Source organism: Pristiophorus japonicus, unplaced genomic scaffold (genome assembly GCF_044704955.1).
Source record: "Pristiophorus japonicus isolate sPriJap1 unplaced genomic scaffold, sPriJap1.hap1 HAP1_SCAFFOLD_204, whole genome shotgun sequence".
NCBI classification, from domain to species: domain Eukaryota; kingdom Metazoa; phylum Chordata; class Chondrichthyes; family Pristiophoridae; genus Pristiophorus; species Pristiophorus japonicus.
Window position 1 is genome coordinate 1,222,890 of NW_027251736.1, and position 72,089 is coordinate 1,294,978.

Consider the following 72,089-nt stretch of genomic DNA (forward strand, 5'->3'; position numbering starts at 1 on the left):
TCTCCACTGCCCCTGTGACACTCTCTCTCTCCACCGCCCCTGTTACACTCTCTCTCCACTGTCCCTGTTACACTCTCTCTCTCCACCGCCCCTGTTACACTCTCTCTCCACTGTCCCTGTTACACTCTCTCTCTCCACTGTCCCTGTTACACTCTCTCTCTCCACTGCCCCTGTTACACTCTCTCTCTCCACTGACCCTGTTACACTCTCTCCACTGCTCCTGTTACACTCTCTCCACTGCCCCTATTACACTCTCTCTCTGCACTGCCCCTGTTACACTCTCTCTCCACTGCCCCTGTTACACACTCTCTCTCTCCACTGACCCTGTTACACTCTCTCCACTGCCCCTGTTACACTCTCTCTCTCCACTGCCCCTGTTACACTCTCTCTCCACTGCCCCTGTTACACACTCTATATCCGCTGCCCCTGTTACACTCTCTCTCTCCACTGTCCCTGTTACACTCTCTCTCTCCACCGCCCCTGTTACACTCTCTCTCCACTCTCCCTGTTACACTCTCTCCACTGCCCCTGTTACACTCTCCCTCTTCACTGTCCCTGTTACACCCTCTCTCTCCACTGCCCCTGCTATACTCTCTCTCTGCACTGTCCCTGTTACACTCTCTCTCTTCACTGTCCCTGTTACACTCTCTCTCTCCACAGCCCCTGTTACACTCTCTCTCCACTGTCCCTGTTACACTCTCACTTCACTGCCCATGTTACACTCTCTCTCTCCACTGTCCCTGTTACACTCTCTCTCTCCACTGCCCCTGTTACACTCTCTCTCTCTGCTGTCCCTGTTACACTCTCTCTCTCCATTGTGCCTGTTACACTCTCTCTCTCTCCACTGCCCCTGTTACACTCTCTCTCTCCACCGCCCCTGTTACACTCTCTCTCCACTGTCCCTGTTACACTCTCTCTCTCCACCGCCCCTGTTACACTCTCTCTCCACTGTCCCTGTTACACTCTCTCTCCACTGTCCCTGTTACACTCTCTCTCTCCACTGCCCCTGTTACACACTCTCTCTCCATTGCCCCTGTTACACTCTCTCTCCACTGCCCCTGTTACACTCTCTCTTCACTGCCCCTGTTACACTCTCTCTCTCCACTGTCCCTGTTACACTCTCTCTCTCCACTGCCCCTGTTACACTCTCTCTCTCCACTGTCCCTGTTACACTCTCTCTCTCCACTGCCCCTGTTACACTCTCTCTCTCCACTGACCCTGTTGCACTCTCTCCACTGCCCCTGTTACACTCTCCCTCTTCACTGTCCCTGTTACACCCTCTCTCTCCACTGCCCCTGCTATACTCTCTCTCTGCACTGTCCCTCTTACACTCTCTCTCTTCACTGTCCCTGTTACACTCTCTCTCTGCACTGCCCCTGTTACACTCTCTCTCCACTGTCTCTGTTGCACTCTCTCTCTCCACTGTCCCTGTTACACTCACTCTCTCCACTGCCCCTGTTACACTCTCTCTCTCCACTGTCCCTGTTACACTCTCTCTCTCCATTGTCCCTGTTACACTCTCTCTCTCTCCACTGCCCCTGTTACACTCTCTCTCTCCACCGCCCCTGTTACACTCTCTCTCCACTGTCCCTGTTACACTCTCTCTCTCTCCACTGCCCCTGTTACACTCTCTCTCCACTGTCCCTGTTACACTCTCTCTCCACTGCCCCTGTTACACTCTATCTCCACTGCCCCTGTTACACTTTCTCTCTTCACTGTCCCTGTTACACTCTCTCCACTGTCCCTGTTACACTCTCTCTTTCCACTGCCCCTGTTACACTCTCTCTCCACTGACCCTGTTACACTCTCTCCACTGCCCCTGTTACACTCTCTCTCCACTGCCCCTGTTACACTCTCTCTCTCCACCGCCCCTGTTACACTCTTTCTCCACTGTCCCTGTTACACTCTCTCTCTCCACTGCCCCTGTTACACACTCTCTCTCCATTGCGCCTGTTACACTCTCTCTCCACTGCACCTGTTACACTCTCTCTTCACTGCCCCTGTTACACTCTCTCTCTCCACTGCCCCTGTTACACTCTCTCTCTCCACTGCCCCTGTTACACTCTCTCTCTCCACTGTCCCTGTTACACTCTCTCTCTCCACTGCCCCTGTTACACTCTCTCCCTCCACTGACCCTGTTACACTCTCTCCACTGCCCCTGTTACACTCTCTCCACTGCCCCTATTACACTCTCTCTCTCCACTGCCCCTGTTACACTCTCTCTCCACTGCCCCTGTTACACACTCTCTCTCTCCACTGACCCTGTTACACTCTCTCCACTGCCCCTGTTACACTCTCTCTCTCCACTGCCCCTGTTACACTCTCTCTCCACTGCCCCTGTTACACTCTCTCTCTCCACTGACACTGTTACACTCTCTCCACTGCCCCTGTTACACTCTCTCTCCACTGCCCTTGTTACACTCTCTCTCTCCACTGTCCCTGTTACACTCTCTCTCTCCACTGTCCCTGTTACACTCTCTCTCTCCACTGACCCTGTTACACTCTCTCCACTGCCCCTGTTACACTCTCTCTCCACTGCCCCTGTTACACTCTCTCTCTCCACTGACCCTGTTACACTCTCTCCACTGCCCCTGTTACACTCTCTCTCTCCACAGCCTCTGTTACACACTCTCTCTCCATTGCCCCTGTTACACTCTCTCTCCACTGCCCCTGTTACACTCTCTCTCCACTGTCCCTGTTACACTCTCTCTCCACTGTCCCTGTTACACTCTCTCTCTCCACTGCCCCTGTTACACACTCTCTCTCCATTGCCCCTGTTACACTCTCTCTCCACTGCCCCTGTTACACTCTCTCTTCACTGCCCCTGTTACACTCTCTCTCTCCACTGTCCCTGTTACACTCTCTCTCTCCACTGCCCCTGTTACACTCTCTCTCTCCACTGTCCCTGTTACACTCTCTCTCTCCACTGCCCCTGTTACACTCTCTCTCTCCACTGACCCTGTTGCACTCTCTCCACTGCCCCTGTTACACTCTCCCTCTTCACTGTCCCTGTTACACCCTCTCTCTCCACTGCCCCTGCTATACTCTCTCTCTGCACTGTCCCTGTTACACTCTCTCTCTTCACTGTCCCTGTTACACTCTCTCTCTGCACTGCCCCTGTTACACTCTCTCTCCACTGTCTCTGTTGCACTCTCTCTCTCCACTGTCCCTGTTACACTCACTCTCTCCACTGCCCCTGTTACACTCTCTCTCTCCACTGTCCCTGTTACACTCTCTCTCTCCATTGTCCCTGTTACACTCTCTCTCTCTCCACTGCCCCTGTTACACTCTCTCTCTCCACCGCCCCTGTTACACTCTCTCTCCACTGTCCCTGTTACACTCTCTCTCTCTCCACTGCCCCTGTTACACTCTCTCTCCACTGTCCCTGTTACACTCTCTCTCCACTGCCCCTGTTACACTCTCTCTCCACTGCCCCTGTTACACTTTCTCTCTTCACTGTCCCTGTTACACTCTCTCACTCCACTGTCCCTGTTACACTCTCTCTCCACTGCCCCGTTACACTCTCTCCACTGCCCCTGTTACACTCTCTCTCCACTGCCCCTTTTACACTCTCTCTCTCCACCGCCCCTGTTACACTCTCTCTCCACTGTCCCTGTTACACTCTCTCTCCACTGCCCCTGTTACACTCTCTCTCCACTGCCCTTGTTACACTCTCTCTCTCCACTGTCCCTGTTACACTCTCTCTCTCCACTGCCCCTGTTACACTCTCTCTCTCCACTGACCCTGTTACACTCTCTCCACTGCCCCTGTTACACTCTCTCTCTCCACTGCCCCTGTTACACTCTCTCTCCACTGCCCCTGTTACACACTCTCTCTCCACTGTCCCTGTTACACTCTCTCTCTCTCCACTGCCCGTGTTACACTCTCTCTCTCCACCGCCCCTGTTACACTCTCTCTCCACTGTCCCTGTTACACTCTCTCTCTCCACTGTCCCTGTTACACTCTCTCTCCACTGTCCCTGTTACACTCTCTCTCTCCACTGCCCCTGTTACACACTCTCTCTCCATTGCCCCTGTTACACTCTCTCTCCACTGCCCCTGTTACACTCTCTCTTCAATGCCCCTGTTACACTCTCTCTCTCCACTGTCCCTGTTACACTCTCTCTCTCCACTGTCCCTGTTACACTCTCTCTCCACTGTCCCTGTTACACTCTCTCTCTCCACTGCCCCTGTTACACTCTCTCTCCACTGCCCCTGTTACACACTCTCTCTCCACTGTCCCTGTTACACTCTCTCTCTCCACCGCCCCTGTTACACTCTCCCTCCACTCTCCCTGTTACACTCTCTCCACTGCCCCTGTTACACTCTCCCTCTTCACTGTCCCTGTTACACCCTCTCTCTCCACTGCCCCTGCTATACTCTCTCTCTGCACTGTCCCTGTTACACTCTCTCTCTTCACTGTCCCTGTTACACTCTCTCTCTCCACTGCCCCTGTTACACTCTCTCTCCACTGTCCCTGTTACACTCTCACTTCACTGCCCCTGTTACACTCTCTCTCTCCACTGTCCCTGTTACACTCTCTCTCTCCACTGCCCCTGTTACACTCTCTCTCTCCACTGTCCCTGTTACACTCTCTCTCTCCATTGTCCCTGTTACACTCTCTCTCTCCACTGCCCCTGTTACACTCTCTCTCTCCACCGCCCCTGTTACACTCTCTCTCCACTGTCCCTGTTACACTCTCTCTCTCCACCGCCCCTGTTACACTCTCTCTCCACTGTCCCTGTTACACTCTCTCTCCACTGTCCCTGTTACACTCTCTCTCTCCACTGCCCCTGTTAAACACTCTCTCTCCATTGCCCCTGTTACACTCTCTCTCCACTGCCACTGTTACACTCTCTCTTCACTGCCCCTGTTACACACTCTCTCTCCACTGTCCCTGTTACACTCTCTCTCTCCACTGCCCCTGTTACACTCTCTCTCTCCACTGTCCCTGTTACACTCTCTCTCTCCACTGCCCCTGTTACACTCTCTCTCTCCACTGACCCTGTTACACTCTCTCCACTGCCCCTGTTACACTCTCCCTCTTCACTGTCCCTGTTACACCCTCTCTCTCCACTGCCCCTGCTATACTCTCTCTCTGCACTGTCCCTGTTACACTCTCTCTCTTCACTGCCCCTGTTACACTCTCTTTCCACTGTCTCTGTTGCACTCTCTCTCTCCACTGTCCCTGTTACACTCTCTCTCTCCACTGCCCCTGTTACACTCTCTCTCTCCACTGTCCATGTTACACTCTCTCTCTCCATTGTCCCTGTTACACTCTCTCTCACTCCACTGCCCCTGTTACACTCTCTCTCTCCACCGCCCCTGTTACACTCTCTCTCCACTGCCCCTGTTACTCTCTCTCTCTCCACTGCCCCTGTTACACTCTCTCTCCACTGCCCCTGTTACACACTCTATCTCTGCTGCCCCTGTTACACTCTCTCTCTCCACTGTCCCTGTTACACTCTCTCTCTCCACTGCCCCTGTTACACTCTCTCTCCACTCTCCCTGTTACACTCTCTCCACTGCCCCTGTTACACTCTCCCTCTTCACTGTCCCTGTTACACCCTCTCTCTCTCTGCACTGTCCCTGTTACACTCTCTCTCTTCACTGTCCCTGTTACACTCTCTCTCTCCACAGCCCCTGTTACACTCTCTCTCCACTGTCCCTGTTACACTCTCTCTCCACTGCCCCTGTTACACTCTATCTCCACTGCCCCTGTTACACTTTCTCTCTTCACTGTCCCTGTTACACTCTCTCCACTGTCCCTGTTACACTCTCTCTTTCCACTGCCCCTGTTACACTCTCTCTCCACTGACCCTGTTACACTCTCTCCACTGCCCCTGTTACACTCTCTCTCCACTGCCCCTGTTACACTCTCTCTCTCCACCGCCCCTGTTACACTCTTTCTCCACTGTCCCTGTTACACTCTCTCTCTCCACTGCCCCTGTTACACACTCTCTCTCCATTGCGCCTGTTACACTCTCTCTCCACTGCACCTGTTACACTCTCTCTTCACTGCCCCTGTTACACTCTCTCTCTCCACTGCCCCTGTTACACTCTCTCTCTCCACTGCCCCTGTTACACTCTCTCTCTCCACTGTCCCTGTTACACTCTCTCTCTCCACTGCCCCTGTTACACTCTCTCCCTCCACTGACCCTGTTACACTCTCTCCACTGCCCCTGTTACACTCTCTCCACTGCCCCTATTACACTCTCTCTCTCCACTGCCCCTGTTACACTCTCTCTCCACTGCCCCTGTTACACACTCTCTCTCTCCACTGACCCTGTTACACTCTCTCCACTGCCCCTGTTACACTCTCTCTCTCCACTGCCCCTGTTACACTCTCTCTCCACTGCCCCTGTTACACTCTCTCTCTCCACTGACACTGTTACACTCTCTCCACTGCCCCTGTTACACTCTCTCTCCACTGCCCTTGTTACACTCTCTCTCTCCACTGTCCCTGTTACACTCTCTCTCTCCACTGTCCCTGTTACACTCTCTCTCTCCACTGACCCTGTTACACTCTCTCCACTGCCCCTGTTACACTCTCTCTCCACTGCCCCTGTTACACTCTCTCTCTCCACTGACCCTGTTACACTCTCTCCACTGCCCCTGTTACACTCTCTCTCTCCACAGCCTCTGTTACACACTCTCTCTCCATTGCCCCTGTTACACTCTCTCTCCACTGCCCCTGTTACACTCTCTCTCCACTGTCCCTGTTACACTCTCTCTCCACTGTCCCTGTTACACTCTCTCTCTCCACTGCCCCTGTTACACACTCTCTCTCCATTGCCCCTGTTACACTCTCTCTCCACTGCCCCTGTTACACTCTCTCTTCACTGCCCCTGTTACACTCTCTCTCTCCACTGTCCCTGTTACACTCTCTCTCTCCACTGCCCCTGTTACACTCTCTCTCTCCACTGTCCCTGTTACACTCTCTCTCTCCACTGCCCCTGTTACACTCTCTCTCTCCACTGACCCTGTTGCACTCTCTCCACTGCCCCTGTTACACTCTCCCTCTTCACTGTCCCTGTTACACCCTCTCTCTCCACTGCCCCTGCTATACTCTCTCTCTGCACTGTCCCTGTTACACTCTCTCTCTTCACTGTCCCTGTTACACTCTCTCTCTGCACTGCCCCTGTTACACTCTCTCTCCACTGTCTCTGTTGCACTCTCTCTCTCCACTGTCCCTGTTACACTCACTCTCTCCACTGCCCCTGTTACACTCTCTCTCTCCACTGTCCCTGTTACACTCTCTCTCTCCATTGTCCCTGTTACACTCTCTCTCTCTCCACTGCCCCTGTTACACTCTCTCTCTCCACCGCCCCTGTTACACTCTCTCTCCACTGTCCCTGTTACACTCTCTCTCTCTCCACTGCCCCTGTTACACTCTCTCTCCACTGTCCCTGTTACACTCTCTCTCCACTGCCCCTGTTACACTCTCTCTCCACTGCCCCTGTTACACTTTCTCTCTTCACTGTCCCTGTTACACTCTCTCACTCCACTGTCCCTGTTACACTCTCTCTCCACTGCCCCGTTACACTCTCTCCACTGCCCCTGTTACACTCTCTCTCCACTGCCCCTTTTACACTCTCTCTCTCCACCGCCCCTGTTACACTCTCTCTCCACTGTCCCTGTTACACTCTCTCTCCACTGCCCCTGTTACACTCTCTCTCCACTGCCCTTGTTACACTCTCTCTCTCCACTGTCCCTGTTACACTCTCTCTCTCCACTGCCCCTGTTACACTCTCTCTCTCCACTGACCCTGTTACACTCTCTCCACTGCCCCTGTTACACTCTCTCTCTCCACTGCCCCTGTTACACTCTCTCTCCACTGCCCCTGTTACACACTCTCTCTCCACTGTCCCTGTTACACTCTCTCTCTCTCCACTGCCCGTGTTACACTCTCTCTCTCCACCGCCCCTGTTACACTCTCTCTCCACTGTCCCTGTTACACTCTCTCTCTCCACTGTCCCTGTTACACTCTCTCTCCACTGTCCCTGTTACACTCTCTCTCTCCACTGCCCCTGTTACACACTCTCTCTCCATTGCCCCTGTTACACTCTCTCTCCACTGCCCCTGTTACACTCTCTCTTCAATGCCCCTGTTACACTCTCTCTCTCCACTGTCCCTGTTACACTCTCTCTCTCCACTGTCCCTGTTACACTCTCTCTCCACTGTCCCTGTTACACTCTCTCTCTCCACTGCCCCTGTTACACTCTCTCTCCACTGCCCCTGTTACACACTCTCTCTCCACTGTCCCTGTTACACTCTCTCTCTCCACCGCCCCTGTTACACTCTCCCTCCACTCTCCCTGTTACACTCTCTCCACTGCCCCTGTTACACTCTCCCTCTTCACTGTCCCTGTTACACCCTCTCTCTCCACTGCCCCTGCTATACTCTCTCTCTGCACTGTCCCTGTTACACTCTCTCTCTTCACTGTCCCTGTTACACTCTCTCTCTCCACTGCCCCTGTTACACTCTCTCTCCACTGTCCCTGTTACACTCTCACTTCACTGCCCCTGTTACACTCTCTCTCTCCACTGTCCCTGTTACACTCTCTCTCTCCACTGCCCCTGTTACACTCTCTCTCTCCACTGTCCCTGTTACACTCTCTCTCTCCATTGTCCCTGTTACACTCTCTCTCTCCACTGCCCCTGTTACACTCTCTCTCTCCACCGCCCCTGTTACACTCTCTCTCCACTGTCCCTGTTACACTCTCTCTCTCCACCGCCCCTGTTACACTCTCTCTCCACTGTCCCTGTTACACTCTCTCTCCACTGTCCCTGTTACACTCTCTCTCTCCACTGCCCCTGTTAAACACTCTCTCTCCATTGCCCCTGTTACACTCTCTCTCCACTGCCACTGTTACACTCTCTCTTCACTGCCCCTGTTACACACTCTCTCTCCACTGTCCCTGTTACACTCTCTCTCTCCACTGCCCCTGTTACACTCTCTCTCTCCACTGTCCCTGTTACACTCTCTCTCTCCACTGCCCCTGTTACACTCTCTCTCTCCACTGACCCTGTTACACTCTCTCCACTGCCCCTGTTACACTCTCCCTCTTCACTGTCCCTGTTACACCCTCTCTCTCCACTGCCCCTGCTATACTCTCTCTCTGCACTGTCCCTGTTACACTCTCTCTCTTCACTGCCCCTGTTACACTCTCTTTCCACTGTCTCTGTTGCACTCTCTCTCTCCACTGTCCCTGTTACACTCTCTCTCTCCACTGCCCCTGTTACACTCTCTCTCTCCACTGTCCATGTTACACTCTCTCTCTCCATTGTCCCTGTTACACTCTCTCTCACTCCACTGCCCCTGTTACACTCTCTCTCTCCACCGCCCCTGTTACACTCTCTCTCCACTGCCCCTGTTACTCTCTCTCTCTCCACTGCCCCTGTTACACTCTCTCTCCACTGCCCCTGTTACACACTCTATCTCTGCTGCCCCTGTTACACTCTCTCTCTCCACTGTCCCTGTTACACTCTCTCTCTCCACTGCCCCTGTTACACTCTCTCTCCACTCTCCCTGTTACACTCTCTCCACTGCCCCTGTTACACTCTCCCTCTTCACTGTCCCTGTTACACCCTCTCTCTCTCTGCACTGTCCCTGTTACACTCTCTCTCTTCACTGTCCCTGTTACACTCTCTCTCTCCACAGCCCCTGTTACACTCTCTCTCCACTGTCCCTGTTACACTCTCACTTCACTGCCCCTGTTACACTCTCTCTCTCCACTGTCCCTGTTACACTCTCTCTCTCCACTGCCCCTGTTACACTCTCTCTCTCCACTGTCCCTGTTTCACTCTCTCTCTCCATTGTCCCTGTTACACTCTCTCTCTCTCCACTGCCCCTGTTACACTCTCTCTCTCCACCGCCCCTGTTACACTCTCTCTCCACTGTCCCTGTTACACTCTCTCTCTCCACCGCCCCTGTTACACTCTCTCTCCACTGTCCCTGTTACACTCTCTCTCCACTGTCCCTGTTACACTCTCTCTCTCCACTGCCCCTGTTACACACTCTCTCTCCATTGCCACTGTTACACTCTCTCTCCACTGCCCCTGTTACACTCTCTCTTCACTGTCCCTGTTACACACTCTCTCTCCACTGTCCCTGTTACACTCTCTCTCTCCACTGCCCCTGTTACACTCTCTCTCTCCACTGTCCCTGTTACACTCTCTCTCTCCACTGCCCCTGTTACACTCTCTCTCTCCACTGACCCTGTTACACTCTCTCCACTGCCCCTGTTACACTCTCCCTCTTCACTGTCCCTGTTACACCCTCTCTCTCCACTGCCCCTGCTATACTCTCTCTCTGCACTGTCCCTGTTACACTCTCTCTCTTCACTTTCCCTGTTACACTCTCTCTCTCCACTGCCCCTGTTACACTCTCTCTCCACTGTCTCTGTTGCACTCTCTCTCTCCACTGTCCCTGTTACACTCTCTCTCTCCACTGCCCCTGTTACACTCTCTCTCTCCACTGTCCCTGTTACACTCTCTCTCTCCATTGTCCCTGTTACACTCTCTCTCTCTCCACTGCCCCTGTTACACTCTCTCTCTCCACCGCCCCTGTTACACTCTCTCTCCACTGTCCCTGTTACACTCTCTCTCTCTCCACTGCCCCTGTTACACTCTCTCTCCACTGTCCCTGTTACAGTCTCTCTCCACTGCCCCTTTTACACTCTCTCTCCACTGCCCCTGTTACACTTTCTCTCTTCACTGTCCCTGTTACACTCTCTCACTCCACTGTCCCTGTTACACTCTCTCTCCACTGCCCCGTTACACTCTCTCCACTGCCCCTGTTACACTCTCTCTCCACTGCCCCTGTTGCACTCTCTCTCTCCACCGCCCCTGTTACACTCTCTCTCCACTGTCCCTGTTACACTCTCTCTCTCTCCACTGCCACTGTTACACTCTCTCTCCACTGTCCCTGTTACACTCTCTCTCCACTGCCCCTGTTACACTCTCTTTCCACTGCCCTTGTTACACTCTCTCTCTCCACTGTCCCTGTTACACTCTCTCTCTCCATTGCCCCTGTTACACTCTCTCTCTCCACTGACCCTGTTACACTCTCTCCACTGCCCCTGTTACACTCTCTCTCTCCACTGCCCCTGTTACACTCTCTCTCCACTGCCCCTGTTACACACTCTCTCTCCACTGCCCCTGTTACACTCTCTCTCTCCACTGTCCCTGTTACACTCTCTCTCTCTCCACTGCCCCTGTTACACTCTCTCTCTCCACCGCCCCTGTTACACTCTCTCTCCACTGTCCCTGTTACACTCTCTCTCTCCACTGTCCCTGTTACACTCTCTCTCCACTGTCCCTGTTACACTCTCTCTCTCCACTGCCCCTGTTACACACTCTCTCTCCATTGCCCCTGTTACACTCTCTCTCCACTGCCCCTGTTACACTCTCTCTTCAATGCCCCTGTTACACTCTCTCTCTCTCCACTGTCCCTGTTACACTCTCTCTCTCCACTGCCCCTGTTACACTCTCTCTCTCCACTGTCCCTGTTACACTCTCTCTCTCCACTGCCCCTGTTACACTCTCTCTCTCCACTGACCCTGTTACACTCTCTCCACTGCCCCTGTTACACTCTCTCTCTTCACTGTCCCTGTTACACCCTCTCTCTCCACTGCCCCTGTTATACTCTCTCTCTGCACTGTCCCTGTTACACTCTCTCTCTTCACTGTCCCTGTTACAATCTCTCTCTCCACTGCCCCTGTTACACACTCTCTCTCCATTGCCCCTGTTACACTCTCTCTCCACTGCCCCTGTTACACTCTCTCTTCACTGCCCCTGTTACACTCTCTCTCTCCACTGTCCCTGTTACACTCTCTCTCTCTCCACTGCCCCTGTTACACTCTCTCTCTCCACTGTCCCTGTTACACTCTCTCTCTCCACTGCCCCTGTTACACTCTCTCCACTGCCCCTGTTACACTCTCCCTCTTCACTGTCCCTGTTACACCCTCTCTCTCCACTGCCCCTGCTATACTCTCTCTCTGCACTGTCCCTGTTACACCCTCTCTCTCCACTGCCCCTGCTATACTCTCTCTCTGCACTGTCCCTGTTACACTCTCTCTCTTCACTGTCCCTGTTACACTCTCTCTCTCCACTGCCCCTGTTACACTCTCTCTCCACTGTCTCTGTTGCACTCTCTCTCTCCACTGTCCCTGTTACACTCTCTCTCTTCACTGTCCCTGTTACACCCTCTCTCTCCACTGCCCCTGTTACACTCTCCCTCTTCACTGTCCCTGTTACACCCTCTCTCTCCACTGCCCCTGTTACACTCTCCCTCTTCACTGTCCCTGTTACACCCTCTCTCTCCACTGACCCTGTTACACTCTCTCTCTCTCCACTGCCCCTGTTACACCCTCTCTCTCCACTGACCCTGTTACACTCTCTCTCTCTCCACTGCCCCTGTTACACTCTCTCTATCCACCGCCCCTGTTACACTCTCTCCACTGTCCCTGTTACACTCTCTCCACTGCCCCTGTTACACTCTCTCTCTCTCCACTGCCCCTGTTACACTCTCTCCACTGTCCCTTTTACACTCTCTCTGCAGTGCCCCTGTTACACTCTCTCCACTGTCCCTGTTACACTCTCTCTCTCCACTGCCCCTGTTACACTCTCTCTCCACTGTCCCTGTTACACTCTCTCCACTGTCCCTGTTACACTCTCTCTTCACTGCCCCTGTTACACTTTCTCTCCAGTGTCCCTGTTGCACTCTCTCCACTGCCCCTGTTACACTCTCTCTCTCCACTGTCCGTTACACTCTCTCTCTCCACTGCCCCTGTTACACTCTCTCTCTCCACTGCCCCTGTTACACTCTCTCTCCACTGTCCCTGTTACACTCTCTCCACTGTCCCTGTTACACTCTCTTCACTGCCCCTGTTACACTCTCTCTCCACTGTCCCTGTTACACTCTCTCTCTCCACTGCCCCTGTTACACTCTCTCTCTCCACTGCCCCTTTTACACACTCTCTCTCCACTGCCCCTGTTACACTCTCTCTCTCCACTGCCCCTGTTACACTCTCTCTCTCCACTGCCCCTTTTACACACTCTCTCTCCACTGCCCCTGTTACACTCTCTCTCTCTCCACTGTCCCTGTTACACTCTCTCTCTCTCACCAATGCCCCTGTTATACTCTCTCTCTCCACCGCCCCTGTTACACTCTCTCTCCACTGTCCCTGTTACACACTCACTCTCTCCACTGCCCCTGTTACACTCTCTCTCTTCACTGTCCCTGTTACACTCTCTCTCTCCACTGTCCCTGTTACACTCTCTCTCCACTGCCCCTGTTACATTCTCTCTCCACTGTCCCTGTTACACTCTCTCTCTCCACTGCCCCTGTTACACACTTTCTCTCCACTGCCCCTGTTACACTCTCTCTCCACTGTCCCTGTTACACTCTCTCTCTCCACTGCCCCTGTTACACTCTCTCTCTCCACTGACCCTGTTACACTCTCTCCACTGCCCCTGTTACACTCTCTCTCTTCACTGTCCCTGTTACACTCTCTCTCTCCACTGCCCCTATTATACTCTCTCTCTGCACTGTCCTTGTTCCACTCTCTCTCTTCACTGTCCCTGTTACACTCTCTCTCTCCACTGTCCCTGTTACACTCTCTCTCCACTGCCCCTGTTACACTCTCTCTCCACTGACCCTGTTACACTCTCTCTCACCACTGTCTCTGTTGCACTCTCTCTCTCCACTGACCCTGTTACACTCTCTCTCTCCACTGCCCCTGTTACACTCTCTCTCTCCACTGCCCCTTTTACACACTCTCTCTCCACTGCCCCTGTTACACTCTCTCTCTCTCCACTGTCCCTGTTACACTCTCTCTCTCTCACCAATGCCCCTGTTATACTCTCTCTCTCCACCGCCCCTGTTACACTCTCTCTCCACTGTCCCTTTTACACACTCACTCTCTCCACTGCCCCTGTTACACTCTCTCGCTTCACTGTCCCTGTTACACTCTCTCTCTCCACTGCCCCTGTTACATTCTCTCTCCACTGTCCCTGTTACACTCTCTCTCTCCACTGCCCCTGTTACACACTTTCTCTCCACTGCCCCTGTTACACTCTCTCTCCACTGTCCCTGTTACACTCTCTCTCTCCACTGACCCTGTTACACTCTCTCCACTGCCCCTGTTACACTCTCTCTCTTCACTGTTCCTGTTACACTCTCTCTCTCCACTGCCCCTATTATACTCTCTCTCTGCACTGTCCTTGTTCCACTCTCTCTCTTCACTGTCCCTGTTACACTCTCTCTCTCCACTGTCCCTGTTACACTCTCTCTCCACTGCCCCTGTTACACTCTCTCTCCACTGACCCTGTTACACTCTCTCTCCACTGTCCCTGTTACACTCTCTCTCTCCACTGCCCCTGTTACACACTCTCTCTCCATTGCCCCTGTTACACTCTCTCTCCACTGCCCCTGTTACACTCTCTCTTCAATGCCCCTGTTACACTCTCTCTCTCTCCACTGTCCCTGTTACACTCTCTCTCTCCACTGCCCCTGTTACACTCTCTCTCTCCACTGTCCCTGTTACACTCTCTCTCTCCACTGCCCCTGTTACACTCTCTCTCTCCACTGACCCTGTTACACTCTCTCCACTGCCCCTGTTACACTCTCTCTCTTCACTGTCCCTGTTACACCCTCTCTCTCCACTGCCCCTGTTATACTCTCTCTCTGCACTGTCCCTGTTACACTCTCTCTCTTCACTGTCCCTGTTACAATCTCTCTCTCCACTGCCCCTGTTACACACTCTCTCTCCATTGCCCCTGTTACACTCTCTCTCCACTGCCCCTGTTACACTCTCTCTTCACTGCCCCTGTTACACTCTCTCTCTCCACTGTCCCTGTTACACTCTCTCTCTCTCCACTGCCCCTGTTACACTCTCTCTCTCCACTGTCCCTGTTACACTCTCTCTCTCCACTGCCCCTGTTACACTCTCTCCACTGCCCCTGTTACACTCTCCCTCTTCACTGTCCCTGTTACACCCTCTCTCTCCACTGCCCCTGCTATACTCTCTCTCTGCACTGTCCCTGTTACACCCTCTCTCTCCACTGCCCCTGCTATACTCTCTCTCTGCACTGTCCCTGTTACACTCTCTCTCTTCACTGTCCCTGTTACACTCTCTCTCTCCACTGCCCCTGTTACACTCTCTCTCCACTGTCTCTGTTGCACTCTCTCTCTCCACTGTCCCTGTTACACTCTCTCTCTTCACTGTCCCTGTTACACCCTCTCTCTCCACTGCCCCTGTTACACTCTCCCTCTTCACTGTCCCTGTTACACCCTCTCTCTCCACTGCCCCTGTTACACTCTCCCTCTTCACTGTCCCTGTTACACCCTCTCTCTCCACTGACCCTGTTACACTCTCTCTCTCTCCACTGCCCCTGTTACACCCTCTCTCTCCACTGACCCTGTTACACTCTCTCTCTCTCCACTGCCCCTGTTACACTCTCTCTATCCACCGCCCCTGTTACACTCTCTCCACTGTCCCTGTTACACTCTCTCCACTGCCCCTGTTACACTCTCTCTCTCTCCACTGCCCCTGTTACACTCTCTCCACTGTCCCTTTTACACTCTCTCTGCAGTGCCCCTGTTACACTCTCTCCACTGTCCCTGTTACACTCTCTCTCTCCACTGCCCCTGTTACACTCTCTCTCCACTGTCCCTGTTACACTCTCTCCACTGTCCCTGTTACACTCTCTCTTCACTGCCCCTGTTACACTTTCTCTCCAGTGTCCCTGTTGCACTCTCTCCACTGCCCCTGTTACACTCTCTCTCTCCACTGTCCGTTACACTCTCTCTCTCCACTGCCCCTGTTACACTCTCTCTCTCCACTGCCCCTGTTACACTCTCTCTCCACTGTCCCTGTTACACTCTCTCCACTGTCCCTGTTACACTCTCTTCACTGCCCCTGTTACACTCTCTCTCCACTGTCCCTGTTACACTCTCTCTCTCCACTGCCCCTGTTACACTCTCTCTCTCCACTGCCCCTTTTACACACTCTCTCTCCACTGCCCCTGTTACACTCTCTCTCTCCACTGCCCCTGTTACACTCTCTCTCTCCACTGCCCCTTTTACACACTCTCTCTCCACTGCCCCTGTTACACTCTCTCTCTCTCCACTGTCCCTGTTACACTCTCTCTCTCTCACCAATGCCCCTGTTATACTCTCTCTCTCCACCGCCCCTGTTACACTCTCTCTCCACTGTCCCTGTTACACACTCACTCTCTCCACTGCCCCTGTTACACTCTCTCTCTTCACTGTCCCTGTTACACTCTCTCTCTCCACTGTCCCTGTTACACTCTCTCTCCACTGCCCCTGTTACATTCTCTCTCCACTGTCCCTGTTACACTCTCTCTCTCCACTGCCCCTGTTACACACTTTCTCTCCACTGCCCCTGTTACACTCTCTCTCCACTGTCCCTGTTACACTCTCTCTCTCCACTGCCCCTGTTACACTCTCTCTCTCCACTGACCCTGTTACACTCTCTCCACTGCCCCTGTTACACTCTCTCTCTTCACTGTCCCTGTTACACTCTCTCTCTCCACTGCCCCTATTATACTCTCTCTCTGCACTGTCCTTGTTCCACTCTCTCTCTTCACTGTCCCTGTTACACTCTCTCTCTCCACTGTCCCTGTTACACTCTCTCTCCACTGCCCCTGTTACACTCTCTCTCCACTGACCCTGTTACACTCTCTCTCACCACTGTCTCTGTTGCACTCTCTCTCTCCACTGACCCTGTTACACTCTCTCTCTCCACTGCCCCTGTTACACTCTCTCTCTCCACTGCCCCTTTTACACACTCTCTCTCCACTGCCCCTGTTACACTCTCTCTCTCTCCACTGTCCCTGTTACACTCTCTCTCTCTCACCAATGCCCCTGTTATACTCTCTCTCTCCACCGCCCCTGTTACACTCTCTCTCCACTGTCCCTTTTACACACTCACTCTCTCCACTGCCCCTGTTACACTCTCTCGCTTCACTGTCCCTGTTACACTCTCTCTCTCCACTGCCCCTGTTACATTCTCTCTCCACTGTCCCTGTTACACTCTCTCTCTCCACTGCCCCTGTTACACACTTTCTCTCCACTGCCCCTGTTACACTCTCTCTCCACTGTCCCTGTTACACTCTCTCTCTCCACTGACCCTGTTACACTCTCTCCACTGCCCCTGTTACACTCTCTCTCTTCACTGTTCCTGTTACACTCTCTCTCTCCACTGCCCCTATTATACTCTCTCTCTGCACTGTCCTTGTTCCACTCTCTCTCTTCACTGTCCCTGTTACACTCTCTCTCTCCACTGTCCCTGTTACACTCTCTCTCCACTGCCCCTGTTACACTCTCTCTCCACTGACCCTGTTACACTCTCTCTCACCACTGTCTCTGTTGCACTCTCTCTCTCCACTGACCCTGCTACACTCTCTCTCTCCACTGTCCCTGTTACACTCTCTCTCCACTGACCCTGTTACACTCTCTCTCTCTCTCCACTGCCCCTTTTACACTCTCTCCACTGTCCCTTTTACACTCTCTCTGCAGTGCCCCTGTTACACTCTCTCCACTGTCCCTGTTACACTCTCTCTCTCCACTGCCCCTGTTACACTCTCTCTCTTCACTGTCCCTGTTACACTCTCTCTCTCCACTTGCCCTGTTACACTCTCTTCCCACTGTCTCTGTTACACTCTCTCTGTCCACTGCCCCTGTTACACTCTCTCTCCACTGTCCCTGTTACACTCTCTCCACTGTCCCTGTTACACTTTCTCCACTGTCCCTGTTACACTCTCTTCACTGCACCTGTTACACTCTCTCTCACCACCGCCCCTGTTACACTCTCTCTCCACTGTCCCTGTTACACTATCTCTCTCTCCACTGCCCCTGTTACACTCTCTCTCCACTGTCCCTGTTACACTCTCTCTCCACTGCCCCTGTTACACTCTCTCTCCACTGCCCTTGTTACACTCTCTCTCTCCACTGTCCCTGTTACACTCTCTCCACTGCCCCTGTTACACTCTCTCTCTCTCCACTGCCCCTGTTACACTCTCTCCACTGCCCCTGTTACACTCTCTCTCCACTGACCCTGTTACACTCTCTCCACTGCCCCTGTTACACTCTCTCTCTCTTCACTGCCCCTGTTACACTCTCTCCACTGTTCCTTTTACACTCTCTCTGCAGTGCCCCTGTTACACTCTCTGTCTCCACTGTCCCTGTTACACTCTCTCTCTCCACTGCCCCTGTTACACACTCTCTCTCCACTGCCCCTGTTACACACTATTTCTCCACTGCCCCTGTTTCACTCTCTCTCTCCACTGCTCCTGTTACACTCTCTCTCCACTGTCCCTGTTACACTCTCTCCACTGTCCCTGTTACACTCTCTCTTCACTGCCCCTGTTACACTCTCTCTCCAGTGTCCCTGTTACACTCTCTCCACTGCCCCTGTTACACTCTCTCTCTCCACTCTCCGTTACACTCTCACTCTCCACTGCCCCTGTTACACTCTCTCTCTCCACTGCCCCTGTTACACTCTTTCTCCACTTTCCCTGTTACACTCTCTCCACTGTCCCTGTTACACTCTCTCCACTGCCCCTGTGACACTCTCTGCCTCCACTGTCCCTGTTACACTCTCTCTCTCCACTGCCCCTGTTACACTCTTTCTCTCCACTGCCCCTGTTACACACTCTCTCTCCACTGCCCCTGTTACACTCTCTCTCTCTCCACTGTCCCTGTTACACTCTCTCTCTCACCACTGCCCCTGTTACACTCTCTCTCCACCGCCCCTGTTACACTCTCTCTCCACTGTCCCTGTTACACTCTCACTCTCTCCACTGCCCCTGTTACACTCTCTCTCTTCACTGTCCCTGTTACACTCTCTCTCTCCCTGTTACACTCTCTCTCCACTGCCCCTGTTGCACTCTCTCTCCACTGTCCCTGTTACACTCTCTCTCTCCACTGCTCCTGTTACACACTTTCTCTCCACTGCCCCTGTTCCACTCTCTCTCCACTGTCCCTGTTACACTCTCTCTCTTCACTGTCCCTGTTACACTCTCTCTCTCCACTGCCCCTGTTACACTCTCTCTCTTCACTGTCCCTGTTACACTCTCTCTCTCTCCACTGTCCCTGTTACACTCTCTCTCCACTGTCCCTGTTACACTCTCTCTCTCCACTGCCCCTATTACACACTCTCTCTCCACTGCCCCTATTACACTCTCTCACCACTGCCCTTGTTACATTCGCTCTTCACTGTCCCTGTTACACTCTCTCTCTCCACTGTCCCTGTTACACTCTCTCTCTCCAACGCACCTGTTACACTCTCTCTCCACTGTCCCTGTTACACTCTCTCTCTCCACTGTCCCTGTTACACTCTCTCTCCACTGTCCCTTTTACACTCTCTCTCTCCACTGCCCCTGTGACACACTCTCTCTCCATTGCCCCTGTTACACTCTCTCTCCACTGCCCCTGTTACACTCTCTCTTCACTGCCCCTGTTACACTCTCTCTCTCCACTGTCCCTGTTACACTCTCTCTCTCCACTGCCCCTGTTACACTCTCTCTCTCCACTGTCCCTGTTACACTCTCTCTCTCCACTGCCCCTGTTACACTCTCTCTCTCCACTGACCCTGTTACACTCTCTCCACTGCCCCTGTTACACTCTCTCTCTTCACTGTCCCTGTTACACCCTCTCTCTCCACTGCCCCTATTATACTCTCTCTCTGCACTGTCCTTGTTCCACTCTCTCTCTTCACTGTCCCTGTTACACTCTCTCTCTCCACTGTCCCTGTTACACTCTCTCTCCACTGCCCCTGTTACACTCTCTCTCCACTGACCCTGTTACACTCTCTCTCACCACTGTCTCTGTTGCACTCTCTCTCTCCACTGACCCTGTTACACTCTCTCTCTCCACTGTCCCTGTTACACTCTCTCTCCACTGACCCTGTTACACTCTCTCTCTCTCTCTCCACTGCCCCTTTTACACTCTCTCCACTGTCCCTTTTACACTCTCTCTGCAGTGCCCCTGTTACACTCTCTCCACTGTCCCTGTTACACTCTCTCTCTCCACTGCCCCTGTTACACTCTCTCTCTTCACTGTCCCTGTTACACTCTCTCTCTCCACTTGCCCTGTTACACTCTCTTCCCACTGTCTCTGTTACACTCTCTCTATCCACTGCCCCTGTTACACTCTCTCTCCACTGTCCCTGTTACACTCTCTCCACTGTCCCTGTTACACTTTCTCCACTGTCCCTGTTACACTCTCTTCACTGCACCTGTTACACTCTCTCTCACCACCGCCCCTGTTACACTCTCTCTCCACTGTCCCTGTTACACTATCTCTCTCTCCACTGCCCCTGTTACACTCTCTCTCCACTGTCCCTGTTACACTCTCTCTCCACTGCCCCTGTTACACTCTCTCTCCACTGCCCTTGTTACACTCTCTCTCTCCACTGTCCCTGTTACACTCTCTCCACTGCCCCTGTTACACTCTCTCTCTCTCCACTGCCCCTGTTACACTCTCTCCACTGCCCCTGTTACACTCTCTCTCCACTGACCCTGTTACACTCTCTCCACTGCCCCTGTTACACTCTCTCTCTCTTCACTGCCCCTGTTACACTCTCTCCACTGTTCCTTTTACACTCTCTCTGCAGTGCCCCTGTTACACTCTCTGTCTCCACTGTCCCTGTTACACTCTCTCTCTCCACTGCCCCTGTTACACACTCTCTCTCCACTGCCCCTGTTACACACTATCTCTCCACTGCCCCTGTTTCACTCTCTCTCTCCACTGCTCCTGTTACACTCTCTCTCCACTGTCCCTGTTACACTCTCTCCACTGTCCCTGTTACACTCTCTCTTCACTGCCCCTGTTACACTCTCTCTCCAGTGTCCCTGTTACACTCTCTCCACTGCCCCTGTTACACTCTCTCTCTCCACTCTCCGTTACACTCTCACTCTCCACTGCCCCTGTTACACTCTCTCTCTCCACTGCCCCTGTTACACTCTTTCTCCACTTTTCCTGTTACACTCTCTCCACTGTCCCTGTTACACTCTCTCCACTGCCCCTGTGACACTTTCTGCCTCCACTGTCCCTGTTATACTCTCTCTCTCCACTGCCCCTGTTACACTCTATCTCTCCACTGCCCCTGTTACACACTCTCTCTCCACTGCCCCTGTTACACTCTCTCTCTCTCCACTGTCCCTGTTACATTCTCTCTCTCACCACTGCCCCGTTACACTCTCTCTCCACCGCCCCTGTTACACTCTCTCTCCACTGTCCCTGTTACACTCTCACTCTCTCCACTGCCCCTGTTACACTCTCTCTCTTCACTGTCCCTGTTACACTCTCTCTCTCCCTGTTACACTCTCTCTCCACTGCCCCTGTTACACTCTCTCTCCACTGTCCCTGTTACACTCTCTCTCTCCACTGCCCCTGTTACACACTTTCTCTCCACTGCCCCTGTTCCACTCTCTCTCCACTGTCCCTGTTACACTCTCTCTCTTCACTGTCCCTGTTACACTCTCTCTCTCCACTGCCCCTGTTACACTCTCTCTCTTCACTGTCCCTGTTACACTCTCTCTCTCTCCACTGTCCCTGTTACACTCTCTCTCCACTGTCCCTGTTACACTCTCTCTCTCCACTGCCCCTATTACACACTCTCTCTCCACTGCCCCTATTACACTCTCTCACCACTGCCCTTGTTACATTCGCTCTTCACTGTCCCTGTTACACTCTCTCTCTCCACTGTCCCTGTTACACTCTCTCTCTCCAACGCACCTGTTACACTCTCTCTCCACTGTCCCTGTTACACTCTCTCTCTCCACTGTCCCTGTTACACTCTCTCTCCACTGTCCCTTTTACACTCTCTCTCTCCACTGCCCCTGTGACACACTCTCTCTCCATTGCCCCTGTTACACTCTCTCTCCACTGCCCCTGTTACACTCTCTCTTCACTGCCCCTGTTACACTCTCTCTCTCCACTGTCCCTGTTACACTCTCTCTCTCCACTGCCCCTGTTACACTCTCTCTCTCCACTGTCCCTGTTACACTCTCTCTCTCCACTGCCCCTGTTACACTCTCTCTCTCCACTGACCCTGTTACACTCTCTCCACTGCCCCTGTTACACTCTCTCTCTTCACTGTCCCTCTTACACCCTCTCTCTCCACTGCCCCTTTTATACTCTCTCTCTGCACTGTCCTTGTTCCACTCTCTCTCTTCACTGTCCCTGTTACACTCTCTCTCTCCACTGTCCCTGTTACACTCTCTCTCCACTGCCCCTGTTACACTCTCTCTCCACTGACCCTGTTACACTCTCTCTCACCACTGTCTCTGTTGCACTCTCTCTCTCCACTGACCCTGTTACACTCTCTCTCTCCACTGTCCCTGTTACACTCTCTCTCCACTGACCCTGTTACACTCTCTCTCTCTCTCCACTGCCCCTTTTACACTCTCTCCACTGTCCCTTTTACACTCTCTCTGCAGTGCCCCTGTTACACTCTCTCCACTGTCCCTGTTACACTCTCTCTCTCCACTGCCCCTGTTACACTCTCTCTCCACTGCCCCTGTTACACTCTCTCTCCACTGACCCTGTTACACTCTCTCTCTCTCTCCACTGCCCCTTTTACACTCTCTCCACTGTCCCTTTTATACTCTCTCTCCACTGCCCCTGTTACACTCTCTCTCCACTGTCCCTGTTACACTCTCTCTCTCCACTGCCCCTGTTACACACTTTCTCTCCACTGCCCCTGTTCCACTCTCTCTCCACTGACCCTGTTACACTCTCTCTCACCACTGTCTCTGTTGCACTCTCTCTCTCCACTGACCCTGTTACACTCTCTCTCTCCACTGTTCCTGTTACACTCTCTCTACACTGACCCTGTTACACTCTCTCTCTCTCTCCACTGCCCCTGTTACACGCTCTCCACTGCCCCTGTTACACTCTCTCTCCACTGACCCTGTTACACTCTCTCCACTGCCCCTGTTACACTCTCTCTCTCTTCACTGCCCCTGTTACACTCTCTCCACTGTTCCTTTTACACTCTCTCTGCAGTGCCCCTGTTACACTCTCTCTCTTCACTGTCCCTGTTACACCCTCTCTCTCCACTGCACCTGTTACACTCTCTCTCTCCACTCTCCGTTACACTCTCACTCTCCACTGCCCCTGTTACACTCTCTCTCTCCACTGCCCCTGTTACACTCTTTCTCCACTTTTCCTGTTACACTCTCTCCACTGTCCCTGTTACACTCTCTCCACTGCCCCTGTGACACTCTCTGCCTCCACTGTCCCTGTTATACTCTCTCTCTCCACTGCCCCTGTTACACTCTATCTCTCCACTGCCCCTGTTACACACTCTCTCTCCACTGCCCCTGTTACACTCTCTCTCTCTCCACTGTCCCTGTTACATTCTCTCTCTCACCACTGCCCCGTTACACTCTCTCTCCACCGCCCCTGTTACACTCTCTCTCCACTGTCCCTGTTACACTCTCACTCTCTCCACTGCCCCTGTTACACTCTCTCTCTTCACTGTCCCTGTTACACTCTCTCTCTCCCTGTTACACTCTCTCTCCACTGCCCCTGTTACACTCTCTCTCCACTGTCCCTGTTACACTCTCTCTCTCCACTGCCCCTGTTACACACTTTCTCTCCACTGCCCCTGTTCCACTCTCTCTCCACTGTCCCTGTTACACTCTCTCTCTTCACTGTCCCTGTTACACTCTCTCTCTCCACTGCCCCTGTTACACTCTCTCTCTTCACTGTCCCTGTTACACTCTCTCTCTCTCCACTGTCCCTGTTACACTCTCTCTCCACTGTCCCTGTTACACTCTCTCTCTCCACTGCCCCTATTACACACTCTCTCTCCACTGCCCCTATTACACTCTCTCACCACTGCCCTTGTTACATTCGCTCTTCACTGTCCCTGTTACACTCTCTCTCTCCACTGTCCCTGTTACACTCTCTCTCTCCAACGCACCTGTTACACTCTCTCTCCACTGTCCCTGTTACACTCTCTCTCTCCACTGTCCCTGTTACACTCTCTCTCCACTGTCCCTTTTACACTCTCTCTCTCCACTGCCCCTGTGACACACTCTCTCTCCATTGCCCCTGTTACACTCTCTCTCCACTGTCCCTGTTACACTCTCTCTTCACTGCCCCTGTTACACTCTCTCTCTCCACTGTCCCTGTTACACTCTCTCTCTCCACTGCCCCTGTTACACTCTCTCTCTCCACTGTCCCTGTTACACTCTCTCTCTCCACTGCCCCTGTTACACTCTCTCTCTCCACTGACCCTGTTACACTCTCTCCACTGCCCCTGTTACACTCTCTCTCTTCACTGTCCCTGTTACACCCTCTCTCTCCACTGCCCCTTTTATACTCTCTCTCTGCACTGTCCTTGTTCCACTCTCTCTCTTCACTGTCCCTGTTACACTCTCTCTCTCCACTGTCCCTGTTACACTCTCTCTCCACTGCCCCTGTTACACTCTCTCTCCACTGACCCTGTTACACTCTCTCTCACCACTGTCTCTGTTGCACTCTCTCTCTCCACTGACCCTGTTACACTCTCTCTCTCCACTGTCCCTGTTACACTCTCTCTCCACTGACCCTGTTACACTCTCTCTCTCTCTCCACTGCCCCTTTTACACTCTCTCCACTGTCCCTTTTACACTCTCTCTGCAGTGCCCCTGTTACACTCTCTCCACTGTCCCTGTTACACTCTCTCTCTCCACTGCCCCTGTTACACTCTCTCTCCACTGCCCCTGTTACACTCTCTCTCCACTGACCCTGTTACACTCTCTCTCTCTCTCCACTGCCCCTTTTACACTCTCTCCACTGTCCCTTTTATACTCTCTCTCCACTGCCCCTGTTACACTCTCTCTCCACTGTCCCTGTTACACTCTCTCTCTCCACTGCCCCTGTTACACACTTTCTCTCCACTGCCCCTGTTCCACTCTCTCTCCACTGACCCTGTTACACTCTCTCTCACCACTGTCTCTGTTGCACTCTCTCTCTCCACTGACCCTGTTACACTCTCTCTCTCCACTGTCCCTGTTACACTCTCTCTACACTGACCCTGTTACACTCTCTCTCTCTCTCCACTGCCCCTGTTACACGCTCTCCACTGCCCCTGTTACACTCTCTCTCCACTGACCCTGTTACACTCTCTCCACTGCCCCTGTTACACTCTCTCTCTCTTCACTGCCCCTGTTACACTCTCTCCACTGTTCCTTTTACACTCTCTCTGCAGTGCCCCTGTTACACTCTCTGTCTCCACTGTCCCTGTTACACTCTCTCTCTCCACTGCCCCTGTTACACACTCTCTCTCCACTGTCCCTGTTACACACTATCTCTCCACTGCCCCGGTTTCACTCTCTCTCTCCACTGCTCCTGTTACACTCTCTCTCCACTGTCCCTGTTACACTCTCTCCACTGTCCCTGTTACACTCTCTCTTCACTGCCCCTGTTACACTCTCTCTCCAGTGTCCCTGTTACACTCTCTCCACTGCCCCTGTTACACTCTCTCTCTCCACTCTCCGTTACACTCTCACTCTCCACTGCCCCTGTTACACTCTCTCTCTCCACTGCCCCTGTTACACTCTTTCTCCACTTTCCCTGTTACACTCTCTCCACTGTCCCTGTTACACTCTCTCCACTGCCCCTGTTACACTCTCTGCCTCCACTGTCCCTGTTACACTCTCTCTCTCCACTGCCCCTGTTACACTCTATCTCTCCACTGCCCCTGTTACACACTCTCTCTCCACTGCCCCTGTTACACTCTCTCTCTCTCCACTGTCCCTGTTACACTCTCACTCTCTCCACTGCCCCTGTTACACTCTCTCTCTTCACTGTCCCTGTTACACTCTCTCTCTCCCTGTTACACTCTAACTCCACTGCCCCTGTTACACTCTCTCTCCACTGTCCCTGTTACACTCTCTCTCTCCACTGCCCCTGTTACACACTTTCTCTCCACTGCCCCTGTTCCACTCTCTCTCCACTGTTCCTGTTACACTCTCTCTCTTCACTGTCCCTGTTACACTCTCTCTCTCCACTGCCCCTGTTACACTCTCTCTCTTCACTGTCCCTGTTACACACTCTCTCTCTCCACTGTCCCTGTTATACTCTCTCTCCACTGTCCCTGTTACACTCTCTCTCTCCACTGCCCCTATTAGACACTCTCTCTCCACTGCCCCTATTACACTCTCTCACCACTGCCCCTGTTACATTCGCTCTTCACTGTCCCTGTTACACTCTCTCTCTCCACTGTCCCTGTTACACTCTCTCTCTCCAACGCACCTGTTACACTCTCTCTCCACTGTCCCTGTTACACTCTCTCTCTCCACTGTCCCTGTTACACTCTCTCTCCACTGTCCCTTTTACACTCTCTCTCACCACTGCCCCTGTTACACTCTCTCCACTGCCCCTGTTACACTCTCTCTTCACTGCCCCTGTTACACTCTCTCTCTCCACTGTCCCTGTTACACTCTCTCTCTCCACTGCCCCTGTTACACTCTCTCTCTCCACTGTCCCTGTTACACTCTCTCTCTCCACTGCCGCTGTTACACTCTCTCTCTCCACTGACCCTGTTACACTCTCTCCACTGCCCCTGTTACACTCTCTCTCTTCACTGTCCCTGTTACACCCTCTCTCTCCACTGCCCCTATTATACTCTCGCTCTGCACTGTCCTTGTTCCACTCTCTCTCTTCACTGTCCCTGTTACACTCTCTCTCTCCACTGTCCCTGTTACACTCTCTCTCCACTGCCACTGTTACACTCTCTCTCCACTGACCCTGTTACACTCTCTCTCACCACTGTCTCTGGTGCACTCTCTCTCTCCACTGACCCTGTTACACTCTCTCTCTCCACTGTCCCTGTTACACTCTCTCTCCACTGACCCTGTTACACTCTCTCTCTCTCTCCACTGCCCCTTTTACACTCTCTCCACTGTCCCTTTTACACTCTCTCTGCAGTGCCCCTGTTACACTCTCTCCACTGCCCCTGTTACACTCTCTCTCCACTGTCCCTGTTACACTCTCTCCACTGTCCCTGTTACACTCTCTCTTCACTGCCCCTGTTACACTCTCCCTCCAGTGTCCCTGTTACACTCTCTCCACTGCCCCTGTTACACTCTCGCTCTCCACTGTCCGTTACACTCTCTCTCTCCACTGCCCCTGTTGCACTCTCTCTCCCCACTGCCCCTGTTACAGTCTCTCTCTCCACTGCCCCTGTTACACACTCTCTCTCTACTGCCCCTGTTACACTCTCTCTCTCCACTGTCCCTGTTACACTCTCTCTCTCTCACCAATGCCCCTGTTACACTCTCTCTCTCCACCGCCCCTGTTACACACTCTCTCCACTGTCCCTGTTACACTCTCACTCTCTCCACTGCCCCTGTTACACTCTCTCTCTTCACTGTCCCTGTTACATTCTCTCTCTCCACTGTCCCTGTTACACTCTCTCTCCACTGCCCCTGTTACACTCTCTCTCCACTGTCCCTGTTACACTCTCTCTCTTCACTGTCCCTGTTACACTCTCTCTCCACTTGCCCTGTTACACTCTTTCGCCACTGTCCCTGTTACACTCTCTCTATCCACTGCCCCTGTTACACTCTCTCTCCACTGTCCCTGTTACACTCTCTCCACTGTCCCTGTTACACTCTCTCTCTCCACTGCCCCTGTTACACTCTCTCTCTCCACTGTCCCTGTTACACTCTCTCTCTCCACTGCCCCTGTTACACTCTCTCTCTCCACTGACCCTGTTACACTCTCTCCACTGCCCCTGTTACACGCTCTCTCTTCATTGTCCCTGTTACACTCTCTCTCTCCACTGCCCCTGTTACACTCTCTCTCTCCACTGACCCTGTTACACTCTCTCCACTGCCCCTGTTACACTCTCTCTCTTCACTGTCCCTGTTACACCCTCTCTCTCCACTGCACCTGTTATACTCTCTCTCTGCACTGTCCTTGTTACACTCTCTCTCTTCACTGTCCCTGTTACACTCTCTCTCTCCACTGTCCCTGTTACACTCTCTCTCCACTGCCCCTGTTACACTCTCTCTTCACTGACCGTGTTACACTCTCTCTCCAGTGTCCCTGTTACACTCTCTTCACTGTCCCTGTTACACTCTCTCCACTCTCCCTGTTACACTCTCTTCACTGCCCCTGTTACACTCTCTCTCCACTGTCCCTGTTACACTCTCTCTCTCCACTGCCCCTGTTACACTCTCTCTCTCCACTGCCCCTGTTACACTCTCTCTCTCCACTGCCCCTGTTACACACTCTCTCTCCACTGCCCCTGTTACACTCTCTCTCTCTCCACTGTCCCTGTTACACTCTCTCTCTCACCACTGCCCCTGTTACACTCTCTCTCTCCACCGCCCCTGTTACACTCTCTCTCCACTGTCCCTGTTACACTCTCACTCTCTCCACTGCCCCTGTTACACTCTCTCTCTTCACTGTCCCTGTTACACTCTCTCTCTCCCTGTTACACTCTCTCTCCACTGCCCCTGTTACACTCTCTCTTCACTGTCCCTGTTACACTCTCTCTCTCCACTGCCCCTGTTACACACTTTCTCTCCACTGCCCCTGTTCCACTCTCTCTCCACTGTCCCTGTTACACTCTCTCTCTTCACTGTCCCTGTTACACTCTCTCTCTCCACTGCCCCTGTTACACTCTCTCTCTTCACTGTCCCTGTTACACTCTCTCTCTCTCCACTGTCCCTATTACACTCTCTCTCCACTGTCCCTGTTACACTCTCTCTCTCCACTGCCCCTATTACACACTCTCCCTCCACTGCCCCTATTACACTCTCTCACCACTGCCCCTGTTACATTCGCTCTTCACTGTCCCTGTTACACTCTCTCTCTCCACTGTCCCTGTTACACTCTCTCTCTCCAACGCACCTGTTACACTCTCTCTCCACTGTCCCTGTTGCACTCTCTCTCTCCACTGTCCCTGTTACACTCTCTCTCCACTGTCCCTTTTACACTCTCTCTCTCCACTGCCCCTGTGACACACTCTCTCTCCATTGCCCCTGTTACACTCTCTCTCCACTTTCCCTGTTACACTCTCTCTTCACTGCCCCTGTTACACTCTCTCTCTCCACTGTCCCTGTTACACTCTCTCTCTCCACTGCCCCTGTTACACTCTCTCTCTCCACTGACCCTGTTACACTCTCTCCACTGCCCCTGTTACACTCTCTCTCTTCACTGTCCCTGTTACACGCTCTCTCTCCACTGCCCCTATTATACTCTCTCTCTGCACTGTCCTTGTTCCACTCTCTCTCTTCACTGTCCCTGTTACACTCTCTCTCTCCACTGCCCCTGTTACACTCTCTCTCACCACTGTCTCTGTTGCACTCTCTCTCTCCACTGACCCTGTTACACTCTCTCTCTCCACTGTCCCTGTTACACTCTCTCTCCACTGACCCTGTTACACTCTCTCTCTCTCTCCACTGCCCCTTTTACACTCTCTCCACTGTCCCTTTTACACTCTCTCTGCAGTGCCCCTGTTACACTCTCTCCACTGTCCCTGTTACACTCTCTCTCTCCACTGCCCCTGTTACACTCTCTCTCCACTGTCCCTGTTACACTCTCTCCACTGTCCCTGTTACACTCTCTCTTCACTGCCTCTGTTACACTCTCCCTCCAGTGTCCCTGTTACACTCTCTCCACTGCCCCTGTTACACTCTCGCTCTCCACTGTCCGTTACACTCTCTCTCTCCACTGCCCCTGTTACACTCTCTCTCCCCTGTCCCTGTTACACTCTCTCCACTGTCCCTGTTACACTCTCTCCACTGTCCCTGTTACACTCTCTTCACTGCCCCTGTTACACTCTCTCTCCACTGTCCCTGTTACACTCTCTCTCTCCACTGCCCCTGTTACACTCTCTCTCCCCACTGCCCCTGTTACAGTCTCTCTCTCCACTGCCCCTGTTACACTCTCTCTCCACTGCCCCTGTTACACTCTCTCTCCACTGTCCCTGTTACACTCTCTCTCTCTCACCAATGCCCCTGTTACACTCTCTCTCTCCACCGCCCCTGTTACACTCTCTCTCTTCACTGTCCCTGTTACACTCTCTCTCTCCACTGTCCCTGTTACACTCTCTCTCCACTGCCCCTGTTACACTCTCTCTCCACTGTCCCTGTTACACTCTCTCTCTTCACTGTCCCTGTTACACTCTCTCTCCACTTGCCCTGTTACACTCTTTCGCCACTGTCCCTGTTACACTCTCTCTATCCACTGCCCCTGTTACACTCTCTCTCCACTGTCCCTGTTACACTCTCTCCACTGTCCCTGTTACACTCTCTCTCTCCACTGCCCCTGTTACACTCTCTCTCTCCACTGCCCCTGTTACACTCTCACTCCACTGTCCATGTTACACTCTCACTCTCTCCACTGCCCCTGTTACACTCTCTCTCTTCACTGTCCCTGTTACACTCTCTCTCTCTCCACTGTCCCTGTTACACTCTCTCTCCACTGTCCCTGTTACACTCTCTCTCTCCACTGCCCCTGTTACACACTCTCTCTCCACTGCCCCTATTACACTCTCTCTCCACTGCCCCTGTTACATTCTCTCTTCACTGTCCCTGTTACACTCTCTCTCTCCACTGTCCCTGTTACACTCTCTCTCTCCACTGCCCCTGTTACACTCTCTCTCTCCACTGACCCTGTTACACTCTCTCCACTGCCCCTGTTACACGCTTTCTCTTCATTGTCCCTGTTACACTCTCTCTCTCCACTGCCCCTGTTACACTCTCTCTCTCCACTGACCCTGTTACACTCTCTCCACTGCCCCTGTTACACTCTCTCTCTTCACTGTCCCTGTTACACCCTCTCTCTCCACTGCACCTGTTATACTCTCTCTCTGCACTGTCCTTGTTACACTCTCTCTCTTCACTGTCCCTGTTACACTCTCTCTCTCCACTGTCCCTGTTACACTCTCTCTCCACTGCCCCTGTTACACTCTCTCTTCACTGACCGTGTTACACTCTCTCTCCAGTGTCCCTGTTACACTCTCTCCACTGTCCCTGTTACACTCTCTCCACTGTCCCTGTTACACTCTCTTCACTGCCCGTGTTACACTCTCTCTCCACTGTCCCTGTTACACTCTCTCTCTCCACTGCCCCTGTTACACTCTCTCTCTCCACTGCCCCTGTTACACTCTCTCTCTCCACTGCCCCTGTTACACACTCTCTCTCCACTGCCCCTGTTACACTCTCTCTCTCTCCACTGTCCCTGTTACACTCTCTCTCTCCACTGCCCCTGTTACACTCTCTCTCTCCACTGCCCCTGTTACACTCTCACTCCACTGTCCCTGTTACACTCTCACGCTCTCCACTGCCTCTGTTACACTCTCTCTCTCCACTGTCCCTGTTACACTCTTTCTCTCCACTGCCCCTGTTACACTCTCTCTCTCCACTGCCCCTGTTACACTCTCACTCCACTGTCCCTGTTACCCTCTCACTCTCTCCACTGCCCCTGTTACACTCTCTCTCTTCACTGTCCCTGTTACACTCTCTCTCTCTCCACTGTCCCTGTTACACTCTCTCTCCACTGTCCCTGTTACACTCTCTCTCTCCACTGCCCCTGTTACACACTCTCTCTCCACTGCCCCTGTTACATGCTCTCTCTTCACTGTCCCTGTTACACTCTCTCTCTCCACTGACCCTGTTACACTCTCTCCACTGCCCCTGTTACACTCTCTCTCTTCACTGTCCCTGTTACACCCTCTGTCTCCACTGCCCCTGTTATACTCTCTCTCTCTGCACTGTCCTTGTTACACTCTCTCTCTTCACTGTCCCTGTTACACTCTCTCTCTCCACTGTCCCTGTTACACTCTCTCTCCACTGCCCCTGTTACACTCTCTCTTCACTGACCCTGTTACACTCTCTCTCCAGTGTCCCTGTTACACTCTCTCCACTGCCCCTGTTACACTCTCTCTCTCCACTGTCCGTTACACTCTCTCTCTCCACTGCCCCTGTTACACTCTCTCTCTCCACTGCCCCTGTTACACTCTCTCTCCACTGTCCCTGTTACACTCTCTTCACTGCCCCTGTTACACTCTCTCTCCCCACTGCCCCTGTTACAGTCTCTCTCTCCACTGCCCCTGTTACACATTCTCTCTCCACTGCCCCTGTTACACTCTCTCTCCACTGTCCCTGTTACACTCTCTCTCTCTCACCAATGCCCCTGTTACACTCTCTCTCTCCACCGCCCCTGTTACACTCTCTCTCTTCACTGTCCCTGTTACACTCTCTCTCTCCACTGTCCCTGTTACACTCTCTCTCCACTGCCCCTGTTACACTCTCTCTCCACTGTCCCTGTTACACTCTCTCTCTTCACTGTCCCTGTTACACTCTCTCTCCACTTGCCCTGTTACACTCTTTCGCCACTGTCCCTGTTACACTCTCTCTATCCACTGCCCCTGTTACACTCTCTCTCCACTGTCCCTGTTACACTCTCTCCACTGTCCCTGTTACACTCTCTCTCTCCACTGCCCCTGTTACACTCTCTCTCTCCACTGCCCCTGTTACACTCTCACTCCACTGTCCATGTTACACTCTCACTCTCTCCACTGCCCCTGTTACACTCTCTCTCTTCACTGTCCCTGTTACACTCTCTCTCTCTCCACTGTCCCTGTTACACTCTCTCTCCACTGTCCCTGTTACACTCTCTCTCTCCACTGCCCCTGTTACACACTCTCTCTCCACTGCCCCTATTACACTCTCTCTCCACTGCCCCTGTTACATTCTCTCTTCACTGTCCCTGTTACACTCTCTCTCTCCACTGTCCCTGTTACACTCTCTCTCTCCACTGCCCCTGTTACACTCTCTCTCTCCACTGACCCTGTTACACTCTCTCCACTGCCCCGTTACACGCTCTCTCTTCATTGTCCCTGTTACACTCTCTCTCTCCACTGCCCCTGTAACACTCTCTCTCTCCACTGACCCTGTTACACTCTCTCCACTGCCCCTGTTACACTCTCTCTCTTCACTGTCCCTGTTACACCCTCTCTCTCCACTGCACCTGTTATACTCTCTCTCTGCACTGTCCTTGTTACACTCTCTCTCTTCACTGTCCCTGTTACACTCTCTCTCTCCACTGTCCCTGTTACACTCTCTCTCCACTGCCCCTGTTACACTCTCTCTTCACTGACCGTGTTACACTCTCTCTCCAGTGTCCCTGTTACACTCTCTCCACTGTCCCTGTTACACTCTCTCCACTGTCCCTGTTACACTCTCTTCACTGCCCGTGTTACACTCTCTCTCCACTGTCCCTGTTACACTCTCTCTCTCCACTGCCCCTGTTACACTCTCTCTCTCCACTGCCCCTGTTACACACTCTCTCTCCACTGCCCCTGTTACACTCTCTCTCTCTCCACTGTCCCTGTTACACTCTCTCTCTCCACTGCCCCTGTTACACTCTCTCTCTCCACTGCCCCTGTTACACTCTCACTCCACTGTCCCTGTTACACTCTCACGCTCTCCACTGCCCCTGTTACACTCTCTCTCTCCACTGTCCCTGTTACACTCTTTCTCTCCACTGCCCCTGTTACACTCTCTCTCTCCACTGCCCCTGTTACACTCTCACTCCACTGTCCCTGTTACACTCTCACTCTCTCCACTGCCCCTGTTACACTCTCTCTCTTCACTGTCCCTGTTACACTCTCTCTCTCTCCACTGTCCCTGTTACACTCTCTCTCCACTGTCCCTGTTACACTCTCTCTCTCCACTGCCCCTGTTACACACTCTCTCTCCACTGCCCCTGTTACATTCTCTCTTCACTGTCCCTGTTACACTCTCTCTCTCCACTGCCCCTGTTACACTCTCTCTCTCCACTGACCCTGCTACACTCTCTCCACTGCCCCTGTTACATGCTCTCTCTTCACTGTCCCTGTTACACTCTCTCTCTCCACTGACCCTGTTACACTCTCTCCACTGCCCCTGTTACACTCTCTCTACACTGTCCCTGTTACACTCTCTTCACTGCCCCTGTTACACTCTCTCTCCACTGTCCCTGTTACACTCTCTCTCTCCACTGCCCCTGTTACACTCTCTCTCTCCACTGCCCCTGTTACACTCTCTCTCTCCACTGCCCCTGTTACACACTCTCTCTCCACTGCCCCTGTTACACTCTCTCTCTCTCCACTGTCCCTGTTACACTCTCTCTCTCTCTCACCAATGCCCCTGTTACACTCTCTCTCTCCACCGCCCCTGTTACACTCTCTCTCCACTGTCCCTGTTACACTCTCACTCTTTCCACTGCCCCTGTTACACTCTCTCTCTTCACTGTCCCTGTTACACTCTCCCTCTCCACTGCCCCTGTTACACACTTTCTCTCCACTGCCCCTGTTACACTCTCTCTCCACTGTCACTGTTACACTCTCTCTCTCCACTGCCCCTGTTACACTCTCTCTCTCCACTGACCCTGTTACACTCTCTCCACTGCCCCTGTTACACTCTCTCTCTTCACTGTGCCTGTTACACCCTCTGTCTCCACTGCCCCTGTTATACTCTCTCTCTCTGCACTGTCCTTGTTACACTCTCTCTCTTCACTGTCCCTGTTACACTCTCTCTCTCCACTGTCCCTGTTACACTCTCTCTCCACTGCCCCTGTTACACTCTCTCTTCACTGACCCTGTTACACTCTCTCTCCAGTGTCCCTGTTACACTCTCTCCACTGCCCCTGTTACACTCTCTCTCTCCACTGTCCGTTACACTCTCTCTCTCCACTGCCCCTGTTACACTCTCTCTCTCCACTGCCCCTGTTACACTCTCTCTCCACTGTCCCTGTTACACTCTCTTCACTGCCCCTGTTACACTCTCTCTCCACTGTCCCTGTTACACTCTCTCTCTCCACTGCCCCTGTTACACTCTCTCTCTCCACTGCCCCTGTTACACTCTCTCTCTCCAATGCCCCTGTTACACACTCTCTCTCCGCTGCCCCTGTTACACTCTCTCTCTCTCCACTGTCCCTGTTACACTCTCTCTCTCTCTCACCAATGCCCCTGTTACACTCTCTCTCTTCACTGCCCCTGTTACACTCTCTCTCCACTGTCCCTGTTACACTCTCTCTCTCCACTGCCCCTGTTACACTCTCTCTCTCCACTGCCCCTGTTACACTCTCTCTCTCCAATGCCCCTGTTACACACTCTCTCTCCGCTGCCCCTGTTACACTCTCTCTCTCTCCACTGTCCCTGTTACACTCTCTCTCTCTCTCACCAATGCCCCTGTTACACTCTCTCTCTCCACTGCCCCTGTTACACTCTCTCTCCACTGTCCCTGTTACACTCTCTCTCTCCACTGCCCCTGTTACACTCTCTCTCTCCACTGCCCCTGTTACACTCTCTCTCTCCACTGCCCCTGTTACACACTCTCTCTCCACTGCCCCTGTTACACTCTCTCTCTCTCCACTGTCCCTGTTACACTCTCTCTCTCTCTCACCAATGCCCCTGTTACACTCTCTCTCTCCACCGCCCCTGTTACACTCTCTCTCCACTGTCCCTGTTACACTCTCACTCTTTCCACTGCCCCTGTTACACTCTCTCTCTTCACTGTCCCTGTTACACTCTCCCTCTCCACTGCCCCTGTTACACACTTTCTCTCCACTGCCCCTGTTACACTCTCTCTCCACTGTCACTGTTACACTCTCTCTCTCCACTGCCCCTGTTACACTCTCTCTCTCCACTGACCCTGTTACACTCTCTCCACTGCCCCTGTTACACTCTCTCTCTTCACTGTGCCTGTTACACCCTCTGTCTCCACTGCCCCTGTTATACTCTCTCTCTCTGCACTGTCCTTGTTACACTCTCTCTCTTCACTGTCCCTGTTACACTCTCTCTCTCCACTGTCCCTGTTACACTCTCTCTCCACTGCCCCTGTTACACTCTCTCTTCACTGACCCTGTTACACTCTCTCTCCAGTGTCCCTGTTACACTCTCTCCACTGCCCCTGTTACACTCTCTCTCTCCACTGTCCGTTACACTCTCTCTCTCCACTGCCCCTGTTACACTCTCTCTCTCCACTGCCCCTGTTACACTCTCTCTCCACTGTCCCTGTTACACTCTCTTCACTGCCCCTGTTACACTCTCTCTCCACTGTCCCTGTTACACTCTCTCTCTCCACTGCCCCTGTTACACTCTCTCTCTCCACTGCCCCTGTTACACTCTCTCTCTCTCCAATGCCCCTGTTACACACTCTCTCTCCGCTGCCCCTGTTACACTCTCTCTCTCTCCACTGTCCCTGTTACACTCTCTCTCTCTCTCACCAATGCCCCTGTTACACTCTCTCTCTCCACCGCCCCTGTTACACTCTCTCTCCACTGTCCCTGTTACACTCTCACTCTTTCCACTGCCCCTGTTACACTCTCTCTCTTCACTGTCCCTGTTACACTCTCCCTCTCCACTGCCCCTGTTACACACTTTCTCTCCAATGCCCCTGTTACACTCTCTCTCCACTGTCCCTGTTACACTCTCTCTATCCACTGCCCCTGTTACACTCTCTCTCCACTGTCCCTGTTACACTCTCTCCACTGTCCCTGTTACACTTTCTCCACTGCCCCTGTTACACTCTCTCTCCACTGTCCCTGTTACACTCTCTCTCACACTGTCCCTGTTACACTCTCTCTCTCCACTGTCCCTGTTACACTCTCTCTCTCCACTGCCCCTGTTACACTCTCCCTCTCCACTTCCCCTGTTACACACTCTCTCTCCACTGCCCCTGTTACACTCTCTCTCTCCACTGTCCCTGTTACACGCTCTCTCTCCACTGCCCCTGTTGCACTCTCTCTCTCCACTGCCCCTGTTACACTCTCACTCCACTGGCCCTGTTACACTCTCACGCTCTCCACTGCCCCTGTTACACTCTCTCTCTTCACTGCCCCTGTTACACTCTCTTTCTTCACTCTCCCTGTAACACCCTCTCCCTCCACTGCCCCTGTTACTCTCTTTCTCTGCACTGTCCCTGTTACACTCTCTCTCTCCACTGTCCCTGTTACACTCTCTCCACTGCCCCTGTTACACTCTCTCTCTCTCCACTGCCCCTGTTACACTCTCTCCACTGTCCCTTTTACACTCTCTCTGCAGTGCCCCTGTTACACTCTCTCCACTGTCCCTGTTACACTCTCGCTCTCCACTGCCCCTGTTACACTCTCTCTCCACTGTCCCTGTTACACTCTCTCCACTGTCCCTGTTACACTCTCTCTTCACGGCCCCTGTTACACCCTCTGTCTCCACTGCCCCTGTTATACTCTCTCTCTCTGCACTGTCCTTGTTACACTCTCTCTCTTCACTGTCCCTGTTACACTCTCTCTCTCCACTGTCCCTGTTACACTCTCTCTCCACTGCCCCTGTTACACTCTCTCTTCACTGACCCTGTTACACTCTCTCTCCAGTGTCCCTGTTACACTCTCTCCACTGCCCCTGTTACACTCTCTCTCTCCACTGTCCGTTACACTCTCTCTCTCCACTGCCCCTGTTACACTCTCTCTCTTCACTGTCCCTGTTACACCCTCTGTCTCCACTGCCCCTGTTATACTCTCTCTCTCTGCACTGTCCTTGTTACACTCTCTCTCTTCACTGTCCCTGTACACTCTCTCTCTCCACTGTCCCTGTTACACTCTCTCTCCACTGCCCCTGTTACACTCTCTCTTCACTGACCCTGTTACACTCTCTCTCCAGTGTCCCTGTTACACTCTCTCCACTGCCCCTGTTACACTCTCTCTCTCCACTGTCCGTTACACTCTCTCTCTCCACTGCCCCTGTTACACTCTCTCTCTCCACTGCCCCTGTTACACTCTCTCTCCACTGTCCCTGTTACACTCTCTTCACTGCCCCTGTTACACTCTCTCCACTGTCCCTGTTACACTCTCTCTCTCCACTGCCCCTGTTACACTCTCTCTCTCCACTGCCCCTGTTACACTCTCTCTCTCCACTGCCCCTGTTACACACTCTCTCTCCACTGCCCTTGTTACACTCTCTCTCTCTCCACTGTCCCTGTTACACTCTCTCTCTCTCTCACCAATGCCCCTGTTACACGCTCTCTCTCCACTGCCCCTGTTGCACTCTCTCTCTCCACTGCCCCTGTTACACTCTCACTCAACTGGCCCTGTTACACTCTCACGCTCTCCACTGCCCCTGTTACACTCTCTCTCTTCACTGCCCCTGTTACACTCTCTTTCTTCACTGTCCCTGTAACACCCTCTCCCTCCACTGCCCCTGTTACTCTCTTTCTCTGCACTGTCCCTGTTACACTCTCTCTCTCCACTGTCCCTGTTACACTCTCTCCACTGCCCCTGTTACACTCTCTCTCTCTCCACTGCCCCTGTTACACTCTCTCCACTGTCCCTTTTACACTCTCTCTGCAGTGCCCCTGTTACACTCTCTCCACTGTCCCTGTTACACTCTCGCTCTCCACTGCCCCTGTTACACTCTCTCTCCACTGTCCCTGTTACACTCTCTCCACTGTCCCTGTTACACTCTCTCTTCACGGCCCCTGTTACACCCTCTGTCTCCACTGCCCCTGTTATACTCTCTCTCTCTGCACTGTCCTTGTTACACTCTCTCTCTTCACTGTCCCTGTTACACTCTCTCTCTCCACTGTCCCTGTTACACTCTCTCTCCACTGCCCCTGTTACACTCTCTCTTCACTGACCCTGTTACACTCTCTCTCCAGTGTCCCTGTTACACTCTCTCCACTGCCCCTGTTACACTCTCTCTCTCCACTGTCCGTTACACTCTCTCTCTCCACTGCCCCTGTTACACTCTCTCTCTTCACTGTCCCTGTTACACCCTCTGTCTCCACTGCCCCTGTTATACTCTCTCTCTCTGCACTGTCCTTGTTACACTCTCTCTCTTCACTGTCCCTGTACACTCTCTCTCTCCACTGTCCCTGTTACACTCTCTCTCCACTGCCCCTGTTACACTCTCTCTTCACTGACCCTGTTACACTCTCTCTCCAGTGTCCCTGTTACACTCTCTCCACTGCCCCTGTTACACTCTCTCTCTCCACTGTCCGTTACACTCTCTCTCTCCACTGCCCCTGTTACACTCTCTCTCTCCACTGCCCCTGTTACACTCTCTCTCCACTGTCCCTGTTACACTCTCTTCACTGCCCCTGTTACACTCTCTCTCCACTGTCCCTGTTACACTCTCTCTCTCCACTGCCCCTGTTACACTCTCTCTCTCCACTGCCCCTGTTACACTCTCTCTCTCCACTGCCCCTGTTACACACTCTCTCTCCACTGCCCTTGTTACACTCTCTCTCTCTCCACTGTCCCTGTTACACTCTCTCTCTCTCTCACCAATGCCCCTGTTACACTCTCTCTCTCCACCGCCCCTGTTACACTCTCTCTCCACTGTCCCTGTTACACTCTCACTCTTTCCACTGCCCCTGTTACACTCTCTCTCTCCACTGCCCCTGTTACACTCTCCCTCTCCACTTCCCCTGTTACACACTCTCTCTCCACTGCCCCTGTTACACTCTCTCTCTCCACTGTCCCTGTTACACTCTCTCTCTCCACTGCCCCTGTTGCACTCTCTCTCTCCACTGCCCCTGTTACACTCTCACTCCACTGGCCCTGTTACACTCTCACGCTCTCCACTGCCCCTGTTACACTCTCTCTCTTCACTGCCCCTGTTACACTCTCTTTCTTCACTGTCCCTGTAACACCCTCTCCCTCCACTGCCCCTGTTACTCTCTTTCTCTGCACTGTCCCTGTTACACTCTCTCTCTCCACTGTCCCTGTTACACTCTCTCCACTGCCCCTGTTACACTCTCTCTCTCTCCACTGCCCCTGTTACACTCTCTCCACTGTCCCTTTTACACTCTCTCTGCAGTGCCCCTGTTACACTCTCTCCACTGTCCCTGTTACACTCTCGCTCTCCACTGCCCCTGTTACACTCTCTCTCCACTGTCCCTGTTACACTCTCTCCACTGTCCCTGTTACACTCTCTCTTCACGGCCCCTGTTACACTCTCTCTCCAGTGTCCCTGTTACACTCTCTCCACTGCCCCTGTTACACTCTCGCTCTCCACTGTCCGTTACACTCTCTCTCTCCACTGCCCCTGTTACACTCTCTCTCTCCACTGCCCCTGTTACACTCTCGCTCCACTGCCCCTGTTACACTCTCTCTCTTCACTGTCCCTGTTAGAGTCTCTCTCTCCACTGTCCCTGTTACACTCTCTCTCCACTGTCCCTGTTACACTCTCTCTCTCCACTGCCCCTGTTACACACTCTCTCTCCACTGCCCCTGTTACACTCTCTCTTCACTGACCGTGTTACACTCTCTCTCCAGTGTCCCTGTTACACTCTCTCCACTGTCCCTGTTACACTCTCTCCACTGTCCCTGTTACACTCTCTTCACTGCCCGTGTTACACTCTCTCTCCACTGTCCCTGTTACACTCTCTCTCTCCACTGCCCCTGTTACACTCTCTCTCTCCACTGCCCCTGTTACACTCTCTCTCTCCACTGCCCCTGTTACACACTCTCTCTCCACTGCCCCTGTTACACTCTCTCTCTCTCCACTGTCCCTGTTACACTGTCTCTCTCCACTGCCCCTGTTACACTCTCTCTCTCCACTGCCCCTGTTACACTCTCACTCCACTGTCCCTGTTACACTCTCACGCTCTCCACTGCCCCTGTTACACTCTCTCTCTCCACTGTCCCTGTTACACTCTTTCTCTCCACTGCCCCTGTTACACTCTCTCTCTCCACTGCCCCTGTTACACTCTCACTCCACTGTCCCTGTTACACTCTCACTCTCTCCACTGCCCCTGTTACACTCTCTCTCTTCAGTGTCCCTGTTACACTCTCTCTCTCTCCACTGTCCCTGTTACACTCTCTCTCCACTGTCCCTGTTACACTCTCTCTCTCCACTGCCCCTGTTACACACTCTCTCTCCACTGCCCCTGTTACATTCTCTCTTCACTGTCCCTGTTACACTCTCTCTCTCCACTGCCCCTGTTACACTCTCTCTCCACTGACCCTGCTACACTCTCTCCACTGCCCCTGTTACATGCTCTCTCTTCACTGTCCCTGTTACACTCTCTCTCTCCACTGCCCCTGTTACACTCTCTCTCTCCACTGACCCTGTTACACTCTCTCCACTGCCCCTGTTACACTCTCTCTCTTCACTGTCCCTGTTACACCCTCTGTCTCCACTGCCCCTGTTATACTCTCTCTCTCTGCACTGTCCTTGTTACACTCTCTCTCTTCACTGTCCCTGTTACACTCTCTCTCTCCACTGTCCCTGTTACACTCTCTCTCCACTGCCCCTGTTACACTCTCTCTTCACTGACCCTGTTACACTCTCTCTCCAGTGTCCCTGTTACACTCTCTCCACTGCCCCTGTTACACTCTCTCTCTCCACTGTCCGTTACACTCTCTCTCTCCACTGCCCCTGTTACACTCTCTCTCTCCACTGCCCCTGTTACACTCTCTCTCCACTGTCCCTGTTACACTCTCTTCACTGCCCCTGTTACACTCTCTCTCCACTGTCCCTGTTACACTCTCTCTCTCCACTGCACCTGTTACACTCTCTCTCTCCACTGCCCCTGTTACACTCTCTCTCTCCACTGCCCCTGTTACACTCTCTCTCTCCACTGCCCCTGTTACACTCTCTCTCTCTCCACTGTCCCTGTTACACTCTCTCTCTCTCTCACCAATGCCCCTGTTACACTCTCTCTCTCCACCGCCCCTGTTACACTCTCTCTCCACTGTCCCTGTTACACTCTCTCTCTCCACTGTCCCTGTTACACTCTCTCTCTCCACTGCCCCTGTTACACTCTCCCTCTCCACTTCCCCTGTTACACACTCTCTCTCCACTGCCCCTGTTACACTCTCTCTCCACTGTCCCTGTTACACTCTCTCTCTCCACTGCCCCTGTTACACTCTCTCTCTCCACTGCCCCTGTTACACTCTCTCTCTCCACTGACCCTGTTACACTCTCTCCACTGCCCCTGTTACACTCTCTCTCTTCACTGTCCCTGTTACACCCTCTGTCTCCACTGCCCCTGTTATACTCTCTCTCTCTGCACTGTCCTTGTTACACTCTCTCTCTTCACTGTCCCTGTTACACTCTCTCTCTCCACTGCCCCTGTTACACACTCTCTCTCCACTGCCCTTGTTACACTCTCTCTCTCTCCACTGTCCCTGTTACACTCTCTCTCTCTCTCACCAATGCCCCTGTTACACTCTCTCTCTCCACCGCCCCTGTTACACTCTCTCTCCACTGTCCCTGTTACACTCTCACTCTTTCCACTGCCCCTGTTACACTCTCTCTCTCCACTGCCCCTGTTACACTCTCCCTCTCCACTTCCCCTGTTACACACTCTCTCTCCACTGCCCCTGTTACACTCTCTCTCTCCACTGTCCCTGTTACACTCTCTCTCTCCACTGCCCCTGTTGCACTCTCTCTCTCCACTGCCCCTGTTACACTCTCACTCCACTGGCCCTGTTACACTCTCACGCTCTCCACTGCCCCTGTTACACTCTCTCTCTTCACTGCCCCTGTTACACTCTCTTTCTTCACTGTCCCTGTAACACCCTCTCCCTCCACTGCCCCTGTTACTCTCTTTCTCTGCACTGTCCCTGTTACACTCTCTCTCTCCACTGTCCCTGTTACACTCTCTCCACTGCCCCTGTTACACTCTCTCTCTCTCCACTGCCCCTGTTACACTCTCTCCACTGTCCCTTTTACACTCTCTCTGCAGTGCCCCTGTTACACTCTCTCCACTGTCCCTGTTACACTCTCGCTCTCCACTGCCCCTGTTACACTCTCTCTCCACTGTCCCTGTTACACTCTCTCCACTGTCCCTGTTACACTCTCTCTTCACGGCCCCTGTTACACTCTCTCTCCAGTGTCCCTGTTACACTCTCTCCACTGCCCCTGTTACACTCTCGCTCTCCACTGTCCGTTACACTCTCTCTCTCCACTGCCCCTGTTACACTCTCTCTCTCCACTGCCCCTGTTACACTCTCGCTCCACTGCCCCTGTTACACTCTCTCTCTTCACTGTCCCTGTTAGAGTCTCTCTCTCCACTGTCCCTGTTACACTCTCTCTCCACTGTCCCTGTTACACTCTCTCTCTCCACTGCCCCTGTTACACACTCTCTCTCCACTGCCCCTGTTACACTCTCTCTTCACTGACCGTGTTACACTCTCTCTCCAGTGTCCCTGTTACACTCTCTCCACTGTCCCTGTTACACTCTCTCCACTGTCCCTGTTACACTCTCTTCACTGCCCGTGTTACACTCTCTCTCCACTGTCCCTGTTACACTCTCTCTCTCCACTGCCCCTGTTACACTCTCTCTCTCCACTGCCCCTGTTACACTCTCTCTCTCCACTGCCCCTGTTACACACTCTCTCTCCACTGCCCCTGTTACACTCTCTCTCTCTCCACTGTCCCTGTTACACTGTCTCTCTCCACTGCCCCTGTTACACTCTCTCTCTCCACTGCCCCTGTTACACTCTCACTCCACTGTCCCTGTTACACTCTCACGCTCTCCACTGCCCCTGTTACACTCTCTCTCTCCACTGTCCCTGTTACACTCTTTCTCTCCACTGCCCCTGTTACACTCTCTCTCTCCACTGCCCCTGTTACACTCTCACTCCACTGTCCCTGTTACACTCTCACTCTCTCCACTGCCCCTGTTACACTCTCTCTCTTCAGTGTCCCTGTTACACTCTCTCTCTCTCCACTGTCCCTGTTACACTCTCTCTCCACTGTCCCTGTTACACTCTCTCTCTCCACTGCCCCTGTTACACACTCTCTCTCCACTGCCCCTGTTACATTCTCTCTTCACTGTCCCTGTTACACTCTCTCTCTCCACTGCCCCTGTTACACTCTCTCTCCACTGACCCTGCTACACTCTCTCCACTGCCCCTGTTACATGCTCTCTCTTCACTGTCCCTGTTACACTCTCTCTCTCCACTGCCCCTGTTACACTCTCTCTCTCCACTGACCCTGTTACACTCTCTCCACTGCCCCTGTTACACTCTCTCTCTTCACTGTCCCTGTTACACCCTCTGTCTCCACTGCCCCTGTTATACTCTCTCTCTCTGCACTGTCCTTGTTACACTCTCTCTCTTCACTGTCCCTGTTACACTCTCTCTCTCCACTGTCCCTGTTACACTCTCTCTCCACTGCCCCTGTTACACTCTCTCTTCACTGACCCTGTTACACTCTCTCTCCAGTGTCCCTGTTACACTCTCTCCACTGCCCCTGTTACACTCTCTCTCTCCACTGTCCGTTACACTCTCTCTCTCCACTGCCCCTGTTACACTCTCTCTCTCCACTGCCCCTGTTACACTCTCTCTCCACTGTCCCTGTTACACTCTCTTCACTGCCCCTGTTACACTCTCTCTCCACTGTCCCTGTTACACTCTCTCTCTCCACTGCACCTGTTACACTCTCTCTCTCCACTGCCCCTGTTACACTCTCTCTCTCCACTGCCCCTGTTACACTCTCTCTCTCCACTGCCCCTGTTACACTCTCTCTCTCTCCACTGTCCCTGTTACACTCTCTCTCTCTCTCACCAATGCCCCTGTTACACTCTCTCTCTCCACCGCCCCTGTTACACTCTCTCTCCACTGTCCCTGTTACACTCTCTCTCTCCACTGTCCCTGTTACACTCTCTCTCTCCACTGCCCCTGTTACACTCTCCCTCTCCACTTCCCCTGTTACACACTCTCTCTCCACTGCCCCTGTTACACTCTCTCTCCACTGTCCCTGTTACACTCTCTCTCTCCACTGCCCCTGTTACACTCTCTCTCTCCACTGCCCCTGTTACACTCTCTCTCTCCACTGACCCTGTTACACTCTCTCCACTGCCCCTGTTACACTCTCTCTCTTCACTGTCCCTGTTACACCCTCTGTCTCCACTGCCCCTGTTATACTCTCTCTCTCTGCACTGTCCTTGTTACACTCTCTCTCTTCACTGTCCCTGTTACACTCTCTCTCTCCACTGTCCCTGTTACACTCTCTCTCCACTGCCCCTGTTACACTCTCTCTTCACTGACCCTGTTACACTCTCTCTCCAGTGTCCCTGTTACACTCTCTCCACTGCCCCTGTTACACTCTCTCTCTCCACTGTCCGTTACACTCTCTCTCTCCACTGCCCCTGTTACACTCTCTCTCTCCACTGCCCCTGTTACACTCTCTCTCCACTGTCCCTGTTACACTCTCTTCACTGCCCCTGTTACACTCTCTCTCCACTGTCCCTGTTACACTCTCTCTCTCCACTGCCCCTGTTACACTCTCTCTCTCCACTGCCCCTGTTACACTCTCTCTCTCCACTGCCCCTGTTACACACTCTCTCTCCACTGCCCCTGTTACACTCTCTCTCTCTCCACTGTCCCTGTTACACTCTCTCTCTCTCTCACCAATGGCCCTGTTACACTCTCTCTCTCCACCGCCCCTGTTACACTCTCTCTCCACTGTCCCTGTTACACTCTCACTCTTTCCACTGCCCCTGTTACACTCTCTCTCTTCACTGTCCCTGTTACACTCTCCCTCTCCACTGCCCCTGTTACACACTTTCTCTCCACTGCCCCTGTTACACTCTCTCTCCACTGTCCCTGTTACACTCTCTCTATCCACTGCCCCTGTTACACTCTCTCTCCACTGTCCCTGTTACACTCTCTCCACTGTCCCTGTTACACTTTCTCCACTGCCCCTGTTACACTCTCTCTCCACTGTCCCTGTTACACTCTCTCTCACACTGTCCCTGTTACACTCTCTCTCTCCACTGTCCCTGTTACACTCTCTCTCTCCACTGCCCCTGTAACACTCTCCCTCTCCACTTCCCCTGTTACACACTCTCTCTCCACTGCCCCTGTTACACTCTCTCTCTCCACTGTCCCTGTTACACTCTCTCTCTCCACTGCCCCTGTTGCACTCTCTCTCTCCACTGCCCCTGTTACACTCTCACTCCACTGGCCCTGTTACACTCTCACGCTCTCCACTGCCCCTGTTACACTCTCTCTCTTCACTGCCCCTGTTACACTCTCTTTCTTCACTGTCCCTGTAACACCCTCTCCCTCCACTGCCCCTGTTACTCTCTTTCTCTGCACTGTCCCTGTTACACTCTCTCTCTCCACTGTCCCTGTTACACTCTCTCCACTGCCCCTGTTACACTCTCTCTCTCTCCACTGCCCCTGTTACACTCTCTCTCCTATGTCCCTGTTACACTCTCTCCACTGCCCCTGTTACACTCTCGCTCTCCACTGTCCGTTACACTCTCCCTCTCCACTGCCCCTGTTACACTCTCTCTCTCCACTGCCCCTGTTACACTCTCTCTCCACTGCCCCTGTCACACTCTCTCTCTTCACTGTCCCTGTTAGAGTCTCTCTCTCCACTGTCCCTGTTACACTCTCTCTCCACTGTCCCTGTTACACTCTCTCTCTCCACTGCCCCTGTTACACACTCTCTCTCCACTGCCCCTGTTACACTCTCTCTTCACTGACCGTGTTACACTCTCTCTCCAGTGTCCCTGTTACACTCTCTCCACTGTCCCTGTTACACTCTCTCCACTGTCCCTGTTACACTCTCTTCACTGCCCGTGTTACACTCTCTCTCCACTGTCCCTGTTACACTCTCTCTCTCCACTGCCCCTGTTACACTCTCTCTCTCCACTGCCCCTGTTACACTCTCTCTCTCCACTGCCCCTGTTACACACTCTCACTCCACTGCCCCTGTTACACTCTCTCTCTCTCCACTGTCCCTGTTACACTGTCTCTCTCCACTGCCCTGTTACACTCTCTCTCTCCACTGCCCCTGTTACACTCTCACTCCACTGTCCCTGTTACACTCTCACGCTCTCCACTGCCCCTGTTACACTCTCTCTCTCCACTGTCCCTGTTACACTCTTTCTCTCCTCTGCCCCTGTTACACTCTCTCTCTCCACTGCCCCTGTTACACTCTCACTCCACTGTCCCTGTTACACTCTCACTCTCTCCACTGCCCCTGTTACACTCTCTCTCTTCACTGTCCCTGTTACACTCTCTCTCTCTCCACTGTCCCTGTTACACTCTCTCTCCACTGTCCCTGTTACACTCTCTCTCTCCACTGCCCCTGTTACACACTCTCTCTCCACTGCCCCTGTTACATTCTCTCTTCACTGTCCCTGTTACACTCTCTCTCTCCACTGCCCCTGTTACACTCTCTCTCTCCACTGACCCTGCTACACTCTCTCCACTGCCCCTGTTACATGCTCTCTCTTCACTGTCCGTGTTACACTCTCTCTCTCCACTGCCCCTGTTACACTCTCTCTCTCCACTGACCCTGTTACACTCTCTCCACTGCCCCTGTTACACTCTCTCTCTTCACTGTCCCTGTTACACCCTCTGTCTCCACTGCCCCTGTTATACTCTCTCTCTCTGCACTGTCCTTGTTACACTCTCTCTCTTCACTGTCCCTGTTACACTCTCTCTCTCCACTGTCCCTGTTACACTCTCTCTCCACTGCCCCTGTTACACTCTCTCTTCACTGACCCTGTTACACTCTCTCTCCAGTGTCCCTGTTACACTCTCTCCACTGCCCCTGTTACACTCTCTCTCTCCACTGCCCCTGTTACACACTCTCTCTCCACTGCCCCTGTTACACTCTCTCTCTCTCCACTGTCCCTGTTACACTGTCTCTCTCCACTGCCCTGTTACACTCTCTCTCTCCACTGCCCCTGTTACACTCTCACTCCACTGTCCCTGTTACACTCTCACGCTCTCCACTGCCCCTGTTACACTCTCTCTCTCCACTGTCCCTGTTACACTCTTTCTCTCCACTGCCCCTGTTACACTCTCTCTCTCCACTGCCCCTGTTACACTCTCACTCCACTGTCCCTGTTACACTCTCACTCTCTCCACTGCCCCTGTTACACTCTCTCTCTTCACTGTCCCTGTTACACTCTCTCTCTCTCCACTGTCCCTGTTACACTCTCTCTCCACTGTCCCTGTTACACTCTCTCTCTCCACTGCCCCTGTTACACACTCTCTCTCCACTGCCCCTGTTACATTCTCTCTTCACTGTCCCTGTTACACTCTCTCTCTCCACTGCCCCTGTTACACTCTCTCTCTCCACTGACCCTGCTACACTCTCTCCACTGCCCCTGTTACATGCTCTCTCTTCACTGTCCCTGTTACACTCTCTCTCTCCACTGCCCCTGTTACACTCTCTCTCTCCACTGACCCTGTTACACTCTCTCCACTGCCCCTGTTACACTCTCTCTCTTCACTGTCCCTGTTACACCCTCTGTCTCCACTGCCCCTGTTATACTCTCTCTCTCTGCACTGTCCTTGTTACACTCTCTCTCTTCACTGTCCCTGTTACACTCTCTCTCTCCACTGTCCCTGTTACACTCTCTCTCCACTGCCCCTGTTACACTCTCTCTTCACTGACCCTGTTACACTCTCTCTCCAGTGTCCCTGTTACACTCTCTCCACTGCCCCTGTTACACTCTCTCTCTCCACTGTCCGTTACACTCTCTCTCTCCACTGCCCCTGTTACACTCTCTCTCTCCACTGCCCCTGTTACACTCTCTCTCCACTGTCCCTGTTACACTCTCTTCACTGCCCCTGTTACACTCTCTCTCCACTGTCCCTGTTACACTCTCTCTCTCCACTGCCCCTGTTACACTCTCTCTCTCCACTGCCCCTGTTACACTCTCTCTCTCCACTGCCCCTGTTACACACTCTCTCTCCACTGCCCCTGTTACACTCTCTCTCTCTCCACTGTCCCTGTTACACTCTCTCTCTCTCTCTCACCAATGCCCCTGTTACACTCTCTCTCTCCACTGCCCCTGTTACACTCTCTCTCCACTGTCCCTGTTACACTCTCACTCTTTCCACTGCCCCTGTTACACTCTCTCTCTTCACTGTCCCTGTTACACTCTCTCTCTCCACTGTCCCTGTTACACTCTCTCTCCACTGCCCCTGTTACACTCTCTCTCCACTGTCCCTGTTACACTCTCCCTCTCCACTGTCCCTGTTACACACTTTCTCTCCACTGCCCCTGTTACACTCTCACTCTTTCCACTGCCCCTGTTGCACTCTCTCTCTTCACTGCCCCTGTTACACTCTCTCTCTCCACTGTCCCTGTTACACTAGCTCTCTCCACTGCCCCTGTTACACTCTCCCTCTCCACTTCCCCTGTTACACACTCTCTCTCCACTGCCCCTGTTACACTCTCTCTCCACTGTCCCTGTTACACTCTCTCTCTCCACTGCCCCTGTTACACTCTCTCTCTCCACTGCCCCTGTTACACTCTCTCTCTCCACTGACCCTGTTACACTCTCTCCACTGCCCCTGTTACACTCTCTCTCTTCACTGTCCCTGTTACACCCTCTGTCTCCACTGCCCCTGTTATACTCTCTCTCTCTGCACTGTCCTTGTTACACTCTCTCTCTTCACTGTCCCTGTTACACTCTCTCTCTCCACTGTCCCTGTTACACTCTCTCTCCACTGCCCCTGTTACACTCTCTCTTCACTGACCCTGTTACACTCTCTCTCCAGTGTCCCTGTTACACTCTCTCCACTGCCCCTGTTACACTCTCTCTCTCCACTGTCCGTTACACTCTCTCTCTCCACTGCCCCTGTTACACTCTCTCTCTCCACTGCCCCTGTTACACTCTCTCTCCACTGTCCCTGTTACACTCTCTTCACTGCCCCTGTTGCACTCTCTCTCCACTGTCCCTGTTACACTCTCTCTCTCCACTGCCCCTGTTACACTCTCTCTCTCCACTGCCCCTGTTACACTCTCTCTCTCCACTGCCCCTGTTACACACTCTCTCTCCACTGCCCCTGTTACACTCTCTCTCTCTCCACTGTCCCTGTTACACTCTCTCTCTCTCTCACCAATGCCCCTGTTACACTCTCTCTCTCCACCGCCCCTGTTACACTCTCTCTCCACTGTCCCTGTTACACTCTCACTCTTTCCACTGCCCCTGTTACACTCTCTCTCTTCACTGTCCCTGTTACACTCTCCCTCTCCACTGCCCCTGTTACACACTTTCTCTCCACTGCCCCTGTTACACTCTCTCTCCACTGTCCCTGTTACACTCTCTCTATCCACTGCCCCTGTTACACTCTCTCTCCACTGTCCCTGTTACACTCTCTCCACTGTCCCTGTTACACTTTCTCCACTGCCCCTGTTACACTCTCTCTCCACTGTCCCTGTTACACTCTCTCTCACACTGTCCCTGTTACACTCTCTCTCTCCACTGTCCCTGTTACACTCTCTCTCTCCACTGCCCCTGTTACACTCTCCCTCTCCACTTCCCCTGTTACACACTCTCTCTCCACTGCCCCTGTTACACTCTCTCTCTCCACTGTCCCTGTTACACTCTCTCTCTCCACTGCCCCTGTTGCACTCTCTCTCTCCACTGCCCCTGTTACACTCTCACTCCACTGGCCCTGTTACACTCTCACGCTCTCCACTGCCCCTGTTACACTCTCTCTCTTCACTGCCCCTGTTACACTCTCTTTCTTCACTGTCCCTGTAACACCCTCTCCCTCCACTGCCCCTGTTACTCTCTTTCTCTGCACTGTCCCTGTTACACTCTCTCTCTCCACTGTCCCTGTTACACTCTCTCCACTGCCCCTGTTACACTCTCTCTCTCTCCACTGCCCCTGTTACACTCTCTCCACTGTCCCTTTTACACTCTCTCTGCAGTGCCCCTGTTACACTCTCTCCACTGTCCCTGTTACACTCTCGCTCTCCACTGCCCCTGTTACACTCTCTCTCCACTGTCCCTGTTACACTCTCTCCACTGTCCCTGTTACACTCTCTCTTCACGGCCCCTGTTACACTCTCTCTCCAGTGTCCCTGTTACACTCTCTCCACTGCCCCTGTTACACTCTCGCTCTCCACTGTCCGTTACACTCTCTCTCTCCACTGCCCCTGTTACACTCTCTCTCTCCACTGCCCCTGTTACACTCTCTCTCCACTGCCCCTGTTACACTCTCTCTCTTCACTGTCCCTGTTAGAGTCTCTCTCTCCACTGTCCCTGTTACACTCTCTCTCCACTGTCCCTGTTACACTCTCTCTCTCCACTGCCCCTGTTACACACTCTCTCTCCACTGCCCCTGTTACACTCTCTCTTCACTGACCGTGTTACACTCTCTCTCCAGTGTCCCTGTTACACTCTCTCCACTGTCCCTGTTACACTCTCTCCACTGTCCCTGTTACACTCTCTTCACTGCCCGTGTTACACTCTCTCTCCACTGTCCCTGTTACACTCTCTCTCTCCACTGCCCCTGTTACACTCTCTCTCTCCACTGCCCCTGTTACACTCTCTCTCTCCACTGCCCCTGTTACACACTCTCTCTCCACTGCCCCTGTTACACTCTCTCTCTCTCCACTGTCCCTGTTACACTGTCTCTCTCCACTGCCCCTGTTACACTCTCTCTCTCCACTGCCCCTGTTACACTCTCACTCCACTGTCCCTGTTACACTCTCACGCTCTCCACTGCCCCTGTTACACTCTCTCTCTCCACTGTCCCTGTTACACTCTTTCTTTCCACTGCCCCTGTTACACTCTCTCTCTCCACTGCCCCTGTTACACTCTCACTCCACTGTCCCTGTTACACTCTCACTCTCTCCACTGCCCCTGTTGCACTCTCTCTCTTCACTGTCCCTGTTACACTCTCTCTCTCTCCACTGTCCCTGTTACACTCTCTCTCCACTGTCCCTGTTACACTCTCTCTCTCCACTGCCCCTGTTACACACTCTCTCTCCACTGCCCCTGTTACATTCTCTCTTCACTGTCCCTGTTACACTCTCTCTCTCCACTGCCCCTGTTACACTCTCTCTCTCCACTGACCCTGCTACACTCTCTCCACTGCCCCTGTTACATGCTCTCTCTTCACTGTCCCTGTTACACTCTCTCTCTCCACTGCCCCTGTTACACTCTCTCTCTCCACTGCCCCTGTTACACTCTCTCTCTCCACTGACCCTGTTACACTCTCTCCACTGCCCCTGTTACACTCTCTCTCTTCACTGTCCCTGTTACACCCTCTGTCTCCACTGCCCCTGTTATACTCTCTCTCTCTGCACTGTCCTTGTTACACTCTCTCTCTTCACTGTCCCTGTTACACTCTCTCTCTCCACTGTCCCTGTTACACTCTCTCTCCACTGCCCCTGTTACACTCTCTCTTCACTGACCCTGTTACACTCTCTCTCCAGTGTCCCTGTTACACTCTCTCCACTGCCCCTGTTACACTCTCTCTCTCCACTGTCCGTTACACTCTCTCTCTCCACTGCCCCTGTTACACTCTCTCTCTCCACTGCCCCTGTTACACTCTCTCTCCACTGTCCCTGTTACACTCTCTTCACTGCCCCTGTTACACTCTCTCTCCACTGTCCCTGTTACACTCTCTCTCTCCACTGCCCCTGTTACACTCTCTCTCTCCACTGCCCCTGTTACACTCTCTCTCTCCACTGCCCCTGTTACACACTCTCTCTCCACTGCCCCTGTTACACTCTCTCTCTCTCCACTGTCCCTGTTACACTCTCTCTCTCTCTCACCAATGCCCCTGTTACACTCTCTCTCTCCACCGCCCCTGTTACACTCTCTCTCCACTGTCCCTGTTACACTCTCACTCTTTCCACTGCCCCTGTTACACTCTCTCTCTTCACTGTCCCTGTTACACTCTCTCTCTCCACTGTCCCTGTTACACTCTCCCTCTCCACATCCCCTGTTACACACTTTCTCTACACTGCCCCTGTTACAATCTCTCTCCACTGCCCCTGTTACACTCTCTCTCTCCACTGTCCCTGTTACACTCTCTCTCTCCACTGCCCCTGTTACACTCTCCCTCTCCACTTCCCCTGTTACACACTCTCTCTCCACTGCCCCTGTTACACTCTCTCTCTCCACTGTCCCTGTTACACTCTCTCTCTCCACTGCCCCTGTTGCACTCTCTCTCTCCACTGCCCCTGTTACACTCTCACTCCACTGGCCCTGTTACACTCTCACGCTCTCCACTGCCCCTGTCACACTCTCTCTCTTCACTGCCCCTGTTACACTCTCTTTCTTCACTGTCCCTGTTACACCCTCTCCCTCCACTGCCCCTGTTACTCTCTTTCTCTGCACTGTCCCTGTTACACTCTCTCTCTCCACTGTCCCTGTTACACTCTCTCCACTGCCCCTGTTACACTCTCTCTCTCTCCACTGCCCCTGTTACACTCTCTCCACTGTCCCTTTTACACTCTCTCTGCAGTGCCCCTGTTACACTCTCTCCACTGTCCCTGTTACACTCTCGCTCTCCACTGCCCCTGTTACACTCTCTCTCCACTGTCCCTGTTACACTCTCTCCACTGTCCCTGTTACACTCTCTCTTCACGGCCCCTGTTACACTCTCTCTCCAGTGTCCCTGTTACACTCTCTCCACTGCCCCTGTTACACTCTCGCTCTCCACTGTCCGTTACACTCTCTCTCTCCACTGCCCCTGTTACACTCTCTCTCTCCACTGCCCCTGTTACACTCTCTCTCCACTGCCCCTGTTACACTCTCTCTCTTCACTGTCCCTGTTAGAGTCTCTCTCTCCACTGTCCCTGTTACACTCTCTCTCCACTGTCCCTGTTACACTCTCTCTCTCCACTGCCCCTGTTACACACTCTCTCTCCACTGCCCCTGTTACACTCTCTCTCCACTGCCCCTGTTACACTCTCTCTTCACTGTCTCTGTTACACTCTCTCTCTCTACTGTCCCTGTTACACTCTCTCTCTCCACTGCCACTGTTACACTCTCTCTCTCCACTGTCCCTGTTACACTCTCTCTCTCCACTGCCCCTGTTACACTCTCTCTCTCCACTGACCCTGTTACACTCTCTCCACTGCCCCTGTTACACTCTCTCTCTTCACTGTCCCTGTTACACCCTCTCTATCCACTGCCCCTGTTATACTCTCTCTCTGCACTGGCCGTGTTACACTCTCTCTCCACTGCGCCTGTTACACTCTCTCTCCACTGTCCCTGTTACACTCTCTTCACTGCCCCTGTTACACTCTCTCTCCACTGTCCCTGTTACACTCTCTCTCTCCACTGCCCCTGTTACACTCTCTCTCTCCACTGCCCCTGTTACACTCTCTCTCTCCACTGCCCCTGTTACACACTCTCTCTCCACTGCCCCTGTGACACTCTCTCTCTCTCCACTGTCCCTGTTACACTCTCTCTCTCTCTCACCAATGCCCCTGTTACACTCTCTCTGTCCACCGCCCCTGTTACACTCTCTCTCCACTGTCCCTGTTACACTCTCACTCTTTCCACTGCCCCTGTTACACTCTCTCTCTTCACTGTCCCTGTTACACTCTCTCTCTCCACTGTCCCTGTTACACTCTCTCTCCACTGCCCCTGTTACACTCTCTCTCCACTGTCCCTGTTACACTCTCCCTCTCCACTGCCCCTGTTACACACTTTCTCTCCACTGCCCCTGTTACACTCTCTCTCCACTGCCCCTGTTACACTCTCTCTCTCCACTGTCCCTGTTACACTCTCTCTCTCCACTGCCCCTGTTACACTCTCCCTCTCCACTTCCCCTGTTACACACTCTCTCTCCACTGCCCCTGTTACACTCTCTCTCTCCACTGTCCCTGTTACACTCTCTCTCTCCACTGCCCCTGTTGCACTCTCTCTCTCCACTGCCCCTGTTACACTCTCACTCCACTGTCCCTGTTACACTCTCACGCTCTCCACTGCCCCTGTTACACTCTCTCTCTTCACTGCCCCTGTTACACTCTCTTTCTTCACTGTCCCTGTTACACCCTCTCCCTCCACTGCCCCTGTTGCTCTCTTTCTCTGCACTGTCCCTGTTACACTCTCTCTCTCCACTGTCCCTGTTACACTCTCTCCACTGCCCCTGTTACACTCTCTCTCTCTCCACTGCCCCTGTTACACTCTCTCCACTGTCCCTTTTACACTCTCTCTGCAATGCCCCTGTTACACTCTCTCCACTGTCCCTGTTATACTCTCGCTCTCCACTGCCTCTGTTACACTCTCTCTCCACTGTCCCTGTTACACTCTCTCCACTGTCCCTGTTACACTCTCTCTTCACGGCCCCTGTTACACTCTCTCTCCAGTGTCCCTGTTACACTCTCTCCACTGCCCCTGTTACACTCTCGCTCTCCACTGTCCGTTACACTCTCTCTCTCCACTGCCCCTGTTACACTCTCTCTCTCCACTGCCCCTGTTAGAGTCTCTCTCTCCACTGTCCCTGTTACACTCTCTCTCCACTGTCCCTGTTACACTCTCTCTCTCCACTGCCCCTGTTACACACTCTCTCTCCACTGCCCCTGTTACACTCTCTCTCCACTGCCCCTGTTACACTCGCTCTTCACTGTCTCTGTTACACTCTCTCTCTCTACTGTCCCTGTTACACTCTCTCTCTCCACTGCCACTGTTACACTCTCTCTCTCCACTGTCCCTGTTACACTCTCTCTCTCCACTGCCCCTGTTACACTCTCTCATTCCACTGACCCTGTTACACTCTCTCCACTGCCCCTGTTACACTCTCTCTCTTCACTGTCCCTGTTACACCCTCTCTATCCACTGCCCCTGTTATACTCTCTCTCTGCACTGGCCGTGTTACACTCTCTCTTCACTGTCCCTGTTACACTCTCTCTCTCCACTGTCCCTGTTACACTCTCTCTCCACTGCCCCATTACACTCTCTCTCTCCACTGTCTCTGTTGCACTCTCTCTCTCCACTGACTCTGTTACACTCTCTCTCTCCACTGTCCCTGTTACACTCTCTCTCCACTGACCCTGTTACACTCTCTCTCTCTCCACTGCCCCTGTTACACTCTCTCTCTCCACTCTCCCTGTTACACTCTCTCTCTCCACTGCCCCTGTTACACTCTCTCTCTCCACTGCCCCTGTTACACTCTCTCTCCACTGTCCCTGTTACACTCTCTCTCTCCACTGTCCCTGTTACACTCTCTCTCCACTGCCCCTGTTACACACTCTCTCTCCACTGCCCCTGTTACACTCTCTCTCCACTGCCCCTGTTACACTCTCTCTCTTCACTTCCCTTTTACACTCTCTCTCTCCACTGTCCCTGTTACACTCTCTCTCTCCACTGCCCCTGTTACACTCTCTCTCTCTCCACTGTCCCTGTTACACACTCTCTCTCTCCACTGCCCCTGTTACACTCTCTCTCTCCACTGACCCTGTTACACTCTCTCCACTGCCCCTGTTACACTCTCTCTCTTCACTGTCCCTGTTACACCCTCTCTCTCCACTGCCCCTGTTATACTCTCTCTCTGCACTGACCCTGTTACACTCTCTCTCTCCACTGACCCTGTTACACTCTCTCTCTCCACTGTCCCTGTTACACTCTCTCTCCACTGACCCTGTTACACTCTCTCTCTCCACTGTCTCTGTTGCACTCTCTCTCTCCACTGACCCTGTTACACTCTCTCTCTCTCAACTGTCCCTGTTACACTCTCACTCCACTAACCCTGTTACACTCTCTCTCTCTCCACTGCCCCTGTTACACTCGCTCTCTCCACTGTCCATGTTACACTCTCTCCACTGTCCCTGTTAGACTCTCTCTGCAGTGCCCCTGTTATACTCTCTCCACTGTCCCTGTTACACTCTCTTCACTGCCCCTGTTACACTCTCTCTCCACTGTCCCTTTTACACTCTCTCTCTCCACTGCCCCTGTTACACTCTCTCTCTCCACCGCCCCTGTTACACTCTCTCTCCACTGTCCCTGTTACACTCTCACTCTCTCCACTGCCCTTGTTACACTCTCTCTCTTCACTGTCCCTGTTACACTCTCTCTCTCCACTGTCCCTGTTACACTCTCTCTCCACTGCCCCTGTTTCACTCTCTCTCCACTGTCCCTGTTACACTCTCTCTCTCCACTGCCCCTGTTACACACTCTCTCTCCACTGCCCCTGTTACACTCTCTCTCCACTGCCCCTGTTACACTCTCTCTCTTCACTTCCCTGTTACACTCTCTCTCTCCACTGTCCCTGTTACACTCTCTCTCTCCACTGCCCCTGTTACACTCTCTCGCTCCACTGTCCCTGTTACACTCTCTCTCTCCACTGCCCCTGTTACACTCTCTCTCTCCACTGACCCTGTTACACTCTCTCCACTGCCCCTGTTACACTCTCTCTCTCTCCACTGCCCCTGTTACACTCGCTCTCTCCACTGTCCCTGTTACACTCTCTCCACTGCCCCTGTTGCACTCTCTCTCTCCACTGTCCCTGTTACACTCTCTCTCCACTGCCCCTGTTACACTCTCTCTCCACTATCCCTGTTACACTCTCTCTCTCCACTGACCCTGTTACACTCTATCTCTCCACTGCCCCTGTTACACTCTCCCTCTCCACTGCCCCTGTTACACTCTCCCTCTCCACCATCCCTGTTACACTCTCTCTCTCTCTCTTACCCTGTTACACTCTCTCTCTCCACTGTCCTTTAACACTCTCTCTCCACTGTCCTTTAAAATTCTCTCTCTCCACTGACCCTGTTACACTCTGTCTCTCTACCATTCCTGTTACACTCTCTCTCTCTCCACTGTCCCTATTACACTCTCTCTCCACTGACCCTGTTACACTCTCTCTCTCCCCATGTCTGGTACCTTCTCCCCATATCCCCCAACCCCACCTACACACCTTCTCCCCATATCCCCCAACCCCACCTACCCACCTTCTCCTCATATCCCCCAACCCCACCTACCCACCTTCTCCCCATATCCCCCAACCCCACCTACCCACCTTCTCCCCATATCCCCCAACCCCACCTACCCACCTTCTCCCCATATCCCCCAACCCCACCTACCCACCTTCTCCCCATATCCCCCAACCCCACCTACCCACCTTCTCCCCATATCCCCCAACCCCACCTACCCACCTAGTTATTATTTATACCACAACTTGAATCCCCTTAGTTTCCACTGACATTTCGCTGTCTGACCCTTCACTCTCTGACATTTCAGCCACTGACCCTTCACTCTCTGACCTTTCACCCGCTGACCCTTCACTCTCTGACCCTTCACCCACTGACCCTTCACTCTCTGAACCTTTACCCATTGACTCTTCACTCTCTGACCTTTCACCCACTGACCCTTCACTCTCTGACCCTTCACCCACTGACCCTTCACTCTCTGAACCTTCACCCACTGACCCTTCACTCTCTGACCTTTCACAGGAACATAGGAACAGGAGGACACCATTCAGCCTGTCCCACATTCAGTGAGATCATGCTGATCTCCGACCTAACTCCATATACCTGCCTTTGCCCATATCCCGCAATACCTTCGGTTAACAAAAATCCATCAATCTCAGATTTAAAATAAACAATTGATGCAGCAACAATTGCCGTTTGCGGAAGAGAGTCACAAACCTCTCCCACCTTGTGTGTGCAGAGTGTTTCCTAATCTCACTCCTGAAGGGTCTGGCTCTTATGTTTAGACCCTCCCCTAGTCCCAGACTCCCCAACCAACGGGTACAGTGTCTCTGTGTCTACCCCATCAGTTACCGGTAATATCCTGAAAACTTCCATCAGATCACCCCTTAACCTTCGCAATTCCAGGGAATATATCCCTAGTGTGTGTAGTCTTCCCTTGTAGTTTAGCCCTTGCAGTCCGGGTACCATTCTGGTAAACCCACACTGCACTCCCTCCAAAACCAATATATCCTCCCTAAGGTGTGGGCCCAGAACTGCTCACAGTGCTCCAGGTGTGGGCCCAGAACTGCTCACAGTGCTCCAGGTGTGGGCCCAGAACCACTCACAGTGCTCCAGGTGTGGGCCCAGAACGGCTCACAGTGCTCCAGGTGTGGGGCCTAGAACGGCTCACAGTGCTCCAGGTGTTGGGCCTAGAACTGCTCTCAGTGCTCCAGGTGTGGGCCCAGAACTGCTCACAGTGCTCCAGGTGTGGGGCCCAGAACTGCTCACAGTGCTCCAGGTGTGGGCCCAGAACTGCTCTCAGTGCTCCAGGTGTGGGGCCCAGAACTGCTCACAGTGCTCCAGGTGTGGGGCCCGGAACTGCTCACAGTGCTCCAGGTGTGGGGCCCGGAACTGCTCACAGTGCTCCAGGTGTGGGGCCCGGAACTGCTCACAGTGCTCCAGGTGTGGGGCCCAGAACTGCTCACAGTGCTCCAGGTGTGGGGCCCAGAAATGCTCACAGTGCTCCAGGTGTGGGGCCCAGAACTGCTCACAGTACTCCAGTTGTGGGGCCTACAACTGCTCACAGTACTCCAGGTGTGGGGCCTACAACTGCTCACAGTACTCCAGTTGTGGGGCCTACAACTGCTCACAGTGCTCCAGGTGTGGGGCCCAGAACTGCTCACAGTACTCCAGTTGTGGGGCCTACAACTGCTCACAGTACTCCAGGTGTGGGGCCTACAACTGCTCACAGTGCTCCAGGTGTGGGGCCCAGAACTGCTCACAGTGCTCCAGGTGTGGGCCTAGAACGGCTCACAGTGCTCCAGGTGTGGTCTAACCAGGGCTTTGTACAGCTGCAGTATAACCTCTACCCCCTGTATTCTAGTCCTAGAGATATAAAGGCCAGCATCCCATTAGCCTTTGTGAGTATTTTCTGTACCTGTTTATGACATTTTAATGATCGATGTACCCGGTCCCCCAAATCTCCAGTTTTTAGTTTTTCACCATTTACAATCTATCCCGTTCTATCCTTGCTCAGTCCAAAGTGGATGACCTCACATGTTCCTACATTGAAATATACTCATTGGAATTCAGAAGAATGAGAGGTGATTTTATTGAAATGTATCAGATTATGAGGGGGCTCGACAAGGTGGATGCAGAGAGGATGTTTCTACTGATGGGGGAGACTAGAACTAAAGGACATAATCTTAGAATAAAGGGCTGACCATTTAAAATTGAGATGAGGAGGAATTTCTTCTCTCAGAGGGTTGTAAACCTGTGGAATTCCCTGCCCCAGAGAGCTGTGGAGGCTGGGTCATTGAATATATTTAAGGCGGAGATAGACAGATATTTGAGCGATAAGGGAGTGAAGGGTTATAGGGAGCGGGCGGGGAAGTGGAGCTGAGTCCATGATCAGATCAGCCAGGATCTTATTGAATGGAGGAGCAGGCCCGAGGGGCCAAATGGCCGACTCCTGTTCCTATTTCTTATGTTCTTATGTTCTTATGAAATTCATTTGCTCCAGTTTTGCCCAGTCACTGAATCTGTCAATATCTCTCGGTAATGTTGTGTTTTCATCTACACTGCCTGCCAAGCTTTATGTCATCAGCAAATTTGGATATATGACTTTCTATCCCATCATCAAAGTCATTAATAAATACAGTGAATGGTTGAGGTCCCAACACAGATCACTGTGGGACACCACTAGTCACATCCTGCCCTTTAGTTAAGGGACAGAAAACAGAGAGGAGGGATAAACGGGTCTTTTTCAGGTTGGCAGGCTATAACTAGTGGGGTGCTGCAGGGATCAGTGCTGGGGCCTCAGCTATTTACAATCTATATTAATGACCTAGGTGAAGCAACCGATTGTAATGTATCCAAGTTTGCTGACGATACAAAGTTAGGTGGGGCAGTAAGCTGTGAGCTGTAATCTACATATTGATTGGGCTAACCAAACTGGTAGCAATGCGATGGAGGAGGATTTCCTGGAGTTTATTAGGGATGGTTTTCTAGAGCAATATGTCGAGGAACCAACCAGAGAGCTGACCATCCTAGACTGGGTGATGTGTAATGAGAAGGGACTAATTAGCAATCTTGTTGTGCGAGGCCCCTTGGGGAAGAGTGACCATAATATGGTAGAATTCCTTATTAAGATGGAGAGTGACACAGTTAATTCGAAAACTAGGATCCTGAACTTAAGGAAAGGTAACTTCGACGGTATGAGACGTGAATTGGCTAGGATAGACTGGCAAATTATACTTAAAGGGTTGACGTTGGATAGGCAACGGCAAACATTTAAAGATCACATGGATGAACTTCAGCAATTGTACATCCCTGTCTGGAGTAAAAATAAAACGGGGAAGGTGGCTCAACCGTGGCTAACAAGGGAAATTAGGGATAGTGTTAACTCCAAGGAAGAGGCATATAAATTGGTTAGAAAAAGTAACAAACCTGAGGACTGGGAGAAATTTAGAATTCAACGGAGGAGGACCAAGGGTTTAATTAGGAGGGGGAAATAGAGTACGAGAGGAAGTTTGCAGGGAACATAAAAACTGACTGCAAAAACTTCGATTAATATGTGAAGAGAAAAAGATTAGTGAAGACAAACGTAGGTCCCTTGCAGTCGGATTCAGGTGAATTTATAATGGGGAACAAAGAAATGGCAGACCAATTGAACAAATACTTTGGTTCTGTTTTCACGAAGGAAGACACAAATAACCTTCCGAATGTACTAGGGGACAATGGGTCTCGTGAGAAGGAGGAACTGAAGGATATCCTTATTAGGTGGGAAATTGTGTTAGGGAAATTGATGGGATTGAAGGCCGATAAATTCCCGGGGCCTGATAGTCTGCATCCCAGAATACTTAAGGAAGTGGCCCTAGAAATAGTGGATGCATTGGTGATCATTTTCCAATAGTCTATCGACTGGGGATCAGTTCCTATGGACTTGAGGGTAGCTAATGTAACACCACTTTTTAAAAAAGGAGGGAGAGAGAAAACGGGTAATTATAGATCGGTTAGCCTGACATTAGTAGTGGGGAAAATGTTGGAATCAATTATTAAAGATGAAACAGCAGCACATTTGGAAAGCAGTGACGGGATCGGTCCAAGTCAGCATGGATTTATGAAAGGGAGATCATGTTTGATGAATCTTCTGGAATTTTTTGAGGATGTAACTAGTAGAGTGGACAAGGGAGAACCAGTGGATGTGGTGTATTTGGACTTTCAAAAGGCTTTTGACAAGGTCCCACACAAGAGATTGGTATGCAAAATTAAAGCACATGGTATTGGGGGTAATGTACTGATGTGGATAGAGAACTGGTTGGCAGACAGGAAGCAGAGAGTCGGGATAAACGGGTCCTTTTCAGAATGGCAGTCAGTGACTAGTGGGGTGCCGCAGGGCTCAGTGCTGGGACCCCAGCTCTTTACAACATACATCAATGATTTGGATGAAGGAATTGAATGTAATATCTCCAAGTTTGCAGATGACACTAAACTGGGTGGCTGTGTGAGCTGTGAGGAGAACGCTAAGAGGCTGCAGGGTGACTTGGACAGGTGAATGGGCACATGCATGGCAGATGCAGTATAATGTAGATAAATGTGAGGTTATCCATTTTGGGCCAAAAACACGAAGGCAGAATATTATCTGAATGGCAGCAGATTAGGAAAAGGGGAGGTGCAACGAGACCTGGATGTCATGGTTCATCAGTCATTGAAGGTTGGCATGCAGGTATGTTGGCCTTCATAGCGAGGGGATTTGAATATCGGAGCAGGGAGGTCTTACTTCAGTTGTACAGGGCCTAAGTGAGGCCTCACCTGGAATATTGTGTTCAGTTTTGGTCTCCTAATCTGAGGAAGGACGTTCTTGCTATTGAGGGAGTGCAGCGAAGGTTCACCAGACTGATTCCAGGGATGGCAGGACTGACATATGAGGAGAGACTGGATCAACTGGGTCTTTATTCACTGGAGTTTAGAAGGATGAGAGGGGATCTCATAGAAACATATGAGATTCTGACGGGACTGGACAGGTTAGATGCAGGAAGAATGTTCCTGATGTTGGGGAAGTCCAGAACCAGGGGACACAGTCTCAGGATAAGGGGAAGGTTATTTTAGACAGAGATGAGGAGTTTTTTCACTCAGAGGGTGGTGACTCTTTGGAATTCCCTGCTCCAGAGGGCTGTGGATGCTGAGTCTCTGAATATATTCAAGGCTGAGATCGATAGATTTTTGGAATCAAGGGATATGGGGATCGGGCGGGAAAGTGTTGAGGTCGTTGATCAGTCATGATCTTATTGAATGGCGGAGCAGGCTCGAGGGATGCAGGGCCTACTCCTGCTCCTATTTCTTATGTTCTTATGTTTCTTAATTAGAGTACCTGCCCATTACCCCGAATATCTGCCTCCTGTCACTCAGACACTTTCCAAACTAGGTCAATAATTTGTTGAATTCCGTGGGCTTTAACCATAGTTAACAATCCTTTATGAGGGACTTCATCAAATGCCTTCTGGAAATCCATATAAATAACATCCATAATCATTCCCCTGTCCACTACTTTAGTCACCTCCTCAAAAAATTCAATCCGGTTCATCAGGCATGACCTCCCTTCCTCTGAACATTTCCAAGGTGTACAGTCACCCTGTCCTTAATGATAGACTTCAGCAATTTCCCCACAGCGGATGTCAGGCTAACTGGTCTAAAATTCCTTGCATTCCCTCTCTCGCCATTCTTAAATAGTGCAGTGACATGCACACTTTTCCAATCTCAAGGAGTGGTTCCTGGAAAGTTCCACATGTCACTCTGCTATTTAAGAATAGTAAGAGAGGGAAACCAGGGACTCTGACCCTTCACCCACTGACCCTTCACCCACTGACCCTTCACCCATTGACCCGTCACTCACTGACCTTTCACTCACTGACCCTTCACCCATTGACCCTTCACTCACTGACCCTTCACTCACTGACCCTTCACCACTGACCCTTCACCCACTGACCCTTCACCCATTGACCCTTCACTCACTGACCCTTCACCCATTGACCCTTCACTCACTGACCCTTCACTCACTGACCCTTCACCACTGACCCTTCACCCACTGACCCTTCACTCACTGACCCTTCACTCACTGACCCTTCACCACTGACCCTTCACCCACTGACCCTTCACCCATTGACCCTTCACTCACTGACCCTTCACCCACTGACCCATCACCTATTGACCCTTCACTCTCTGACCCTTCACCCACTGACCCTTCACTCACTGACCCTTCACTCACTGACCCTTCACCACTGACCCTTCACCCACTGACCCTTCACCCACTGAACCTTCACTCACTGACCCTTCACCACTGACCCTTCACCCACTGACCCTTCACCCACTGACCCTTCACCCATTGACCCTTCACTCACTGACCCTTCACCCACTGACCCATCACCTATTGACCCTTCACTCTCTGACCCTTCACCCACTGACCCTTCACTCACTGACCCTTCACTCACTGACCCTTCACCACTGACCCTTCACCCACTGACCCTTCACCCACTGAACCTTCACTCACTGACCCTTCACCACTGACCCTTCACCCACTGACCCTTCACTCACTGACCCTTCACCACTGACCCTTCACCCACTGACCCTTCACCCATTGACCCTTCACCCATTGACCCTTCACTCACTGACCCGGAGGTTTGATTGTTCACACAAGGAATAGTGTCACAGTTGGAGTTTTGTCAGGGATTGGTGATGCAAGTATCCATGACATGGATCCACACTGCTGCCAAACTAATGGAATTTATTCCTTTTACAGACAAGACAAGGAGATTTAGTCAAAATGGAGCCAAGCTTTGTTTAAAGACTTGTTTACAAGGGATGTCAAGGAGAACCTGTTACTTGTCTCACTGCTGTCAGTGTCGCTGATTCAACAAGTCCTGCAGTCTGCTGCCGCGAGAATTATCATCCCAACACTTTAATCAAGTTCTCCTCGTCTTTGGGCCCATATCAGCGACCCCGGCCTTCCAATGTGTGCATTTGTTAATGTTACGCAGTGTCTCCGTCACCCAGCCTGGATCACCACACTAGGCCCAGGCCCCAGGCCCCATCTCCCAGCCTGGGTCACCACACTAGGCCCAGGCCCCAGGCCCCCTCTCCCAGTCTAGGTCACCACACTAGGCCCAGGCCCCAGGCCCCCTCTCCCAGCCTAGATCACCACACTAGGCCCAGGCCCCAGGCCCCCTCTCCCAGCCTAGGTCACCACACTAGGCCCAGGCCCCAGGCCCCCTCTCCCAGCCTAGGTCACCACACTAGGCCCAGGCCCCAGGCCCCCTCTCCCAGTCTAGGTCACCACACTAGGCCCAGGCCCCAGGCCCCCTCTCCCAGTCTAGGTCACCACACTAGGCCCAGGCCCCAGGCCCCCTCTCCCAGCCTAGGTCACCACACTGGGCCCAGGCCCCAGGCCCCCTCTCCCAGCCTAGGTCACCACACTGGGCCCAGGCCCCAGGCCCCCTCTCCCAGCCTGGGTCACCACACTAGGCCCAGGCCCCAGGCCCCCTCTCCCAGCCTGGGTCACCACACTAGGCCCAGGCCCCAGGCCCCCTCTCCCAGCCTGGGTCACCACACTAGGCCCAGGCCCCAGGCCCCCTCTCCCAGCCTGGGTCACCACACTAGGCCCAGGCCCCAGGTCCCCTCTCCCAGCCTGGGTCACCACACTAGGCCCAGGCCCCAGGCCCCCTCTCCCAGCCGAGGTCACCACACTAGGCCCAGGCCCCAGGCCCCCTCTCCCAGCCTGGGTCACCACACTAGGCCCAGGCCCCAGGCCCCCTCTCCCAGCCTAGGTCACCACACTAGGCCCAGGCCCCAGGCTCCCTCTCCCAGCCTGGGTCACCATACTAGGCCCAGGCCCCCTCTCCCAGCCTGAGTCACCACACTAGGCCCAGGCCCCCTCGCCCAGCCTGAGTCACCACACTAGGCCCAGGACCCAGGCCCCCTCTCCCAGCCTGAGTCACCACACTAGGCCCAGGCCCCAGGCCCCCTCTCCCAGCCTGGGTCACCACACTAGGCCCAGGCCCCCTCTCCCAGCCTGAGTCACCACACTAGGCCCAGGCCCAGGCCCCCTCTCCCAGCCTGGGTCACCACACTAGGCCCAGGCCCCCTCTCCCAGCCTGGGTCACCACACTAGGCCCAGGCCCCCTCTCCCAGCTTGAGTCACCACACTAGGTCCAGGCCCAGGACCCCTCTCCCAGCCTGGGTCACCACACTAGGCCCAGGCCCCCTCTCCCAGCCTGAGTCACCACACTAGGTCCAGGCCCAGGACCCCTCTCCCAGCCTGGGTCACCACACTAGGCCCAGGACCCCTCTCCCAGCCTGAGTCACCACACTAGGCCCAGGACCCAGTTGCCATGGTGAACACTCCTTTCCCACCTGCTCCTCACTCGGTATTTCGCTCCATGAATAAGCCCATTACTCACGGTCAGACAGCAGCCTCCAGCAGTGTTGGTGTTATATTAGAAAATAATTCAGACAACTCACACCTTTCCAGCCCCACGACCTGCAAATCAGATAACTCAAAACAGATGGCAGCTTCGGAACACGACCAGAACAGATTCAGCAAGTAACAGAGAAGAAGCTGAAAATGAGCCAAACCTTCGTCACTAGTTAGACTCGTAGATACAACCTGGGGGTCAGGGGCAGATACAGCCTGGGCATCAGGGGCAGATACAGGGTGAGGATCGGGGGTAGATACAGCCTGGGCATCAGGGGCAGATACAGGGTGAGGATCGGGGGTAGATACAGCCTGGGGGTCAGGGGTAGATACAGGGTGAGGATCGGGGGTCGATACAGCCTGGGGGTCAGGGGTAGATACAGGGTGAGGATCGGGGGTAGATACAGCCTGGGGGTCAGGGGTAGATACAGGGTGAGGATCGGGGGTAGATACAGCCTGGGGGTCAGGGGTAGATACAGGGTGAGGATCGGGGGCAGATACAGCCTGGGCATCAGGGGCAGATACAGGGTGAGGATCGGGGGTAGATACAGCCTGCGGGTCAGGGGTAGATACAGGGTGAGGATCGGGGGTAGATACAGCCTGGGGGTCAGGGGTAGATACAGCCTGGGGGTCAGGGGTAGATACAGGGTGAGGATCGGGGGTAGATACAGCCTGGGGGTCAGGGCAGATACAGCCTGGGGGTCAGGGGTAGATACAGCCTGGGCGTCAGGGGCAGATACAGCCTGGGGGTCAGGGGTAGATACAGCCTGGGGGTCAGGGCAGATACAGCCTGGGGGTCAGGGGTAGATACAGCCTGGGGGTCAGGGGTAGATACAGCCTGGGGGTCAGGGGTAGATACAGCCTGGGGGTCAGGGGTAGATACAGCCTGGGGGTCAGGGCAGATACAGCCTGGGGGTCAGGGGTAGATACAGCCTGGGGGTCAGGGCAGATACAGCCTGGGGGTCAGGGGTAGATACAGCCTGGGGGTCAGGGGTAGATACAGCCTGGGGGTCAGGGGTAGATACAGCCTGGGGGTCAGGGGTAGATACAGCCTGGGGGTCAGGGGTAGATACAGCCTGGGGGTCAGGGCAGATACAGCCTGGGGGTCAGGGGTAGATACAGCCTGGGGGTCAGGGGTAGATACAGCCTGGGGGTCAGGGCAGATACAGCCTGGGGGTCAGGGGTAGATACAGGGTGAGGATCGGGGGTAGATACAGCCTGGGGGTCAGGGGTAGATACAGCCTGGGGGTCAGGGGTAGATGCAGCCTGGGGGTCAGGGGTAGATACAGCCTGGGGGGTCAGGGGTAGATACAGCCTGGGGGTCAGGGGTAGATACAGCCTGGGGGTCAGGGCAGATACAGCCTGGGGGTCAGGGGTAGATACAGGGTGAGGATCGGGGGTAGATACAGCCTGGGGGTCAGGGGTAGATACAGCCTGGGGGTCAGGGGTAGATACAGCCTGGGGGTCAGGGGTAGATACAGCCTGGGGGTCAGGGGTAGATACAGCCTGGGGGTCAGGGGTAGATACAGCCTGGGGGTCAGGGGTAGATACAGCCTGGGGGTCAGGGGTAGATGCAGCCTGGGGGTCAGGGGTAGATACAGCCTGGGGGTCAGGGGTAGATACAGCCTGGGGGTCAGGGGTAGATACAGCCTGGGGGTCAGGGGTAGATACAGCCTGGGGGTCAGGGGTAGATACAGCCTGGGGGTCAGGGGTAGATACAGCCTGGGGGTCAGGGGTAGATACAGCCTGGGGGTCAGGGGTAGATACAGCCTGGGGGTCAGGGGTAGATACAGGGCGGGAATTACGGGCAGATACAGCCTGGGGCTGAAATTTCTCTGAATTTTTGAAAGGAGGAAATTGGCACTGTACGGAGTGAGGTTAAAGGCTGAAGGTTGAAGGTCAGAGGCAGGGTGGGCACTGGCTGATGTTGGACGGATATGGCGGCTGAACTTGCCACGATGCAGCAACTTCACATCAACATCTGACAGCCAGATCTTGCAGCTACTCCGTGCTTGAAGAACTGTTCGTTGAAAATCCAGCTCCCACACCCATTTCCTGACTCCCCGGAATATTCCGCCACTTCCCCACCCCGCATCTAGGGACAATGAGCCCAGTGCGGTCCGCTGCAACTTAATCAGGGCTACAGTCCCCCCCCGAACTCTGTGTCCAGTTGTGGTCAGCCGCCCCCCCCTTGCACCCCCCGAGCTCTGTGTCATACCGCCCCCCCGAGCTCTGTGGTCACACCCCACCCCCCCGAGCTCTGTGTCACCCCCCCCCCCGAGCTCTGTGTCACACCCCCCCCGAGCTCTGTGGTCACACCCCACCCCCCCGAGCTCTGTGTCACACCGCCCCCCCGAGCTCTGTGGTCACACCCCACCCCCCCGAGCTCTGTGTCACCCCCCCCTGAGCTCTGTGTCACCCCCCCCGAGCTCTGTGTCACCCCCCCCGAGCTCTGTGTCACCCCCCCGAGCTCTGTGTCACCCCCCCCTGTGCTCTGTGTCACACCCCCCCCGAGCTCTGTGGTCACACCCCACCCCCCCGAGCTCTGTGTCACCCCCCCCTGAGCTCTGTGTCACCCCCCCCGAGCTCTGTGTCACCCCCCCCTGAGCTCTGTGTCACCCCCCCCGAGCTCTGTGTCACCCCCCCCTGTGCTCTGTGTCACACCGCCCCCCCGAGCTCTGTGTCACACCCCCCCTGAGCTCTGTGTCACCCCCCCCTGAGCTCTGTGTCACCCCCCACCCCGAGCTCTGTGTCACCCCCCCCGAGCTCTGTGTCACACCCCCCCTGAGCTCTGTGTCACCCCCCCCTGAGCTCTGTGTCACCCCCCACCCCGAGCTCTGTGTCACACCCCCCTGAGCTCTGTGTCACCCCCCCCTGAGCTCTGTGTCACCCCCCACCCCGAGCTCTGTGTCACACCCCCCCTGAGCTCTGTGTCACCCCCCCCTGAGCTCTGTGTCACCCCCCCCCCGAGCTCTGTGTCATCCCCCCCCTGAGCTCTGTGACAACCCCCCCCCCGAGCTCTGTGTCACCCCCCCTGAGCTCTGTGTCACCCCCCACCCCGAGCTCTGTGTCACCCCCCCCTGAGCTCTGTGTCACCCCCCACCCCGAGCTCTGTGTCACACCCCCCCTGAGCTCTGTGTCACCCCCCCCCCCGAGCTCTGTGTCACACCCCTCCCCCCCCCCGAGCTCTGTGTCACCCCCCACCCCGAGCTCTGTGTCACACCCCTCCCCCCGACTCTGTGACACCCCCCCCGAGCTCTGTGTCACACCCCCCCTGAGCTCTGTGTCACCCCCCCCCCGAGCTCTGTGTCACACCCCTCCCCCCCCCCGAGCTCTGTGTCACCCCCCCCTGAGCTCTGTGTCACCCCCCCCCCGAGCTCTGTGTCACCCCCCCCTGAGCTCTGTGTCACCCCCCCCCGAGCTCTGTGTCACCCCCCCCCCGAGCTCTGTGGTCACACCTCACCCCCCGAGCTCTGTGTCACCCCCCCCCCGAGCTCTGTGGTCACACCCCCCCCCCCGAGCTCTGTGTCACCCCCCCCCCGAGCTCTGTGGTCACACCCCACTCCCCCCCCCGAGCTCTGTGTCACACCCCGCCCCCCCGAGCTCTGTGTCACACCCCTCCCCGAGCTCTGTGTCACACCCCTCCCCCCCCCGAGCTCTGTGTCACCCCCCCCCCGAGCTCTGTGTCACACCCCCCCCCGAGCTCTGTGTCACACCCCCCCTGAGCTCTGTGTCACCCCCCCCTGAGCTCTGTGTCACCCCCCACCCCGAGCTCTGTGTCACCCCCCCCGAGCTCTGTGTCACACCCCCCCTGAGCTCTGTGTCACCCCCCCCTGAGCTCTGTGTCACCCCCCCCCCGAGCTCTGTGTCACCCCCCCCTGAGCTCTGTGACACCCCCCCCCCCGAGCTCTGTGTCACCCCCCCCTGAGCTCTGTGTCACCCCCCCCTGAGCTCTGTGTCACCCCCCCCTGAGCTCTGTGTCACCCCCCACCCCGAGCTCTGTGTCACACCCCCCCTGAGCTCTGTGTCACCCCCCCCTGAGCTCTGTGTCACCCCCCACCCCGAGCTCTGTGTCACACCCCTCCCCCCCCCCGAGCTCTGTGATCACACCTCACCCCCCGACTCTGTGACACCCCCCCCCTGAGCTCTGTGTCACACCCCCCTGAGCTCTGTGTCACCCCCCCCCCCGAGCTCTGTGTCACCCCCCCCCCCCGAGCTCTGTGGTCACACCTCACCCCCCGAGCTCTGTGTCACCCCCCCCTGAGCTCTGTGTCACCCCCCACCCCGAGCTCTGTGTCACCCCCCCCCCGAGCTCTGTGTCACCCCCCCCTGAGCTCTGTGTCACCCCCCACCCCGAGCTCTGTGTCACCCCCCCCCCGAGCTCTGTGGTCACACCTCACCCCCCGAGCTCTGTGTCACCCCCCCCCCCGAGCTCTGTGGTCACACCTCACCCCCCGAGCTCTGTGTCACCCCCCCCCCGAGCTCTGTGGTCACACCTCACCCCCCGAGCTCTGTGGTCACACCCCACTCCCCCCCCCGAGCTCTGTGTCACACCCCGCCCCCCCGAGCTCTGTGTCACACCCCTCCCCGAGCTCTGTGTCACACCCCTCCCCCCCCCGAGCTCTGTGTCACCCCCCCCCCGAGCTCTGTGTCACACCCCCCCCCGAGCTCTGTGTCACCCCCCCCCCGAGCTCTGTGTCACACCTACCCCCCCCCAGCTCTGTGTCACACCCCCCCCCCCCGAGCTCTCTGTCACCCCCCCCCCCGAGCTCTATGGTCACACCCCCCCCCCTCCGAGCTCTGTGACACCCCCCCCCCGAGCTCTGTGGTCACACCACCCCCCGAGCTCTGTCACCACACCACCCCCCGAGCTCTGTCACCACACCCCCCCCCCGAGCTCTGTGGTCACACCACCCCCCGAGCTCTGTCACCACACCACCCCCCGAGCTCTGTCACCACACCCCCCCCCCGAGCTCTGTCACCACACCCCCCCCCCGAGCTCTGTGGTCACACCACCCCCCGAGCTCTGTCACCACACCCCCCCCCCGAGCTCTGTCACCACACCACCCCCCGAGCTCTGTGTCACACCCCTCCCTCCGAGCTCTGTGACACGCCCCCCCCTGAGCTCTGTGTCACCCCCCCCCCCGAGCTCTGTGTCACACCCCACCCCCCCCGAGCTCTGTGACACGCCCCCCCCCCGAGCTCTGTGTCACACCCCACCCCCCGAGCTCTGTGTCACACCCCACCCCCCGAGCTCTGTGTCACACCCCACCCCCCGAGCTCTGTGTCACCCCCCCCTGAGCTCTGTGTCACCCCCCCCCCCGAGCTCTATGGTCACACCCCCCCCCCTCCGAGCTCTGTGACACCCCCCCCCCGAGCTCTGTGGTCACACCACCCCCCCCGAGCTCTGTGTCACACCCCTCCCTCCGAGCTCTGTGACACGCCCCCCCCTGAGCTCTGTGTCACCCCCCCCCCGAGCTCTGTGTCACACCCCACCCCCCGAGCTCTATGGTCACACCCCCCCCCCCGAGCTCTGTGTCACACCTACCCCCCCCCAGCTCTGTGTCACACCCCCCCCCCCGAGCTCTCTGTCACCCCCCCCCCCGAGCTCTATGGTCACACCCCCCCCCCTCCGAGCTCTGTGTCACACCCCCCCCCCCCCGAGCTCTGTGTCACACCCCCCCCCCCCGAGCTCTGTCACCCCCCCCCCGAGCTCTACGGTCACACCCCCCCCCTCCGAGCTCTGTGACACCCCCCCCCCGAGCTCTGTGTCACACCCAACCCCCGAGCTCTGTCACCACCCCCCCCCGAGCTCTGTGTCACACCCCCCACCCCCCGAGCTCTGTGACACCCCCCCCCCGAGCTCTATGGTCACACCCCCCCCCCCCGAGCTCTATGGTCACACCCCCCCCCGAGCTCTGTGACACCCCCCCCCCCCGAGCTCTGTGACACCCCCCCCCCCCGAGCTCTATGGTCACACCCCCCCCCCCCCCGAGCTCTGTGACACCCCCCCCCCCGAGCTCTATGGTCA